Below are 70,446 nucleotides of genomic sequence, written 5' to 3'. Positions count from 1 at the left end.
AGAGTTAAGATACTGGTAATAGCGGCAGTAAAGGAAACATTTGGGCTAAGGAACAGCTCACACAAAACGTCTGCTGAGACGCACGAATATCCTAGCATGAGCTTTAGCATGTCAGCCATCGCGAGATTTCCTATTAAGGAGAGAGTGGTCTTACGCAGCGCCGGAATCTTAACGGATACCATGACAACGAAGGCATTGCCGACTGCGCTGATAGTTGCGATTGCCCCGAAGACTCCATAGATGACGTTGCCAGTAACGGCGTCGTTCGAAATTGGCTTCAGAAGAAGCATGATTGGGCTGGTTGCTATCCTGACTTACTGGTTTTTCACTGCCCCGAGACGCGTTCACAGACAGATGGCAACGATAAAAGTCGTAGTTCACTTTGTGGTAGGACGGAAATGGTCCGCTTCAAGCAAAAAAAAAAAAAAAAAAAAAAAAAAAAAAAAAAAAAAAAAAAAAAAAAAAAAAAACTAGTCATGTAACTCGTGAGTAGTTCCTACGCCGGTCTGATTTGAGATTGCCTTGTACGTCAGCCCTGAGTGCTTAACACTTGACGTAATGCCGGAATAAATTTTCTTTGTTATTTTATTTCAGGGACTACACCTCCACGGCTTTCTTTGTCTATGGCGCCATAAGCCATAATAGTTCAACATCATTTAAAGGAAAGGTATTATTATTATTTTCATGCAGCTTTTGATGCAACTTTTCGTTTAATATTCGAGACTCTAGAATTTATTCGGCAAATTACAACGGAAATCGGTTACTAAGAATAATGCATCTGCGGTGGTATTTTCTTTTTATACAACTTCATCATTAGCCTTTTTTCCGAAATACTGTAAGACTCTACCTCGCAAACATTATTTGTTCATTACCACCGTTTTGTATTCAAGTAAATTGGCACTTATCGAGGCCTATTTTCAAATACTTTCTTATAAGTATAGCCATTTTCTCGATTAAGAGAGCTCTGAACATGCAAAAATGGAAAGCTATCATTCTCGTTATTTATTTTCTCGTTGGTAAGGACTATTTCGATAAAAGATGTAACTTCGTATTTCCTTGATCTCAAGCGAAATAACTGTCATGTTTTTCCCTTTTTTTACAATTTAGCTAGTAATCCAAAGTCTTCGTTATGCATTATCAAATCCAAGGTATCCTTGTAGTAACTTTCTATTGCGTGCCTTGTACACCGTTTCGTTTGTGAAGAGTTGAACAACACTAGATACAAACGCGGATCAAGGAAAAAAGGTACAGTTAACGAAAAAAAACCCTCAATATTGTGGCCTCAACTAACAGAATGAAGACACGAAGCTCATACTTAACGTACTAACTCTTAGCATTTTTACTTGTTTACGAAAACAGGTGTCAATAGGTCTGGATCCACGCCTGAGATAATTGGGGACCTCCTACGCCGAAATCTACACCCGCTTTCTCAATCCTTTGTATACGCGAACGTATAATTTCAGTGATAGATTTTAGATATTATTTTATATCTTATGAAATGCAGACCTAAGAGAGTACAGTAAAGATCTTATGATTTCACACCATAATTGGAATGCTGGGCGGTTCATATCTACTCTCCAGCGCTCTCCGAGTTTGTGTCATTGATCAAACCAAGCGGTTGAAAAGAATAAATTAGGAAAACTTTTATTTTTTTTTCCAATAGACATTTCATGAGCACCATAGACAGCTACAAATGACAAAGTAGAGTAAAAATTCTTTTAAATCATATTATTTCGATAATGTAGGCATAAATTTGCATACGAATAATAGCCACAAGCACACCTTTTTTCATTTTTTGACGAAAAATCCCCAGTATTGCGGTCATAACTATTTTCGAGTTTTGGACCCTAAAAAATGGGTATTTTGGCTTTACGACCCTACCCCCCAAAAATAATAATAATAAAGCATCAAGTTTTCGAAGAACAAACTTTTTGGCATCTAAACATTTTGTAGTATTTGCTTATAATTATTGACTCGTCCACACCAGAAAGTCATCATTCAGTGGGCTCCCAAGTTTTTCAAGCTGTATCACGTTATCCCATAGTAAGGTGTATTGAACATCTCAAAGTTCTAGTATTTTGAAATTCAAAGTAGAGTGACATTCCAGGGTCCCCCGCCACACCCATCATGTCCCTTGTTACGGACAGTTGCCGATTAGTGCGCGAGCGCGCGAACAAATATCGATTAGATCTCGTGACCGGGAGAGCCATTGCATGTTTGTGTAAGCGAAGGCCACAACTACCTTGTAAGTTATTTGATTTCGTTTAGTTTCCCGTATTTTTACTGCTTATGTTATGTTATATTTCTGTAATTGATATGTACGTATTTGTTGATTAATAGGAAACAATTTTGGTCGAGTTATGAGTTGTCCTATGATCGAATTTGTGATTTATGTGGCAAGAAAGCGAGACGGCGGCCACATTAAGTTCAATGTAGTTGCGAATCGTGTGTGTTTCTGAAGAGTTTGTTGACTCAAGATGCTAGCATCGAGCATCAGAGAAGTTGTTCGAACGGAAACAGAGGTGATCAAAGCGGCGTCTAGAAAAGGATTTCTAGCGTCGCTGACGAAGAGAATTGGGGGAACTGAAGAAACTACTGGATGAAATTAAGGAATCAAAGAAGCGGTTCGAGGGATGTGTGTGATGTTTATTATGGATTGCTTGACAGTCATGATGAAAAGGAAGCTGTAAGGTATTATCAAAGGGCTTTCAAGAGTTACTTAGAAGTAGAGTCAAGGGATAAAGGGGTCCTGGAAGGGGGGCCATGGTGCAAAAGTGTCACGCCATCAGAATCAGCCAGTCAGGGGTCGCGCCATACCAGGAGATCTAAGGGGAGTCGTCAGTCGGGGTCAAGCCATACCAGGAGATCTAAGGGGAGTCGTCAGTCGGGGTCAAGTAGGATGTCTGCGAGTGAGACGCGTGTGAAACTCAGTGCAAAAAGGGCATCGCTAGAGGTAGAGGCAGCTTCCATATCACAGCAGATAATTGTAGCCAAAAAAAGCTTGACTTAGAGCAACAAGAACTAGCGCTAAAAATACAGACCGAGATTGCTAAAGCGCGGGCAGAAGAGAGCGTTTATGTAGTACGAGCTGCAGAAACACGGGAGGGCCGTTAATGAAGGGGGTAGTGTAGGATGTGAAGGGAAAAGGGTGGAGTCTATTCCATCCCCTATCACAGACCACAGGGATCCCAATATGGTTGAGGTTCCCGAGGCCCCTATCAGTACTTTGCCCAAGCAAAGTAACAATGATTCAGTTATCCCTTTAGCAAATGAGGGTGAGGACCCATTCCCAGTTTCTTCGCGGCAAGACCACAGGGATCCCAATATGGTTGAGGTTCCCGAGGCCCCTATCAGTACTTTGCCCAAGCAAAGTAACAATGATTCAGTTATCCCTTTAGCAAATGAAGGTGAGGACCCATTCCCAGGTCCTTCGCAACAAGACCACAGGGTACCCATTCCTGATAAGAATTCCCCAAGGCCAATACAGTCTACCCCTCTCAATTCCAATGCGCCAGCGTTTATACCACAATCCCCATCATGCAGTGCTTCACCCCTGCAATCTGGTGCGCAGATGCTTAAGTCGCTAGTGAAAGTTCATGACCAGGTAGAGAGACAGATAAGAGCGCAGAGACTGCCACGCCCTGTTTTGACCTTGTTCGATGGGAACCCATTGAATTATTTTGCGTTCATGCGGTCATTTCAAGTGAATGTGGAGAGTTGTACTAGCGATGCTTGCACCTTCTATCTCAGTCGTGTACCGGCAAAGCACGTGATGTCACCTCGTGCTGCGTCATGATGGATCCAGAAGAAGGTTATTCCAAGGCTAAGAGACTGCTAAAAGAAAGGTTTGGTGATGCCTTCGTGGTCACCAACGCATGGATAAGCAAGGTTGCTGACGGTCCACCTATCCATGCTAATGACAGAGAAGCTTTGAATGATTTAGCTGATGATTTAGAAAACTGTGAGACCAGCTTGAGGGTTGCTGGACGGTTGATGCAGATAAATACTGAGTCTAGACTACTCCAGATTCTAGGTCGCCTACCGGGGTTTGTGAAGTCGCGCTGGCAGACAAAGGTGCAAGAAATACGCGAGACGGGGCGAGATCCCAACGTTGCTGACGTGCACGCTCTGGTGCGTTGTGTCGCTAAGGGGAAGAATGACCCTGTGTATGGTAGTCTGATGGACGTGAAGAAGCCCAGCTAAGGGGAAGAATGACCCTGTGTATGGAAGTCTGATGGACGTGAAGAAGCCCAGCTAAGGGGAAGAATGACCCTGTGTATGGAAGTCTGATGGACGTGAAGAAGCCCAGCTAAGGGGAAGAATGACCCTGTGTATGGAAGTCTGATGGACGTGAAGAAGCCCAGCTAAGGGGAAGAATGACCCTGTGTATGGAAGTCTGATGGACGTGAAGAAGCCCAGCTCAGGAGAAGACATCACGAAGAAGGGAATCAAGAACCCCCCACGAAGACAGAACTTCAGTATCGGCGCAAAACCTCCGGAACTCGGTCGCTCGGAAGACAAGCCTCTGCAGCGTCCACCTGAAAGACGGTCGTCGCCTGACATTGTGTCGCCAAGGCTTAAGTGCTATCTTTGTCAGTCCAACCATAGAGTAGAAGATTGTAGAGAGTTTAAGGCGAAGACCAGCAAAGAGAAGCTAGATTTTGTACGACAGAAGAAATTTTGTGAAAACTGTTTCTCTTCTACCCATTTTGCTGGAGGCTGCCGATGGCCCAAAGGATGCAAGAAACCGGACTGTCAGCTGACACGGAAACATCTTGAGTGTCTTCATAATGCATTAGGTGAATTTGTTCTGAAAGATCAGCAAGTAAGTCATCGAACGGAGCGTCAAGGAGAGCCCCGAGCATTTTCTGATGAATTCGTCGGCCTAGGAACAGTGACTGGGGCCGGGAAAAAAGCTTTGCCAATCGTTCCGGTCAAGGTTAAAGCCGAGGAAAAGAAAGGATCGTGGAAACGTACGCGCTGTTGGACAGCGGTTCTACATCCACCTGGTGCAGCCAGAAGTTGATGAACGATCTTGGTGTAGAAGGCTCCCCAATCGAGGTTTCCCTGTCGACAATCGAGAAAGAAGACAACGTGATTGCATCATCTTGGGTAAGCTTGGAGATGATGGACTTGGACGAGGTTGTAATGATGGAGCTTCCTGAGGTGCTGAGCATGCGTTCGCTGAACATCGGGGATGATGTCATCACAAGTCAAGAAGATGTTGATAGGTGGCCACATCTGTCCGGCATCAAACTTCCAAAGCGTTTGAACGAATGCGTCGAGCTTTTAGTTGGACAGGACAATGCGGCGATGTTGCAACCAGACGAAGTGAGTCAGGGAGTTGTCGGTGGTCCTTATGCTGTCAAGACTAAGTTCGGATGGACGATAAACGGTCCTATGGGAAGGTGTGATGAGAATAGACGCACAGTGAACTTCCTCCGCACAGACAAGGTGCTGTCAGAACAGTTCAACAAGTATGTGGACATCGAATTTAGTGAGTCGATAGCGGATGACGCGACTGTTATGTCCCAAAGTGATCGGAAGGCGCTTGGTATATATGAGAGATCCGCGCAATTGAACGACGGTCACTACGAGGTTTCCATTCCATGGAAGGACGAGAGGTATGGACTACCTAACAACAGGCCAATGGCAGAGCATCGTCTCCGTCTCACAAAAAGAAAGCTTGAACGGGATCCGGAGATGAAGAAGAAGTATAGCAGCGCCACCGAGACCCTGCTCGAGAAGGGGTACGCCGAGAAGGTGGCTGATGACGGTTTGCAGCGGAACGACGGGAAGCTTTGGTTCATCCCTCACCATTTCGTAACCAGTCAACACAAGCCTGACAAACCACGCCTTGTGTTTGACTGCGCAGCCAAGTATCGAGGTACTTCACTCAATGAACAAGTGTTACGCGGTCCGGACTTTACTAACAAGCTTGTTGGTGTACTAATGAGATTCAGAGAAGAACCTGTAGCCATGATGAGCGACATAGAGGCAATGTACAACCAGGTTAGAGTCACGCCGGACGACAGAGACGCGCTGCGCTTTCTGTGGTTTCCAGATAATAACTTTGACAGACCTCCAGAAGATAACCGCATGGCTACTCATCTGTTTGGTTGGATCTGGTCTCCAAACTGTGCTAACTATGCATTACTTAAGACAGCAGACGATAACGCACGAGAATTCGACGAAGAGACGGTTAAGACTGTGCGTAATAACTTCTACGTCGATGATTGCCTAAGGTCTGTTGACAGTATTGAAAAGGCGGTGTTGCTGAGTGATGAACTGACACGTCTGTTGACAAAAGGGGGCTTCAACTTGACGAAGTGGGTTAGCAACAGACGTGAGGTCCTAGAGAAAATCCCCTCTGATGCTCGTGCAAAGAACGTGAAGAATCTTGATTTACACGCGGATGAACTTCCTTCTGAACGCGCCCTAGGTGTCCGTTGGGATGTAGAGGCAGATGAGCTTACGTTTAGTATCAGTGAGAAGAATAGACCAGCCACTCGCAGGGGCCTTTTAAGTGTAGTGTCATCGGTGTACGACCCCTTGGGCTTTGCAAGTCCGTTCATCCTACCAGCAAAGGTGCTATTGCAAGATCTATGTCGGAATGACTATGGATGGGACGACGAGATTACTGGAGACTACCTGGTGAGATGGAACAAGTGGCTAGATGAGCTCAAGACGTTGAACGGACTTAGAGTGAGCCGTTGTCATAAACCAGCGGACTTTGGGAAAGTAGTTGATGCCCAACTACACCATTTCGCAGACGTCTCGGAGCTAGGGTACGGTGCTGTGAGCTATCTAAGACAGACGAATGCTGAAGGAAAAGTTCATTGTTCAATAGTGATCGGTAAGTCCCATATGGCACCCGTCAAGAAGATGACTATTCCTCGCTTAGAATTGCCAGCAGCAACCGTTGCAGTGAGGCTAGATAAGATGTGCCGGAGGGAATTGGATGTTCGCATAAGTGGCTCGTTCTTTTGGACTGACAGCACGGCTGTTCTGAGGTATATCAATAATGATTCTAAGCGTTTCCACACATTTGTAGCGAACCTCCTCGGAGTAATCCATGATGGGTCATCCCCTGCAAACTGGCGATATGTAAGCACTTCACATAACCCAGCTGACGACGCGTCACGCGGCCTGTCTGCAGATGAGATGCTGAAGAGTGGTCGATGAATACATGGCCCGGAATTCCTGTGGAAGGAAGAGCATGAGTGGCCCAAGTTACCTGAAGCGCTAGGGGATCTAGTGAAGAGGATCTGGAAGTGAAAAGGCAGGTGCAAGTGCATGCGGTCACAACTGGCGAAGCCCCTGACGTTGTGGGAGATTTCATAAAGAGATACTCTTCGTTGTACGACCTTAAGAAAGGAGGGGCATGGCTGTTAAGGTTCAAAGCCTGGTTGATGGCAAAGGCCCGCTCCAAGAAGGAAGGAGGTAACGCGGAAGTGCCATCGACTGGCCCGATTTCCCTGACCGAGATGAGAAATGCTGAGTTCTGCGTCGTTAGATTTGTTCAGCAACGACACTTCCGCAGGGAGCTCGATGATCTCAATGCGAGCAGGTCTGATCCACCAGAAATGAAAGCAAGGAAGAAGTATGTGAAGAAGTCTAGCCTCATCAGCGATTCAGATCCTGTTGTCATCGACGGTTTGCTGAGAGTTGGTGGTCGACTAGAGCACGCTCCTTTAGGCACTTATGTCAAGTCGCCCATGATCTTACCGAGGCACCACCACATCGTGGACCTGATCGTCAGACACTATCACGAGATATCAGGTCACAGCGGAAGGGAGCACGTCCTAGGAATGATACGCCAGAGATTCTGGCCGGTAAAGGGAAGGGAGACCGTACGTCGGGTCTTGAAGTCGTGTTTCAGTTGCAGATGTAGACAGCAATCTCCGTGCGAACAAAGAATGGCGGATTTGCCATGGGACAGGGTGACACCAGACAGTCCACCGTTTTCGTATGTCGGCGTAGACTGCTTTGGTCCCTTCATGATCAAGAGGTCAAGAAGCGAAGTTAAGCGTTATGGAGTCATGTTTACGTGCCTCACCACCCGAGCCGTACATCTTGAAGTGACTCACCACATGGACACGCCGTCGTTCATAAACTCGTTGCGGCGTTTCATTGCTAGGAGAGGTGCCCCACAAGAGATGAGGTCTGACAACGGCACTAATTTTACAGGTGCTGAGAAAGAGTTGAGAGAGGCCATCGCTGATTGGAATCAGCAAGATATACAAGATTACCTGATGCAGCAAGAGGTTCGCTGGGTCTTTAACCCTCCTGCCGCGTCACACATGGGAGGTGTGTGGGAGAGACCCATCAGGACGGTGCGCAAGGTTCTGAGAGCTTTGCTCAAGCAACAACATTAAGACGAAGAGGGATTGACTACATTGTTCTGTGAAGTTGAAGCAATTGTGAATGGTTGTCTGTTGACGACGATCTCGGATGATACAAAGGATGCTGAGGCTCTCACGCCAAATCATCTTCTGTTGCTTAGAGCGGGTGCATCTTTACCCCTAGGAGTGTTCAGGAAGGAAGATGTGTATAGGCGTAGACGTTGGAGGCAAGTTCAATACTGTGCTGACCAGTTCTGGCGACGCTGGGTCCGGGAATATCTCCCTTTACTACAGACCCGGTCCAAGTGGAAGCGTGTGAGGCGTAATGTGGCAGTTGGAGATATGATCCTCGTTGTGGACGACACCAAGCCAAGAGGTTCATGGGATCTTAGTCGCGTAACAGCGGTCTACCGCGGAAGAGACGGGTGCGTACGACAGGCGAGAGTGAAGACGAAATCGTCTGTCGTACTGAGACCTGTGGACAAGCTCTGTGTCTTGGAGGGAGATGCCGATACGGACACTTAAATATACAACTGTGTTAAGATTGTTATAGGTTAGTTATGTTCAGGAACAGTCGCCCTGTTGGTCTCCTGTTGGGGCCGGGTGTTACGGACAGCTGCCGATTAGTGCGCGAGCGCGCGAACAAATATCGGTTAGATCTCGTGACCGGGAGAGCCATTGCATGTTTGTGTAAGCGAAGGCCACAACTACCTTGTAAATTATTTGATTTCGTTTAGTTTTCCGTATTTTTACTGCTTATGTTATGTTATATTTCTGTAATTGATATGTACGTATTTGTTGATTAATAGGAACCAATTTTGGTCGAGTTATGAGTTGTCCTTTGATCGAATTTGTGATTTATGTGACAAGAAAGCGAGACGGCGGCCACACCCCCCCTCTTTTTTTACTGAAAATTTAGAGGAAATGTATGAGAGCTAAAATCCCAAATTATCTCCTGCCATAATATAAGGCCTAGTACCCATTTGGAGCTGTCACACCCCATCGCACTTTCCCCTCTTTATCTTAACTAGGCAGCAGAATAAATTCTAGGGCTGCATAGATCTCTGAGTACCAGGGCCGTAGCAGGGGTTGGGGCACTGGGGGAACGTGCCCACCCCCAATATTTTAAAAAATTATAAGGAAATGACCAGGGGGTGTGTGGATGTGTCCCCAAATATTTTCTTAATGTTTCTGTGATGTCCCCCCCCCCCCCCCCAATCTTACATGTCCTGCTACGGCTCTGAGTACAAATGATATAATAAGGCTTTTTTAAGGGGGATTGTAAAAATGTTCAGGTTCAAGTCTCAACTTACCAACTGCAGCAGCTGTTAGTGATTTACTGATGCTAGCTATCCTCATCACAGATTTAGGAGAGCACTTTACATGGTTCTCTACATCAGCAAGCCCAAGCCCCTCACTCCAGACCAGTGTGCCATCAACACTGACGGCAGCTACTAGGCCAGGCGTGCCAGTCTCAACCTGAAGCTGTGATATGTACACCTGGGCTTCCTTGATAGCACATGACAATTTAGATGACTGGGAAACAGAGGCAATGTCAAGTTGCAAATAACATCAGCTTGTATATCTGGGAGCAGGGGGCGGGAGGGTTTTCCACAAAAGTAGATAGGGGTGATCAGTCTATATATTCAGCAAAAAAAATATTGAAAACTGAACATGTGTTTTCAGTGCTTGACTACACTCAATTGCTATCTTTTAAGCAGAGAATTGCTGTTGACCACACCTAAAAGGCTATCTCTTGGGGCTAAAATTGATTCAGTAGCGGATCTAGGGGGAGGCCCTTTTGGGCTGCCAGAAAGCCATACGTAACAAAAAACTACCTCCTCCCCCCTTTGTCACTGAGCCAAACCCCCCCTTTAGCGAATAGCTAGATCCGCCCCTGTGATTTTACTGATAATTTTGCTTCTGTCTTTATGGAGTCCACCCCCAAGGATTAACAGTATAATACCCAATTTTCAACCTTAGAAACAGTGAAGAGACACTATTAATATCTGAATGGAACAAATTAACACAATCAAAACTAATGAAGTTCTAACTAAAATGTTGTATGGCAGACAGTTGCACAGTGTTGCATATATCTCTTGAAGAGGTGGCAAAAATGGTCCCCAGAACATTTTGATTTTTACACAAAATTTTAAGGCATCCCAAATTCACTGATTTTATAGATTCAATTTCTCATTCTCAAATCATTCAAAAGAAATAAGCAAGATCTCAATTTCACAGATTTTAAAAACAGCCCTCTCGCCATTTCAGAATTCCTCAAAATTGACCATTTGCTATCCCTCTTGACATTTGCAGTTTTAAATAAAGTAGAGAGAAGTAAAGTGAGTGATGAAGTCAATGTCAAGTTGGTGCTGCATTTATTATCAAGGCTTTATTTCCACGTTTGTGTGAGTTTTCAAAGCTGAGCAGTTAGTTTCTTTATAAATGGATATAAACTTTGTATACTTTACACTGTGAACTTTTTAGAGTTAAAAGGATAGTGTATCCATATGCAACATCTTGGTGTTGATACAGTAAGTAGTGGACAAGAGTTGATATCACATGCACAGATAGCTAAAATGTTTGACACTGAGAGGGAGAGCCAATGTGGGCGAATACAGAGAATATATAAACTTTCTCACATAAATAAGATTCTTTGAAAATAAGGAATTTTATGCTTTCCATGACTAAAGTTATTGTCATCGATTGTAATTTGTTAGCAATTTTTGGCTAGAGAAAGGTTTTTCATTATTTGGAATGTACATCCAAGGACAATTGACTCGAACCCTCCCCTGGTGAAAAGTCGTTGAACTGTCATGAATCAAAACAAAGATGGCATATCAATGGCATTTATTGCTGTCATCAGATGTACTGGTCACCACTCTTGTTTGTCTCTTGCTAAGAGTGGACATGTTTGAGGTGAGTTCTCCTTTCTTTATATATATACGTATGAAATTAATTTCATACGATTATTTTATAGTGCCGTTCCTTTTGTTTGATATGTTTTGTAAATTACGAGGATAATATTCAATGCTAATTGTCATTTTACTCTAATATCTTTAACTTAAATGTTATTGTTGAGTAACCCGGGTGTTTGTCTTGTTTTGCCTCGCAAACAAAGCTCAACATCTATAGGTTACCGTTTAATATATGGCAACAATGGGAAAGCATAAATTAGGCTTGTGATAAAGTCCAAAATCTTGTGACACCCGCCTAACGCTAGTTAGTAACAGCTATGACTAAACATCAGTGTCCAAGGTTTGTCAAAGTCTCCCGATTTGCGAAAAGGTTTGGCACACTTAAGACAAAACGGCACGTAAACGCTTGGGTAAATCACGAACTTTGGGTGGAGTTTGGATTATTTAAAACAATATTATTTTAAAACGTGATAGTGGATACGTCATTACTAATAAAGGATACGTCATTACTGTGCTTACATTTTCGTCGTTTTTTGTCTTTAGCCTCGTTTTCTTGCTCACATTGAACATCTTCTCGAGATGGTAGGAAAAAATACGCTAAACTAGAACTAATTATACCCAAAGAGGCCAAGATCCAAATTCTCCTTGGTCGGGCCAAAGTGTTGAAATCGTTCGTAGAGTGCTTTCTTCGAGGAGAAACGCGACCAAAAGATCGAAGAAACCATCCGTAGCGAGAGTTGAAGTAATTTGGTAGAACCATCACTTGACTTATGGAAAAATCAATAATGATAGGAAGAAGAAACAAAGCAACTTAGTTACTTTCTTTTAACAAAAAAATATAACAAAAAAGATGTTTATTTTCGCTAGGCGTTCCTAGCTTCAAGACGCTAGAGACTGGGTTAGAGTCTAACAAAGGTAACCCCTTCCCGGGTTTCCGGGGTAAGTAATCAACGAATCACGGACAATTTTTTTTTAGCAATTATACGAATCACGGAGATAATTTTAACGCAGTGGCTAAATGCCGACAGTCGGGAAAGGTCCTCAATGTACTAAATGCCCGACAGTTTTCTATTTATTCAATTTATTGTCAACCCAGTGACTTCAAAGTTATCATTCGTTGAGAAAAGGCAAGCGATTCTGAATTGAATTAAGTTGGAATTGAATATTTTCTCTTGCTTGTTTAACACCGTAAAATCTTTAAGAGTGACAGAATGTGAATTATCACCGAACGTGAAATATCTGCTACAATGACAATAAAAGTAACGGAAAAATTTCCAAACCGCATAGCCGTAGCTGGCCACGTAAGATTGCGGGGAGGGGTGCACAATACAGAAACATTAAGAAAAATTTGGAGGAGGGGGAACAGCCACGCCCTTACTGGTGGAGCACATGCCCCCAGTGCCCCCAGCCCCTGCTACGGCCCCGATATCGAAAAATTCAGAATCGCTTGCCTTTTCTCAGCCATCTTCGGGAACCAGGAATTTCAATACCCCATTCACACCAGAAAGTTAAATATGATTAAAGGTTGTTTAACTAAACGTGTTTAAAATTTGGACCGTTCACACCGCACGCTCCCCCAACTAAACAGGTCTAAAACGTGTTTAAACTAAACTACCACGCGAGGTAGTTTAAACCGTGTGTAACCGAGATGGCGGCCAAAAATGAGTGCACGAAGAGGGGGCGGACGTTGGGACACGAGGAGACTCTCCTTTTATTGAGCAAGTGTGTGTGTGTGGGGGAGGGGAGGGGAGGGAGGGAGGCATTCAGCAACGGCTGAAGGAATGCACTAGGAAAAATCCTGACCATCCTCCCATTGCTCCTGACGACTGGCCCAGATTGATCGCGACCGTACCCAAACATCTCGTACGGGAAGCTGCTGTAAATAAGCGACCAAAACAACAACAACAACAAAAAAAGCAAAAGAAATTCTCCGCCGCCTCATCATATATGCATTTCTTCTCCTAATAGCCCTTTGTCTCGCGGTCGAAGCTCTTTTTTGGGCACTATTTCCCACCATTTGCAACAAAAAAGACAACATCGCCTCAGCGGAAGCCATTTTTTAAATAAGTGTTGTTGTGCGCTGTTGTGAAAGCCTTATCTCTCATTTGCTTGCTGGTTCACTAACTACAACTCTCGGCTGAGTTTTCCGTGTTTATTATGGCCGACGTTTAATAACCGTACAATCATCACTATCCGATTCCGTCTATCCGTAAATGCGTACTGAACTAAGTTACAACCACATGTATATATACTAAATAACAGAAACTTCACTCCAGATTAACAGATCATTTCTCCTACGTACAAGAAATTCCAGCCTAACCTACGCTATTCTAGAAAAGGGCTATTATTATAACCCTGGACTTATGCTATTACGTCATTTAAGGTATTCAATTGCAAGGTTTATATTCTTTTAGATTTGTGTGGGGCAGTTCGCACATTTTCCAAAAGCCAGATTTATGCAATACCCCCTTTTCTTTGCAGCCACCGTCTTGGCTGATCATTAACCCTTTGTTTCATGGTTTCTCTGTTTGTTTTATAAGAGAAATAGAACAAAAACAAATTGCCTGTAGTCTTATTTTATTAAACAAAATAAATTATTTAATTAAAGGCATTGTATGTCTAGAAAAGAAAAGGTGAAGTCTGATAACCATAACAAACAATCATGATTAGATGTGGAGGGGATGTGCAGTCACAGATATTATGGAAAGTAAGGAAAAATTTATTTATTATCCCGAGGGGGGGGGGGGGGGGCGTAGGGATACTGTGGGGAGGGGGGGGGCTTCGAGAAATTGCCAAGGTCTAAAGGGGGGTCAAAGTGTTTGAATTTTAAAAGGAGAATCACTGATTTCTTTGGGTGTTTTCTCTACTATATAATTTGACGAAGTGTTAAATCATACTTCTTAGTTTTTAAAGTTAAAACTTGTCTCGGCTTGGGGCAGTTTTTTGGCATACACACATCCAGGAGTCCAGGATACGTATTTAGCCACGTTTTATCTATACAATGCAAACCTGGATACACCCTAAATACATCTTTTTATGGTTTCCGCTATATAATATTATACTAGAAGTTTCTAATAGAAAGTGAATGCTCGGAGTACGGGACAAACATGTTTCAGTACAGGGGGTTCTCGAAAAGGACCACTGATCAGCATGAAATCAAAATACAAATCAGCCGACTGGGAAACCTGTGGCGTGGAGACGAAAAATTGCATCCACTATATGAAACTCGCGCATGCGCGAGTACACCCTAGATACATCTTTTTATGATTTCCGCTATATAATATTATACTAGAAGTTTCTATTAGAAAGTGAATGCTCGGAGTACGGGACGAACATGTTTCAGTACAGGGGGTTCTCGAAAAGGACCACTGATCAGCATGAAATAAAAATACAAATCAGCCGATTGGGAAGCCTGTGGTGTGGACACGAAAAATCAGCTTTTCGCATATGCCATACCAAGATTAGACTTGCTCTCCGGTCGCTGCGCTCCCTCCGAGCAAAAATGCTTATGTTCCATATCTAAAATATGATCAAAACGTTTTAATGCTATAAGCGCTCATTCTGCGTCATCAAAATCCTCGCTCATATCTGATTCGCTGTCTTTCTCGCTCTCTTTCTTTTCTCCTTTTTCTCATGTTGCGCTTTTCTTGCAAGAAGAAGATAGAAAAGCTTTTTCGCTTCTTTTAAGTCATCTATAGCATCAACGCCCATTATCAGGTGGAGTCAGTCGCATCTTTTTAGCTGGAGTTAGTCGCATCTTTGAGAAATTGAGTGCCTTCAGTGGTTGAGTGGGAGGGGCACAACCCGTGTACCTACCCTGAGCTGCATGCCTGTACATACGCAGTAAGCTATTTGGGTCTAAGTGGTGGCCATGAAAATAGCTACTGAAATGATTACATCTCATGTATTAACATATAGTGAACTATACAGAATTTATTATCTGCTTCTCCCTAACAATAGCTTCTGCATGTAAGTACACTGCAGTATTCACTGAAGCCCACTGATTTCTAAAGAATCTCTGTGTCTCCTACGTGGCTATGTTTGCCTTGGTTTAAAATAATGTAGCAATCAATTTTAATTCTTGGGCAATGATTTGCAATAATGGACTGGACATTGCTGTGGAAAAATAGACTCAAAATATAAAATACTGCAAACCCAGTATCAAAAAAAAAAAAAAAATAGGTCTGATATTAGACAGGCCCGTACCCAGGGGGGGGGGGGGGGTGTGCAGTTATTCCAGACGAAATTCCCAGATTTTTGATAAAATCAAATTTGAGGTACTTTTTTAATTGTCGGGGACATTTACAAGCGCCGCCCTCTGTATGTAGATAATCATAAAGTGCATTATATATCCATTTGGGATGTTTTGCATATTTCAAAGTAAAAATAAGTATAACAGTTAAGAAGGTGAGAGAAAGGGATCGATTGGGGCATGCCTTTTAATAGTCGTTTCAGAATGTTGCAAAAAGAACGCATTGCTATCATAATATCCTAGACAAGAAGGGGCTGGCAAATGAAAGAGCCTGGGTGCTTTCCCCCAGCAATGTTTGAGGGCATTTTATTTTTGTCTCATCTTGATAGGTTGTCTAGGATATTCAGGACTCCCTCTTTTAATGCGTTATATTCAACGGTATCATAGACTTGAAGAACATATCACTCTTCCCTCAGGGGAAGATAAGATCCGATAACGACCACCCCGAGGTAACTATATATGGTGTTCATTTTTGTAATTTTTTTAGGATTGTATGAGTTTAGCCCGGGGGAAATGGATAAAACTGTCAGACGAAACTCAAAGTCCTATGAAGCAGTCGTGTAGTTAACATAATGCGTATTTGTAAATCACGGTATTAAAGAGTTAGATGACAATTCCAAGAGAGTCATTGAAACGCCTTTTTAAAAACTTAAAAACACTATCATTCGACGATTTTGAGACCAAAGGAATTGCTTTTAGGGACAGACAGTTACATTACGGGAAGAAGAAAAAAAGTCAAATGGCAGTTACCATAAGACTCATCTAGCTGAAAGCAGGAAAATGTGAATAAATCATGCGATTAGTTTACTTATCATCTTTATTCTTACAAATAATTAGACCCATAAGCCAAGTGATTGGTCTTAGAAACACCATTTGCCATTCGCCATTTACACGGACGTTTTTTTTGAAACAGGCGTACACGAGTATATGTTTTTTATAAAAAGCTTGGCGACAATGGTTTTGACGTTGAGTAGAGTCTATGAAAAGTAGAGTCTATGAAAAATCTATATATCTATACCAACTAATGCAGAGCTCACTAGTAGACTCCGTAAAAAAATAATAATAAAACGAGTACAAAAGAGCACTTGAAAAGTTGGTTTAAAATCAGTTAAAACGTGGAAAAGGCGTTCTTGATTTTGATATTAGTAAATGAATTCAGAACGACATTGGTTTAAACCAACTTTTTAAGTGCTCTTTTTTACTCGTTTTATTTTTATTTTTTTACGGAGTCTTCTACTGAGCTCTGCACATGTAAATGAGTCTTATGGTAACCGCCATTTTGTCCTCAATCATTTTCATTGGCGAAAAAGGCGTTTTGGCTGGTTTCTAATGATTAAAAAAACGATTTTGACAATTAGTAAATGATTTCAGAGCGACATTGGTTTATTTTTTTAGCAATTCTTGTAGAAATTGGCTTTACGTCTCAAAATCATCGAATGATAGTGTTTTTAAGTTTTTAAAAAGGCGTTTCAATGACTCTCTACGCCCCGATATCAAAAGGACTGTATACATACACCTTGATCAAAGAAGAGATTTAGTAAAATAAACAAATAAAATGTTTCCTAGCAATGCTTATTTTCGGGTTTGGTACCTCAAGGTGCTCTCGTCAGCCATGCCATTGTTATTATTTTTACTGGTTTTTACTGGAAAACAATTGTGTTATGAAAAGTCTTTAAAATTATCATCTCAAAGCGACATTATATAAATCATTTATCAAATTCAATAAAAAATATCACAAAAGCTGTCCAATTTTAGCCAATGAAAATGATTGAGGACAAAATGGCGGGCGACAGTGGCCCTTTCATATCGAGGCGTTGAACCCAGGGTCTATTAGCGATGCTAATAGGGTTAAACACATTACACTTACGTAGAGCGCGCACGGGCGAAACTGGCGTCATCTCAGTCGTAATCAACAACTCCCGGCCTATGACTCCCCGAGGAAACGAAGGGTGTATTATATTATCTCGTAATATTATCATTACAAGGTGATTACGGATATGGAATCGCTTACGAGTTTCATTAACGAGCTTACGAAAACTCATTTCTACTTGTTTACAGTGAAGGAAATCATTCAAGATTTGCGCCGGATGATTTAGTACGCATTTGTTCGCCACAAGAAGTCGATTTTTATTCATGTGTTGAAGAGTTTCTACTTGTTTTGGCCCGTGGGAATGATCGCTTGATATCCATTTTTGGCTAAACAACAGGATATTATAAAGGAGAGTTGAATTTGCGAAAGCTACCAGCAAAGCAGGATGGCTGAACTTCTGAAAAGGAAAACGATGAAGGAGATTTTGGGAAACGTTTCTTTGCCTTTTAGATCCACGTCTGAATCACAAAGATCTATAACCATCGCAACTACAAGTGTTTTAGACAATAAAAATGCAGAAGTTGATATTTCTAAAGATGGACATGCGAAAATAACACCGAACAGGAAAATTAAACGTACGTGGGGTAAAAGAGTCGCTAAAAAGGCGCCATCGTTAAGTGAGATTGGAAAAAGCTCAACCAGTATCGACCAAAAGGACTTACAGACCGCTCACAGGAAGCACTTTCTTTCTCGTCAAAGCACGTTCACTTGGGGCCATTCAACAAAAAGCCTCGAACAATGCAAAATAAAAGAAAACTTGGACTCAGAGTCTGAGAGTTCATCGAGCGAGGAAAGTAACGAGAAACAAACTGGAAAGGAATCTCCTGAGCTCGTTCGCCGCACTGCGACATGCGAGGAACTCGAAAAAGACCACCTCGCCGCGATGGGAAAGTCACTGCACACGTTGCGTAAAGACCTTCTGACATATCATCGTTTAAAGGAGTGGTCGTTCATTTAAAAATCACAGGAAAATACGCAACTCATCAAACTAAGTATTACGTTATAACCAAAGGATGGGATTTAGTGAATGTAGGTGATGAGTGTAATTTACCAAAGTAAGATTTACGCTTTAACCAAAGGGATGTAATGGGATGAATCAAAGCACTGGGGAAAAACATAGACAGACGAACGATGTTTTAGATAATAATATATTCCAACTCGAGTTAATAACTAAGCTTAGATAATATCTAAGAGTGTGACTTGCGCAATTCAAACAAAACCCGTCGTCTTTTTATTCAATCATGACTATTAACAACTCGTTAATCACGGGATCACACATGTAATGGAGATAAAACAGAAAGCGAGATATTTTTATCATACAGAGGAGTGAAAACTGAACTCTTCTAGATAAAGGCCGAGATAAGCGAGAAAACACAATGAAAAAATGGGAAAATGTAAGATAAGCGAACAGAACCCTCAGAGAGCATAAGTTGTGATACATCAAATGAAAAAAACTATAGTAATAAAGATAAAGATTTACAAATAAAGATTTGAAACACGTTTAGCTTAGTTTTGCTTTTTAATTAACGTTTATGGGACTTTTTGGCAAGATCAAAAGATTCCGTATAAATCAAATCAAATTAAACTCATTTATTGAAGAAATCTAAGTTAAATCAACTAATTTTGATAAATACACCACGCTCTGAGTGATATTTTTTTTTTGCAGGTAGATGTTTCAGGCAAAAGCAATCAAAGTAATGTCATTTACACCGTGTGAAAACTATAGATTTTGTGGTTTACAAATGACAAAACTTGGCTTCCTTGGTAAATATTCATTAACTTTTATTCAAACACTCCATTTCCGCACTAAATGATGCGAGCAACTGAAAAGTGAAAAAGGGGTATTAACCTCTGGAGAGGAATCGCACGAGACCTATATTTTTAACATTTATTAAAATACTAATCGATAATATCATTTTTAAAATTTTTTTTTTTACAAATTTCATGATTCGAGTGCTATTTTCTTGAATCTTTTAATCCTATTAGAACTGTATCAGGCCTAGAATGATGATTGGGAAAGGGGGAGGGCGATTGAGGGCGAGCACAGCTACCATCTTACTGGTCACTTCCTTATAATCATTGACTAACAATTGGGGAGGGGGGATTTCCCTGCTAAGGCCATGATGTCTTAAAGAAAGGCAAATTTGGCTGATCCCCTTTATTCTACAAGTGGTTATCGAGTCACCCTACTTATCAGCCATCGGCTTTACCTCGCGTCTAAGGTAAGTCATGACGGAACTGATCGAAGATGTAGGTCGGGATGTGAGCCTCTACAACCTAATGAAAAGGTTGATATCATCAAAAATAGTAGCAACAGCAACGACGACGACAACAATAATAACAATAAAAAAAAACAATAATAAAAACAACAGCCAACACAAAACAGCAACAAGATGGACAACAAACCATAACTGTTATCATATCTGTGGACATCACGGTCGCTACCGCGTTCCTAGTATCGCTATACCTAAATATCATTATCGCTGCCAATGCACGCACTACATTATCAATACCAATGCCACCACCATAATCATTCCAAACAATATTAGCACGACTATCACCACTACCACCATCACCGTCATCATCATCATCATGACTCATAATCAAAAACGCATTCATCGCCGTCGTCATAATCATCATCATCGCAATCATCAGCATCATTAGCATCATTATCATCACCGCTTATCGTCGTCATTACCTTACGCGGCTGTTGGCTGTATGACAAGTAATCTTCCAGAAATATCATCAAATTGACAATTTCTTGTGGCAGCTCATTTGTGCGGATGCTGAAATAAATGCTCTCTATGAGTCGTACTTAGCTATTACGAGCCTTCACTGTAGATGTAAGAGATTGCCTGGGTAGTTTCTAAGGCTTATCTTTCGTTAGAGAAGTTTAAAAAAGCCCAATCACGCCGCCGTTCCCGAACAAGACCAAGTCACACAAAGCATTCATTTTTGTCCCTGAACTGGTACACAGGGCAATAATGATCAAGGAAATATTTTCTTAAAAAGCCAGAATCTGGTTATGTGCACTTCGGCCTCATGTTATTTGTGTTTTGATAATCAGTACGTAATACAAGGAACCTATAGCCATTGTAAGAAATTGTGTCTTCTCTCTCTATCTGGAATTGCGCGTTTTCCAGGTTTTTCCGTCATGTCGGATTGGTGTATAAAAAACTTACTTGGTTGCTGCGGCTTCGACGAGGGAGCGAACATACTGCCCACAGCAAGCAAAGAACTGTTCCGAATACTCGGAGTGAAACTGCTTCAGTACTGTGATCATGCCAACAACGAACGGCGCGCTGTCAACTTGATCTGTGGGCTTTCGGGCGACGAGGGTACCTGAAGGGAAATGCCATAAAAAAAACTCTATTAGTTTTTGTAACTTGGTCACTTGGTTTTGGTCACTTTGGGAACACAGTCTCAACACGCTAACTAACGCGAACGACACATCAACTGAGTTCTCTAATACCAAAAAGCTTATGCATGAACGAAAAAAGAAATTTTGTCAATGATTTACAAAAAAGCTATAAGCAGCTAATATATTTTTTCCGACCCAGTTAACTCGAGTCCCCGCTATCTGGATTTGATTTTTGTATCCTATCAGAGTTCGAGCTAGCGGGGCTCTAATGCACCAAAGCGGACCATATCGTCCATCTCCTCGGGGAACCAGGCTTACGCAGACCTAGACATCCTGTATTCCCGAGGATGCAGAATCCAAACGGAAAAGGCAATACGCCCGTTGCACGCTGGGTAAATGCAAGGCTCCCAGTGAATGCTGGGCACTCACCAGCACTCTTCATGTAAATGAGTTTGGGGATCTGCGATATCACGCACAGGAAGTTCAACATCGCGAAGAATGGGTACTTCTTGGTAGTGACGTAAATCTGACAGATAAGATAAGAAAGTGCATGGTTTGTTAGGCACATTCTCAACTGGTAAAAGGTGTCTGTTGGCCTTAATGTGGTTCACTTAATCCGCTGTAAAAATTGTAGAACGAACACAAATTTAAGATTATTTTTTTTTGTCAACGCTATGATGGATAGCCTATTTTGCAAAGCAAAAATACGCTCTTATTAAGAGAGCTGGGAAAGAATAATGTTTGATAAAAAGCAGTTGATAAAGTAAAAGCCATTTGCACATCCTTTTGGCCTTTTAATTAATACTGTAAGCTAAAGATGAAGCTATACTTTACGAGGATTACTTTGTCATTTTATTCGTATTTATAAAAGAGATGACCGAGTCTTTTCATACTATCTACCTTGTTGAGCGGGTTGTGGATACCAGCCCACTCAAGATATGACGTCAGCTCGAACATGAGTGGGTTGTCTTCCTTAGGATAAGGCAGCGAGGGGTCCTGGTAATGAGCCTCGATATCACGTAGCAAAGAGCTGACGAGAGAAAAAAGCAGTTACAGAACACGACATGCTGTGAACTTGGTCTTTTTTTCGGGCAAAGAGAGATTCGCTTAACGTCTTTCGTTCTCGCGGTATTTTCTTACGCACCGAAAATCTACAGCTAAAATTGCAAAAGGTAGTGCGCAAAAATTGCACAATAATAAGAAACAACATGACAAAGGTCTATCTTCAAGGAGGGGACAAAAAATAATTAATTGCTTAAAAGCCTTATTTCGGCGGGTATATTAAAAACAATTCTCTAACCTGTTGAAGGTTCGAAGAGCATTCTCGTGGATCTTAGAGTCAAATTTACAAGAGCAATTCAACTCATTGGCAATTTGACGTCTGATAAGCTGCATTTGACCAACCTGTAACAAAAGAGAATGTAAAAGTTTAAAAAACGAAATCTGAAACAAAATAATTTAAAATAAAATAAAATGAAATCTCCTTAAAGTCTGACCGGGATTACATCGAGAGTTTTCCGGTACCTTCATAATAGCCTCCGTGTACACGGTCCACAGCTTGGTCAACTTTTGAGTCGCTGCCGGGTACACTTTGTAAGGAGCAGCTGAAATGGAAATGACCTCTACTTTACCGCCACGAGTCGCGACAACAATAACCTAAAACACCTTATTGGTATTTTCTGGTAATGATAACTCTTACATTTCCCAAGTCTTAATGAAGATGACTTGAAATACGTTGACCTGGAAACTATACCATTACCAGGCTTGAGTGTAATGAGGAGGGATGTAGGACTACAAGTTGTATTTAATGGTTCTTAAGGACTGCTTTCTTACCCACAAGGCTCTTGACGGGCGTGAGTGACTTGGAGAGGTATGTGAGTGTTTCCATTACAAGCTTGTCCCGGAGTGACGACTGAATTAGCAGGACGAATTTCTATAAAAAAAATAGAGCTTTTAGTCTCCCTCACCCAACAAGCTTATTTTAAAGGGCTCTTCTGACTCTTCTATAGTGCAATGAAAATTATTTTCGAGAAGAGTACGTCTACCGTGCGTACCGAGTACGTCTACCGTGCGCTACCGTGGCCACCTTGTTCGTTTTACAGTGCGACTCGCGCTAAGGTGGCCACCTTGTTCGTTTTACAGTGCGACTCGCGCTACCGTGGCCACCTTGTTCGTTTTACAGTGCGATTCGCGCTACCGTGGCCACCTTGTTCGTTTTACAGTGCGATTCGCGCTACCGTGGCCACCTTGTTCGTTTTACAGTACGACTCGCGGTACCGTGGCCACCTTGTTCGTTTTACAGTGCGACTCGCGCTACCGTGGCCACCTTGTTCGTTTTACAGTGCGATTCGCGCTACCGTGACCACCTTGACCGGTTTGGGAGAGTCTTACTGTACCTGTAGCTCCTTGACGATCATGAAGGAGAGCAGTTTATCAAGTCCCGTCAGTCCGAACGTGCCCACGCTCTGCTGCAGCTGACGTATGATCAGCAGGTTCATCACCTCTTGTTTGGTGCGGCTGTCGTACCACGCCCCCATTTGGTCAATATAGCAGGTTACCCTACCAACGACATGAACGATACACAATCAACAGGTTGACCTTGCAATGCGGTAAAGGATACCCAATCAATTAAAACGCTAAAGGGGGTGTTGCGGGTTACCTTAGCAACGCTAAAACGGATACTCACTTAACAGAACCATCTCAAGGACGTTGAGCAGTGTCAGGGGGGGGGGGGGGGGTTATGTGTACCCTGTGTACTGAGAGAGACTGGGGGGATTGAATTGTAGTGAGTCAGCCATCTTGTCAGCACAAGTAAGCATGACGTATTTCGAGGAGACAAGACGACTTTGGAAAAGAGAAGATCTTCTCGTTGAGGATGAACCACGAGATTATACCTAGGATCTGTTATACGCAATATCTCCCGCGCTAGCCTTCCGATGAAGTTGACAGATTCGTCGACTCGAGGAAACTTTGGGATGGGAATTGCGGTGGACTGGTAGATGGATTGCCAATCATGAACCTGAAAGAGTAAACCAAGGCCAATTAATTTTAGTTAGAGTGAACGGGGTTTTCTAGTTTTTTCAAGATCTTGAAGGTTCGAGCTACTGGAGCTATGAAGACATTCCAAGAAAAATTGATTTGAGTTCGAGTGAGCAGGTTTTCGAATCAATAAGGCTTATAAAGGAAAACCAACGAATAATGATAATGGGAGCCCCCCCCACTCCCCCACGTGGCAATGTTGCTCTAAAAGGTCACCCCTTCAAGTTGCCTTATATTCTTCATTGAGCCTTGTCTTCAAAGTTAAATTGATCGTTTGGTAAGTAATAAATAGCGCAAAAAGAACATTTTTTTTAAGCGGCATTCGCACCAGTTTACTTCCGGTCAATTATGTAAAAATGTCCGTTGATTTTCAAAAGCTGTGTGTGTTCATTGGAAGTTTCATTGAGGATGAGAATAATAATTTAGAGCGGATGGCCTGTTTAAATAGCGCGGATTCTAATATATTCTTTTGTCTATTGTCGGTTGAGATTTCTTTAAAACAGGTTTCTTTAAAAAAAGGTTCTCATAAGCGGGGAATTACTTTAATTTCATCTGTACATCATTTGAGCACCTTTTCGCGAAGGAAACTGTTACACTCTTGCTCCACGTTGTAGTTGATGATGCGGGAGATCTCTTCCTGCCAAATCTTCAGCCCATAGATGTTGATGTAGTCCTGGATATACTCAAACGAGCGCTTGAATCCGTCCATCTTCTCCCCTAGCTCTCGTAAACGTGCAGATAGCTCACTTTGCTGGGGATGGAATTAATACGTTTAGTAGATGTGGAAGGTAAATTGAGTGCAATTAGTGAACGCACGGAATTCATTCATCCAATAGGTGTGGCAGTGAATAAAGTACGCAAAGTCTGTAAATGCACAGACAGTCCGCAAAAGGGCAAAAGCCGTGTATTCGGTAGGTGTGGAGGATAACTCGCTTTGCTTGAGACAAAAGCTATGTATTAAGAAGGTTTTAAAGAGGAATAAATGACCTGACTCTGGTAAACGCACATATAAACTGGTCATGCTTAGGACGGAAGTCGTGCGTTTCGTAGGTATGGCTGATGTCGATTCTAGGAAATACGCCGAGATAATCTCGCTTCGCACGGGATGGGATTGAAACATGGAATTGAAACACGGGATGAAATTGAAACATGAATTTTTCAGTAATGGCTTTGTAATAAATTGAGCTTAATCCCAGATAAACGCGCATTGTTTTTGACATATGTTAGGTGTGGCAGATGAAAAAATCGCGCTGACTCGATTAACCTCGATTATACTAAGGATAGAAAGCATGCATTTGATAGGTGTGGCTGAGAAAAGAAGAGCGATTACTAGGCTAAGTGCGTGGATAGCTCGCTTAACTGAGGATAAAATCCATGCTTTAATAAATTTTGTTCCCGGGATGCATGTATTGATGTATTGATGGCCTGGTGATTTACCTTGGCTTTTGGGTTGAAGATGAGTCCAAAGTGTAAAGCTTGGGCTACCTGTTGAACCAGCTCCTTGCGAATGCCGTCTTCCAGTAACTGCTTGGGATCCACCTGTGCGGAATATCACAGGCATCAGCATTCTCTTGCATCCTCCCTATCCACCATGCTTATATCCACCATGTTTATCCGCCATCCTTATCCATCATCTTAATAATCATCCTTATCCATCACCCTTATCTATCATCCTTATCCATCATCTTTATCCATCATCCTTACTCAACAACCTTATCCATTAACCTTATCCATCATCCTTATTTATCAACCTTATTCGTCAACCTTATCCACCATCCTTACTCATCAACCTCATCCATCAACCTTATCCACCATGCTTACTCATCAACCTTATCCATCAAACTTATCCACCATGCTTACTCATCACCCTTATCCATCAACCTGATTCATTAACCTTATTCATCATCCTTATCCATCACCCTTATCTATCATCCTTATCCATCATCTTTATCCATTATCCTTACTTAACAACCTTATCCATTAACCTTATCCATCATCCTTATTTATCAACCTTATTTATCATCCTATCCACCATCTTACTCATCGACCTCAACCATCAACCTTATCCACCATGCTTACTCATCACCCTTATCCATCAAACTTATCCACCATCCTTACTCATTAACCTTATCCATCAACCTGATTCATCAACCTTATTTATCATCCTATCCACCATCCTTACTCATCAACCTTATCCATCAATCTTATCCATCATCCTTATTCGTCATCCTTATTCATAATCCTTATTCATCATCCTTATCCATCATCCTTATTCATCAACATTATTCATAATACTTATTCGTCATCCTTATCCATCATCCTTATCCGTCATCCTTATCCATCATCCTTAGTAAACATCCTTATTCATCATCCTTATTCATTAACCTTATCAATCATCCTTATTTATCAACCTTATTCATCAACATTATCCACCATCTTTACTCATCAACCTCATCCATCAACCTTATCCACCATGCTTACTCATCACCCTTATCCATCAACCTTATCCACCATCCTTACTCATCAACCTTATCCATCAACCTTATCCACCATCCTTACTCATCAACCTTATTCATCAACCTTATCCATCAACCTTATCCAACATCCTTACTCATTAACCTTATCCATCAACCTGATTCATCAACCTTATTTATCATCCTATCCACCATCCTTACTCATCAACCTTATCCATCATCCTTATTCGTCATCCTTATTCATAATCCTTATTCATCATCCTTATCCATCATCCTTATTCATCAACATTATTCATAATACTTATTCGTCATCCTTATCCGTCATCCTTATCCATCATCCTTATCCGTCATCCTTATCCACCATCCTTAGTAATCATCCTCATTCATCATCCTTATTCATTAACATTATTAATCACCCTTATCTGTCATGCGTATCCATCATCCTTATTCATAATCCTTATCCATCATCCTAATCCGTCATCCTTATTCAACATCCTTACTCATCAACCGTATTCATCATCCACATTCATTTCGCTTATGAGGCAGTGAAAAGCTAACCTTTATTATTCCAACAAGCGTCGTCTTCATCATCAAAATTCCCTCAGTGAAGACAGAGATCGAGTGAGTCAGCCGGGCAATCTGTTAACATCACCATGGTAACATGTCAGTAGCTTATAAATACAACGTTTTCGTTCAATGGATAACTTATGCTAGCCCATAGCAAGAGAAAAAAAAACGTCCAGTTTCTTTCACACAGGGGAATATCTATATTCCATATCTGGGTGTAAAAATATACATAAAATAAATCAATCGCCTAAACAGATTCAGTTCAATGTATGAACATTGTAATGTTATATAAATTCGTGTACCCTAATTGTTTAAATAATATCTGTTTATTGGGGGGGGGGTTATACCTCGTAGCGCTCATCGAATTGTGCGTACTCGCGTAATTTATCTTTCTCTAGTCTGGTCGGCACCTGGAAAAGCAACGATGGCTCAAAAAACGTCTTCAAATATCAATGAAAATATATATGGGATATGCAGACCCAACTAGAACCACCGTCCATCAGCCCCATCCAACATGCCAATGAACCACGTGAAAGGTATCAGCTGGTATGATGTGTTCATGGGTTGATCACGTGTTAATCACGTGAAGATTTCAGCTAGGACAATGTGCGATTTGGTCATTCGCTGATCATATGCAAGCTCGCTGTGAAGTGTTCGCATGGCCTGATCACGTGCTGATCACATGCAAGGCCATGCTCACCTCCTTGATGTTGTTGGTCTGTAGTTTGATGATCTTGTCCAGCAGTCCGAACATCGTTTGGGGAATGATCTGGAGCACCTGCACCACAACCGTAGTTGATCAATAAAACGAAACATTTATACTCATACTACAACCGTACAACCGTAGACATTAATTACACATAATTACACATATACATACCCCAACATTAACACGTGTAACCCGACTCACACTTTTTTCGTAACAGATTTCGTGAAAATGCTGCCATAAAGTCGCTCATAAGCAGTGCATGTAAACTGTAGACTTGCGGTGAGACGTCGTTCCGAACGATCAATACGTTTTAATAGTTCGAGTTATGGGTCCCCCATTTGTCATTAAAAACTAAAAAAAGGTCCATTCAACAATCTGAGCCAAAAACTCAAAAAGGTCCATTCAACCATTTGAACTAAAAACTAAAAAAGGTCCATTCAAGGATCTGAGCCAAAAACAAAATAGGATCCATTCAACCATATGAAAAAAAAGCAAAAACAGATCTATTCAACCATCTGAGCTAAGACTAAAAAATATCATATCAACCATCTCAACCAAAAACTCGATATAATGGAATGACACTCCAAACTTTCTCGCTATATCTAAGGCGCCATTTGTCATTTGCGGATCTAGGTTTTTTTTTCTAATGATAGTTCCACTTATGGAAACTATACCAAAGTTGTCCAAGCCCTGCTCCTTAACATAAAATCATTTTGTTGAGTTTGGCGATTCTACGAATCCCACGTAACCATCCTTGAAGGCACCAAATCGTAGTAGCTAAAATGGTTTATATAGTGCTAGTTCTAGGCGGCTAACCTTTTGACCGTGCTAAATTGCCGTTTAACAGGGGTTTGTTGCTTAATAGAGGATCACAAGAAAAACAATAAGTTGAAAAACCTGCCTGATTAACAATAATCTGCACCCTTTTACTAAGCTTCAAATAGGAGATTTTCTGGCCATTTAAAACGTGGCCGGATACAACTGTAATTGTCGAGTTTAACATTTATCAGTCAAAAAAGTGTTGCGGCCTTTATGTATTTCGTCTTACCTTTCTGACATAAGACACGAGTTCACCGGAGTAATACTGTGAAACGCTGACCAAGTCCGGACTATTGGCCTGTCCGATACGCACGAGGGGAAGGTCCATAGCGGACGCCATCTGTAAGGGAAGATGCGATCAACAATCATAAACACAAAAAAGATTCATTCAACCATCTCAGCCAAAAACTAAAAAAGATCCATTCAACAATTTGAACAAAAACTAAAAAAGGTCCATTCAAGGATCTGAACTAAAAACTCAAAAAGGTCCATTCAAGGATCTGAACTAAAAACTCAAAAAGGTCCATTCAACAATTTGAACAAAAACTAAAAAAGGTCCATTCAACAATCTGAGCCAAAAACTCAAAAAGGTCCATTCAACAATTTGAACAAAAACTAAAAAAGGTCCATTCAACCATCTGAACTAAAAACTCAAAAAGGTCCATTCAACCATCTGAACTAAAAACTCAAAAATGTCTATTCAACCATCTGAACTAAAAACTCAAAAAGGTCCATTCAACTATCTGAACTAAAAACTCAAAATGGTCCATTCAACCATCTGAACTAAAAACTAAAAAAGGTTTATTCAACCATCTGAACTAAAAACTCAAAAAGGTTTATTCAACAATCTGAACTAAAAACTCAAAAAGGTTTATTCAACCATCTGAGCTAAGACTAAAAAATATCATTTCAGCCATCTCAAACAAAAACTCGATATAATGGAATGACACTCCACACTTTCTCGCTATATCTAAGGCGGCAGCGTTCTTAGTAAGTTACTGGTTGTCTACCTTGAGAAATGTTGCCCTCAGTTTTTGCACAAGTGAAGGATTTGATTTGATCCCCTGCTGCATGAACCCAGAATAACTGAAATACAGAACAGATTCGGTATTTTTACACAAATGTCTTAAATGTCCTGACGAATATACTCTCCAGCTGGATTTTCAATGGAAACTGACAGCTTGGGTAGTGAAGGCGCGTGTGTAATCGTGATCTCAGCTAGTCAGTGAGATCTCAACTCGCGATTTTGATCGTGATTTTTAATATTGGATATAGCTCCATGCAATGCAGGCGCATACACAGGGGGGGGGAGGGGAACGCGCACACTCCCCCCTTGGATTTGATACAGATTGAATTGGATTGGATATGATCCCCTGCTGCATGAACCCAAAGTAAGTGAAATACAGAACAGATTCGGTCTACTACCTATTTGTCTATTTTTCCTGATGAAAAATACTCTCTAGTTGGATTTTTAAAACAACAAAGTTTAACTTAATGGAAACTGGCAGCTCCAAGACACGTGTGTTATCATGACCCGAGCTAGTGAGTGAGATCTCAACTCGTGATATTGATGGGATCTTTGTTCTTGAATATGGCGCTATGCAATGTAGGTTTCGTAACTTACCTATCAATGATAATCCAGGCGTAGGACAGGTCGGCGACAAGCTGGATCGTGATCAGCACCTATGCAAAACAAGTAAGACATTTAGTGTGTGATGGCTAACAGTATAAAGTATAAAATCGAGTTTGTTTAACAGAGAAATCGAAGATTTAGCACAAATCATTCCCGCCCGCTGAAGTGACGCCCTTGATCTTATTATACAACAGGGACCACGTAATGATTTAGCCGTAAAAAAATTCCGCCAGAGCCTTTGAAGATCTATGCCATTGGAATTTCGTAGGCTACGTTTTGCTAGGCGAAATAAATAAATCTCTGTGCTGCTCTTGGTCATGCACCTGACAAGATTGTTTCGACTGTGACCCGAGGGTTATTTAGACAAAGCGCACAGTAAATAAGCAAATTATAAACCTTGAGATGGGCGTTATTTCGAAATATCCCGAATGGTCTCAAAATATATAATCTTAAAGCTCTGGGTTTCATTCAATATTTGTTTGTCCCTATGATATTTAACCCATTTAACCCATTTTTTAACTGAATTTACAAAAAAAACAAAAACAGAAATACCTCCCCTCCCCCCTATTCCAAGTTTTTTTACAGCCCGTCAAACACAAACACCGCTGCACCTAGTCAGCGGTATCCAAGCTTTCCAATAGTGCTTTGTGGTGCCATCTTCTTTAATCCCTCGTCGATGAGCTAATACGAGCACAAGTTGATGGTTGCTTATTGTTTTTTTTATATTAAAAATACAGCTATGAGCATAATGAAAGAGTGCCTTAGGACATCCTTAAGTCTATTCGGGCATGTGCGGTGCTTATGGATATTTGCAAGCAAAGGTGGATTCATAGGGATTTTTTTTGTTTGGCTTTGCATGGATGAGAAAATAATTTTATAATGACTCATTGAATTGATTGAATCTCCACAGCTCTCCTCAATGCTGTCTTTTCTGAAACCAAATTGATTCCAAAATTATTTACACTGCTATTATGGGTCTGTGTGACCTGGAATTGATTTGTTTGGCTTTGGGGTGAAAAGCCAAACAAGTGTTGACTGGCTCTCCCCTCGTGATTTTTTTTTCAGGGATCTCCCAGAATGCTTTGCAATCTGTTATGTCAACAAGTGGAATAACGAGAAAGACTACAGGCAAGCTGTAGAAAAACTAGATGGTCTGCGTAGGCGTGGTGTAGACAAGGTATAAATCAACACAAGGTTGAAAGAGTTTGTTAAACGCCTCTGTGAAACAGAGTAGTTGGGCTTACGTTTCGAGCGTTAACCCTTTGTCTAACCCTTTGGGCTAACGCTCGAAACGTCAGCGCAACTACTCTGTTTCACAGGGGCGTTCAACATACCCTTTCAACCTTGTGTACATTTATACCATGTCAACAAGTGGTTTCACAAGCCTTCAAGGAGTGGACACTGTTTTGAGGGCATGGAAATGGACCTGGAGGATCAGAATAAAGTTATCTATTTGTGTCTTGAGCTGTGTTTGCTGATCTCTTTCCCTTGTGTGGAATTTTGAGCGTTTTTAGAGGGTTGGTTTTGCTGTTTTTACTTGTTCGATTTGAAATTTGTCAAAGATTCTGAGGAATTTTTTGGCTAAAGAGTAGTTGATATCACCTTGGATGCATATCTTTAAGATCATTTATCCCTTAGACTGATGCCAGAGTATCTTTATCTTCTTGTGCTTATTTTGCATTTATGCCTTTTTTTATGTGGGTACTATTCAAAGCCGGTGGAGACCCCGTTGGGGGGTGAATGTGTTTATCTAAGATTGCTAGTAATACGAGCTAAAAAACCATAGCTAAGTAAAGGCGTAAAACAATTATCCAAACACCGTTTGCTAGAAGCTTTTAAACTGTCAAGATTAAGTTGCCGCACTGATGTGATTCTTACTTCTTCTTTGATGTTGATGGTCCGTATCATCTGGTGCAAAAAGGTACGTGTCTCCAGGAGAAACTGGCGAACTTGAAGGTTGCTATCTAGCTGGTGGAATTCCTGCACCTGGGAAAATAAATACAATTGGCTGAATGGTTATTTTTCAAAATGCCATTTTTAAACTGAATGGGCCGATTTCCAGATGGTGGAATTTGAGCGCGTCAAATGCTAGAAAGTTTTTGTTCGTTTTACAATAAAGCCTGAAGCTAAACACTTGGTTTAAAGGGCTTAAAATACGTTAGTTTGGTAAGAAATAAAAGCTTCAAATATTGAATAAAACATACCAAATCCTCGCTTCGCGCTCAATTCAATCATTTGGTCGTCATTTTGCCTAGTGGTCAATGTTTATTGCAAAGCACGGTTTCTCTGTAAAAACCCACTGTGATTACCTCTTCCAAAGCTTGTATGAGTTGCACCATCTTCCTTCCAGCTGATGTGGAGTCCTCATAGCTCAGGGAAGAAATCTGATTTGACATCTCTTTAAACCACGCCTGCAGATTTTCTGAAACACCGCATTAATTCCATTAAGTACACGGTCAATTTAATCTTTTAGGTCATTGAGGAGAGTCTTATTCATAACAATTGAATATGGATCGAATAATTTCACTGGATTCAGTCAAAGTTTTTTTCTTTTTTTCCAGTTATCTCTATAGGGAGGAAAAAGGTCTTTCTGTCACACGCCGAAATGTTATGAAATGCATATTTTTTTCTGAAATATGGTATTTATAAGCAGCACCAGAGAGAACACGATATTTTTATCTTCATTAAAACTTTATGCAAAATCAAGATATTGTTGGAATTCAAATAGTAATAGAAAGAGGGAAGAAGAAAAGAAAAAACACGAACAAAACTATATATATATTTCCCTCCCTGCCCGTTTGAGCCTTTCCTTCGTGTAAAACAGCATGCCCTCTAAGCATTGCATTTCTACCCGAAAAAAAGTATTTTAGTTTTTCTACAGCTTTTCAGTAGTCTTTCATATTCCGCTTCCCAACAGATTTTGTTTATTTATTCCATGATTCATATGAATGTCCGCTATTATCTTCAACTTGGTTGGAATCAAAGCAAGGACTTGAGCATGTTAACGGTACTAGAGATATAGAAAGCCAGATACTATATATATTAGATAAATTTTACAAAAGATAATCAAATTTGTTTGCCGGCATAATTAAGCTATGGATAGGTTTGACAAAAAAGTAAACTCAAAAACAACTTTTTAGTGCAGGTGTTTTCTCTTTGCTCTTGCAAATTTCATATCTGACTCAAATAGAACCGTTTGACGTAGCTATTTGACGATGATAAATCATGAGCAAGAAATCCTTCTATAGGTCCGTTAGCTGGAACTTTAGTCATAGCAATAATAAGTAGACATGAGCTTTTTTTGGTGTTGTTTATACGGTCGTTCTAGTTTCGCTAACGGCCTTGGGCCTTTAGCGAAACACACCAAAATATACCTCAAAAAAGAGAAATCAATATATCTCTTAAAACCTATGTACTTTTATATACTGTGATTTTATCATGCATCCTCTCTTGGAAAATTGTGGCCGGGTCGTATTAAAAGTATATAATGCACGGTTTACCGAAAAACTCTATTTTCAATATATGTTTAAAAAATCAAATCATTTGTGTTTCGCCTTAGGTGGATCCTAAATCTATATATTAACGTTGGTCTGAATCTTTCTGAATCTACAACTCTTCTGCAGATGATGGAACAAACGTAATCGATGTTCTTAAGTCATATTCTTTGAAAAAGTTTTATTGCTTGCCCATTTATACGCATATCCTTGGACATCTGTTCAGCGACACTTGAACCTAACAAACCTTGATTTAGATAAACACGTTCAATACACGAGCTTTCATCCGTTCCATTCGTCAAATTAGTTTTCGGCTTATAAGTAGATACGAAGGGTCCTATATGATGAGTATATGTTTTTGCCCTTTTATGGCGAACAAAGAGAGCTCAGAACACTAGAACTATCTACATATAATAAACAGCAGACGGACTTGGTATTAGTATAAATATTAGACATTAGATATTAGATAACTGAGAATACTTCTTATGGCGAGGGAAAACGCACAAAGAAATTGGAGACTTCAAGCAATACAGTAAATAAAGCAATGGTGACAATTGTCTTGTTTTTATTTATTTATTTTTATTGCTATTTTATTTATTTATTCTATTTTTAATACTTTTCAACTGGGAAATATGGGAACGGAATTAAGGATAAAATCGCAAATGATGGCATAATACAAAAGAATGGGTGCTGATTGAGAATAAACAACAACAATATAACAACAACAGCTTTATTTTCCGAAATGAAAGCAATACAGATGAAACATGCAAATTGACACAAGGAAAAGCAAGGTTGTTACATTCTATATAAGGTGATTGGCTTGCATCAGTTCGGCCAAAAAGATGGAAAGGACTGAGTTATATGGGTCAAATGAACATGCCGTTTACGTAGATAAGGGAACGGAAGTTAGGGTAAAAACAAGAAGGTTCTAACAATAAAAAGGGCTTGATTATTTAAGAAGAAAACATTAACACTACAAGCGATAAAAATACGTGAATTTAGCTGGTTTCAACATTTGAAAAAATACGTCGTGTTTCTAGGATTTAATTTTTTTATTATAAAATATTAAAAAATAGCTTCTCTTTTTCTCTTGTGGTGTAGGAAAATGCCACTTTTTGGGGTTTGCTGAAAATTAAACAAAAATTCAGAAATAGTAGATAAAGTTTACAAAATATAATCAAATTTGTTTGCCGGCATTATTAAGCCATGGATAGGTTTGACAAAAAAGAAGACTCAAAAATAACTTTTTAGTGCAGGTGTTTTCTCTTTGCATTTGCAAATTTCATATCAGTTAAAATATATTCGTTGTGTTTCTCGGATTTAATTTTTTTATATAAAGTGTTAAAATTAGCTTCTCTTTTTCTCTTGTGGTGTAGGAAAATGCCACTTTTTGGGGTTTGCCGAAAATTGAACAAAAATTAACTTATTTTTTCCGGGATCCAATACCCAAGAAGTCGAGAACTCGACAAATACACGTCTTTTAGTCTAACACCTGTGCTTGGTCAATCTTAAATTTGATTCAAATAAATTTCGGCCATTTTAGAGGCTTCAATGCAGGGAAGGGTATCATATAGTCCATCATCATATGACTGGCAGAAGCATAGTACATTTGGCACGTTATTAGTAATACTGAAATATGCGTAAACTCATTCAAGAAATCGAATATCGATTCTGTATCTTTCTTATGAATAGACTTAATCAAGAGACTATGATCCCAAATAATATTTTATTTTCGTAAACAGGAAAATGTATTAGCTTTTATATCCAAACTTCTGCTTAATGTCGCAATATTCGGAAAATGCCATGTGCGCTTTTACTTGTCCATCGAAAGGCTCAAATACTATTTTTATTACTACATTTTGAAATGGAGTAACATGGTATAACCTGGGTATCAGAGCCTCCAGACTTCAGACATTTTAAAATAAGTTCGAGCTTTGATTTTCTTCTTCTTCTTCTTCGTTCACCTTTCACCGATTACCGATCACCGTCAGTCCATCTCTTATATGCGAATGCTGCTATCATTCGGTCTATGTCCACCGCAGAATAGTTTTCTAACCGCCTGTCTTATTCTTTTCAGACAAAAGCCATAGACGAGTGGGTTAATCATTGATTCCGTGTTGACCAGAGCATTGGCGAGAGCTGAGGAAATCGCCTTGAACGCGGGACAGGGTGGGTCCATTTTACCAATATGTATAGAGATCAAAATTGCCGCAGAACTAAAAATCACAAAGTGAAAAAGAGTTACAAAACAGATCACTTTTCCATGTTTTGCGTTTCTTAGCCTGGCTTTGCGATCCTCGATGCCTTCCGCGTCTGCCGGGCCAGGGGCGACAGCTAAGCGTTTCTGGTGTTTTCTTGCTGTAATATACACTGCGATGGAACATCCCCACATGATAACGCGAAGACCAAAGGCTGATGCCACCGTGTAGGTAATGTGATTTGTATGGTCTAGCTGGGTTTGCATAAGTACTCCAACTGAATCAAAAGCCAACACAGCGAAACACCAGCTGACTATAAAGACTCTATTGGTTATCGATGCACCGTACCAATACGGAAACTGGATTATAAGGAATCGATCACCGTTTACGGCAAAGAGTGAAACGAGCCGCAGTCCATTAGATAGGGTGTAGATGAAATTCATGGCTTTCAACAAGCCACAGTCCAAATGGCCTCTAAGCATGTTCACAAATATCGCGATGAAAAGTGGTTGTATCAGCACGCCCACCACGAGGTCAGAAACTGCCAGACAAACCAAACCCAGCATTTGGTTGAGTTCTCGAAACTGCGGCTTTCGTAGCACAGTCACTATAATGATACTGTTGAAAAAAATGGTGAAAATGTCTACGGGAAGAGAATAAGCGACCACTGCATGGAACCCCGATTGTAAACTCTTGCTGTTTTGTATCTTCCATATTGTTTTGGCATGGCTTTTACACACGGTATCTATAAAGGAGACGTTTTTTTGGCTGGACTGGTTCATGTTTAGCTAGCAAGTGGAGGATCCTACCAGTCGACTTGGAGGAACAAGTGAAGTTGCGCGCAAAGCGGGTCTGAGTACAAAATGGGCTTAAAAGAAACACGTGAGCTTTACTGCAGGTGAAGGAACTTACACAACGAATAAAATATTCACACAGCAGGATATCACGTTACCGCAAATGCACACTTTATATTAAAACTAAAAAAAGAAAAATTCTCCACAAATATTGCTATTGAATTCTGACGAATCATTGTTCGGCTCAGTTCAGTTCAGTTTATCACATAAAAAAGGATATAGTTTTTCGTAATGCATATCCGAAAATAGCGGTGCTAATCGAGGCGGAAAGAATAGAATAAAATATAAGTACAATGGCAAAATAATGTGGAAGAAAAGAAGAAGAAGAAAAAGAAGAAGAAAAAAGATTAAGATTTCCTATAAAAAGAATTTAAAATCAAAATCAAAATGAGCAATTAATAGGGTTAGTTTTAACCCAAGTATCCTGTAACATAATATCCGAGCTTAATGGTTATGGATTGAAGGCTCGTATTAATGCATACTTCGTATCCTCTGTGCAATACTATTTCAAATGTTTGCATAATGAGTTCTTCACATAATTTGTCCTTGAAGGAAAAGTTTTGAATAAATCATTATTCCAAGATACTTTAAATATAGTCTTTCCTTTCCAGCGAAAGAAAAGGGAATTACGTCAGCGAGACTACTATGCTTCCCATACGACATACGTCATACCTTTTTATCCTAGTGTTGATTTATAGCTTAACAATATAAGTAGCCTGCGTGTGGGTTTTGTTTTTTCGCAGAAAACGGCGGTGGGTTTTTCACGGTGATCGCGCTGACAATCTACCGTGTGCATCATTCAAGTTAATGGTCGACTGAAAAATTAAAATTAGGCCTAAGAAGCGCATAGAACTGACAAGGAAATAAAGGAGGTTTGATTCAAACTCTAGCAAAAACAAATAAATAAAACAAAGTCTCTCGAGCCAGAGGGTTCAAACTCGGGTCGGTTCAACGTGGGATTTTTTCAGGTGTACTAAAATCATATTGGAGTAAATAGTATATGAATTCCTTGCTTCTTAGATGAGCACAAAGTCTAAGGTCCCGTCTCTCACCGCACTTCGTTAACCTGTATTTAGAGGTTTAAAAATTGCGCTATACAAATACTAAAGATTTGTTGAACCGTGAACCGATTCTTCCCGAGCGCCAATCTGCACTAGGTTAAGGTATGATAAGAATTTTTAAAAAAGCAAAAAAGCAAGGGAATCAGGAATACCAAAAAGACCACTAAAGTATCAAAACGAAGTGCATTTCTGCCTAGAGCAATTTCCTCTTAAAAGACAAATGCTCCGATTTGCAATTCATCTTAGTTTTACATATGACAAAGCTTTTCTGCATCTGCTTGGACCCGATACTCACTTTGTTATACCCTAGACATCGGCAGTGCATCTAACACAACTGCAGAGTTCTTTTTCTCATTGTGAAACGTTTTGTATTTCATTTTGACATGGAACACCAAAATTTGTCTTGTGTTGTTGTTTCTATAATTTGTTCGAGGTGAAAATAAATGCAGGGCGGAAAAGTCAAGCATTGCAGATGACCGGAAAATCACGGAGAGAAAATGTAAAAGAGACAGTGAAAGTCTAGCAAGTTTGGGATTTTTTTTTTTTTTACAAAAGCACATCATAAGAAAGTGAGATATATTTTCTGTGGGGAATGACAACATACACGATTTCATCATTGTTCCCCTTAGTTAACGTCTATAATGGAATGGTTCTATTTTCTTCTTGTATTCCGCTAGGGTTCTCACACTAAAAATAATTGGTTTAGAACCAGATTTTGGAGGATATTTTATGAATAAAAAAAACAACAAAAAAAACGAGTTCTATACGGCTGAATATGGACATTCTGTCCACTTTTTTTTTAAAGGGCTGCTAGCGCCAGGTTGTATGGTATTAGGAGCTTTATACGCGTTTCCAGTCACGTGCACCATATCCCGTTTGTTTACGAGTCACCGCTGTGTTTTGGTGGACGTCAATCATGAGTTTTTTTTTTAATTTTGCATCATTATTCTGAGTGAATTACCGTCCTATCTCTACCGTTACCGAGAATATACCGATAAACACAAAGCCAGCAATTGAATAAAGTTGGAATTGTTTCATAGCTTTGCGTCGTTGTTGATTTAGTGCGTATGCGTGTTAGTATCCCTTGTTTGCTTTCTTGACGCCTGGTGCTTTTCGGTGCTCTCTTATTGGTTAGCGGTCCCAAGTGCACACGCTACTGAAAACGAGTGTAAAACAGAGCTGTAAATTTCCCAGGTTTTTTTTATTACCGTTTTTCTCGATTCTTGTGAGAGGCTTGGTCCCGGAAAACACTTCGGATAGCTCCGTCATTCGGTCGATCCCTTCAGTTTTATTCTTCTCCCATGTTCCCTGCTTCTTAGCAAGCATCTGCTTGAACATCTGCAACACAATTCAACAAAGACTCGGGAGTTTCTAAAAAAAACTTTAAAAAATAACTTAAAGCTTTTACTCGTATTCAAGTAAATGTATCTGAAATAACCCACAACAAGTAACAAGATTATAAATCCATTGCTTAAAGCCTCCCAGAATTCATTTCTCGTCTGTGAAGAGAGTAGTCAAATTATATCACTGGCACCAGTGAACTTTATTGCTGTCTGCAGTCAAATAATTCATAAAGCGCATCACACTAACAAAACAATATTTTGCTGCTATATCTGAGCCCCGACATGTTCTTGGCATGTTCTTAGAATATGGTGAAATCTAAGACTGGACGTTCGTATTAAAAGAATTCTATCTTATAGGGTTCTTATAAAAAAAAAGAGCTTATTCTTCCCCCTATTTGTATTCTCTACACTATGTTATACTGTATTTTTCACCGTTAATCCCGGTCTCAATTCACGTCTGAAAGGTACAAGGTTCTTTTTAAACTACCATAAAAGCTTTAATAAGCCTAAGGGCGGCCTAAGTTTGTACTAATGTCAGAGGCGGATCTAGCTTTTCGCTAAAGGGGGGGGTGGGGGGTGGCTCAGTGACAAAGGAGGGAGGGAGTAACATTTTTTGTTACATATGGCAGCCCAAAGGGGGGGGGACCCCGTAAACCATCCCACTAAATCCGCCACTGAATGCAGTGTTTATATTTTAGTATCAAAGGCTAAAATCAGTGGTTCGACCATTGTCTATACACACAAAAAAGGTTCTTATAAAAAAATGTATACTAGGCATCCGCAAAACTGTGACGTTCCGTGCTTTTTGCTATCTCTCTCTCACCTCTTTTAAGTTTAATTCAAACTGTGCTGTGTTGAGCAGCAGCTCGAATACCGCCCTCGGGGAGTATCCTGCAGTCGTGACAAGCTCTTTGATAGCTCGACATCTCTTGAACGAGTCAAACGCTACAGAAGAAAAACAACAACTGAACTAAACACGTCTCTCTTACCGTCCTACACTCTGCAGCTGTTATCCCGTTCTTCCCTATTACGCCCTACCTCGACCATCTTCCCCCTACCCCCCTTAGGACCCCTCTCTTTTTACTTCTCCCAATCGTCCCTCCTAACCCTCACCTCTCCACCTTGCCTGGATCTTAATCAAAGAATTGCTTACTGTTGAATCCGTTGTATCGAGACCCGCGTTTTCAAAACACGATTTGTTTTGGTTTTCTGTTCCGTCTGTAAAACCATTCTGAGCAAATCAGAGTCTCACTTTGTGCACTTTCTGGCTATCCTTTGGACGAAAATCAGACAGTGTTGCGACAGAAACCAGGCAACTGCACTAGGTAAGAGATGGCAAGAATCTAATTGGCTTGGAATAATTTGACTGGCAGAACAGAAAATCCCAAAAGACAAAAACAAATCAGTGTTTTGAAAATTCGGCATCGCGATACAACGGATTGGACAGTAACTCCCTGTATTTCCAAATAGACAATTTCATAAACATAGAATCGTACCATCACAGGTGTGCAGCATAAGCCATCTAAGAGCGACGTTACAGTCTCGCATGCAGTTCATGAGTTTAGGAATGTTGTCGAGTACATACTCATCGACCAGGAAGCCTTCCTTTAGGTAATTCAACACCTATGGTCATATAATAGAACTTCAAGATTAGTATGAAATGGATAGGAGGAGAGAGATGAAAACATGAGGGGATAGTCATTAGCCATAAAGCATATTATTCTAGTGGAGAATTGCAAGTGAAAATGTATCACAATGAAGAGGGGAGGGGGATACAAAGAATGCATAGAAAATACATTCCTGCAGCCAATGATGGTAAATAAGAAACATGAGAATTTGGGAGAGGAATGCACAAGCATTTGTGTTTTCTTGCTTCTGGACCTACAAAAATACTGCCTGAAAAAAGATGCAAAGATAAGCAATGGAAAAACGTAAATGGATGGGAAAGCAAGGAGGAAAAATGAAAAAACGAAGATGGACCGGAAAGCATGGGGGAACAATTTAGAAAAAGGACATGGATGGGAAAGGGAAGGGATACCCATATAGCAAGGAATAAAGGGGACAAGATTTAACAAAATACTCAGTCTATTAGTCACTTACTTCTTTGTTTAGGTGCTGAACTTTGGCATTTGTCTTTGTTGCCTGCAAATTAAAAAAAATGTATTATTTATGGGTATTCACAAATGGTTAAGGTAAAGTAGTTTCTTTTATTTCTTGAAAATGCAAAATTCAGAAATATTGTGTGTAAAAACTTTTACAATGTAATATACTGTAACCTTTTTGTTATGAAAGAGCCCCAGAAAAATGAATCACAACTGAGAATTTAGTCATAGTTTATACATTTTGAACAAACATTCCATAAAGATTTCAGCTGTTCACAGATTTGCTGGTTGCGGGGTAAATCACTAGATTCTGACCCATGGGTTTCTATTATAAATAATATGAAGCATCACAGGGCTGCTTGTACATACCAGTGTTTTTATATTGTTACTGTCCAGAGTGTTGTTCAAGGCTGTTCTTGCTGCTTTGTAGGGCTCCCAAGCTTCAACTAAATTAACTACGATCCCCATGTAGATACTGATCACCTAGAAAGAAACAAAGGTTACAGGGGAGCTTTGAAAAAAATTGTAGGACTAAAGGGAGGAAGAAATAATTAAAAAGAAATAAAGAAAAGGGATAAAAAAGAAATGGAAAAGAAGTAAAAAAAAAAGAGGGGAGAACTGACCCAGTTATCAGGGAAATGTTTGTCCACAATTTCTCTCATCTTTGCCTGTTGGCTGTGTAGTATCTCTGGTGCAAAGTACAGTATCACAAACAGCATGGATGCCTGGGTGGCAAGTGCTGTACTCCGGTGTTCAGGAAGAGGATACCCAGAAATCTGTAGCAAAGGAAAAATTAGTATAGAATCTTTTCTAGATTACAGTATGATGGAATCATCTAAAAAAAACCATAGCTAGTACCATGCATAGCCAATTGAATTGTCATCAATTAAATTTGTATTTGTAATTAATTAGTTCTATTGATCTCACCTACTCATCCTATCTAACTAAATCAAACAAGTGGTAATCATAACTAGTTTGTGATCATTTTGAATACAGGCAGCTGTATTGTTACTTCCCTTTTAACTTTAATTATTTCAATAGTTTGATTGAATTTATGTTCCTTCCACTTTCATCTCATTGAGTTTAGCATTTTCAAAGCAATTCACAACTAATTAAACAAAGTCATTTAAGTTTAAAAAAATGTTTGGTTTGCTAGAGCGAGAGCTGCGCTAAAAGCAGCCAACACACATACCTGGTTGTAGACATCATCAGAACGTAGTCTTCCAATTAGCATGTCAACAAATGTCTTAGAAATTTCAATGCGGCTATGGAAAAAAGACAACATATATCATACAGGGCCTATGACTGGATGGGAAAAAATCTTTAATTTTGCAGAAATTATGGGTTGAAAGTTGCGGACGAAAATCGAAATTTCGCGGAATTGCAACTTTTGCATATTTCTAGGGGGGTTGGGTGGTGGTGGGTCTTTTGTTTTTGGGGGGGGGAAGATCAACCTCTTTTTTTACTCACTTTCAGGTACAGGATATGTGACATATCTAATTGCATGATAGTCGTTGATTTTTATCTATATACTGTAATACACAAATATCAAAATTACACCTCATTTGAATCAATCTATACGGTCTACAAGAAAGTCTATATTAGGATATCGTAATAAATCCTTGATATTAGTTAAACAACAACGCAAAATGGCACGGCAGGAACGCGCCGTATGGGTTGGGACTTACACTAGTATGAATTCGCACCATGGCATTTCTTTGCAAACCGCGGTTATGCTATCGTATGTGGTAACCAACAACATAATCTTTCTAATCTTTCTCTTATAAATATATATTTTTTGCTCTGTAATGTGATATCTCTTTTGTGTTAATTCCATGCTTTAGTTTACAGTGGATAATGGTGAGCAACATATGCGAGGTTTAACTTGAAAAAGAGGAATGTGAAATGGGGCTAGAACTCAGTCTACTACGTCAGCTACATACTTGTAACACCTAGACTTTATCTGATGAATTGACATTGTCGCAAAATCGTGATATAAAAAGTATAAAAACAACTGCTTCTTTCCCATTTTTTTGCGTTTTGAACTAAAAACAATTAACAATATAGTGTATTGCAAATTTTTTGTTAAATTTCTTGAAAGAACCAAAATTTTGTGGAAAAACGGCTAAAGGTGCGGAAGTTGCGGAAAATTGTCTAGGTTGCGGATCCGCATCTACGCATCATGTCAGAGGCCCTGTATAATAGTGTGAGTACAGTATTTATACTGCCTTCTAGATGATAGTCTGTCCTTTTCCAGTTAAATTGGTAATAATAAAGTAAGAGTAATCTCAATTCATGTAGAAAACTTGAGAGTCAATATTAAGACTACGTATAAAAAACACAAATAGGCCAAGGTTAGGCTAGCCAGGGTTTGTTAAAGTGGCATGCACAAGTATAGATATTGTATTATTGAGAAATGTTTAATGCCCAGCTTCCAATAAGCAACATGCTTAATAAACGCCTTCTTCATGATATAGAAAATAGAATAAGCACTAAGACTAGTATCTATTTTACTGTACATGAGAAGAGGTGTGAAATATGCAATTTTTCTTAATGATTTACCTTTTAGTGAGGCATTGCATGGCCATTGGCAGTAGGAAAGGGTGTTTTACACAGTACCTGCATCTTGCATAACCAAAGTCTTATAGACTAACGTCACCTCACCTGAAGTAGTCCTCAGGGTACTTTGCAGGTCGCTTGGCACCTGGTACGACAGAGAAGCCAGTGCTACGGAGCAGTTTACAAACATCATCCAAGTTGGAGTCAACATCAGCCCTTGCAGCACTGTGGAGACACACAGAGAGGTTTGAGTTATAGTATTAACCCAAGTGGATAGCCTTGTTTATGTATAAAAGCAACCCAAATCCTTGTAAAAGTCAGTCAGCCAGTAGACATGAAAGGATCCACGGTGTTGTAAGTATCTTCAGTAATCATTGTATTTTAGTTGTTTTTCTTAATATTTTATGTTTTTCTTTTCATTATTCATGTATTTCTATGTTTTAGTGAATGGTAAAATAAACGCATGTAAAAACACAAGTCTTGGCTGGTTCAATACCCTTGCACAGACTATGACAAAGACAATCTAGCTCTCCCCTCACTAATTGAGGGTCAGAAAAGTCAGAAATTTACATTCATCTGCAACAATTAGATGAATATAAATAAAGTCCAGGGCAGACAAGAGGAAAGGGTGAGGGGGGTTTTTGAATGCTTGCAACAAATAAGCCATTGCCCCCTGTTTTACTGTGTGATGATATTTTTCCCTAGCTCTCAGATACCCAAAAAATTTTTTTAAACAGAGCAGACACTCCCATCTGAACAACATGCTCCTCCCATCCCTGGTTGGTAACTGCTCACATACTCACCAATATCTGTGGTAGGAGACTAGCATACGTTCTCGAACATCACTTTCAAACTTCATGTCAATCACCAAAAGCATCACCCCATAAAGATAAAGACTTTCACACTGAAAATCCACAAAAATAAGTGAGATGTTTTCTTGACATCCAGAAGGGCTAGGGAAAAATCTAGCCTTACTATAGAAAATCAATGCCACACTTAAATTAGCATGATAAAATGTTGCAAATTAGTGTGTTATAAAACAGTAAAATCAATGTAAAATCTTCCTGATTCTTCCCCCAAGCATGATAAATAGAAGTAAACCAATCCATTAAAGGGATTTGATGCAAAGGATCTAGTTGATTGATTTAAGCAATTTGAGTAAAAGGTTCTGTATAGCCTGTTCTGAAACCTAAAAGTATCCATCTGCTCACTAGGAGGCACTCAAACCACAATAATTTCATATTTTTTTCTGTAAGATATAATTACTTGAACTATTCCACATGATTTAGATTGTTTTTGAGATTGCCAAAATTACACTAAAATCACTCTTCAACGTGCAAATACCACTTTAGGGATATGAAAAAAAAATAGGTTTATTACCATCAACTGTTTCCCATCTCCATTTAGAAGGACACTATCGAGTGTTTGCTGGATAAACACTCCTTCGTCCAAGTCTTCAAGGAATCTAGAGGTAAACAATGAATGTACCAGAAACAAGAGGAAAGTAAAACAAAAATTTGATTTAACAGTAAAAAGAAACCATTTACAAATAAGATCTAAAGAAAACGTTACTGCAAACTGTGTTTCAACTCAATTCTGTGGGGGTTAACTTAAAATTGAAATGGGCATGCTAATATTACGGATTTTTATTTAATGTGAGTGCATACCTGTTTAGATCCACAACATATTTGTGGACACTCTCAAATGCTTTGTAAAACCTGGTGAGAATTTCAAGGTGGTTTTCACGAAATTCCTCATCAAGATCCTGCAGCTCCTACAATAATAAACAACAATAAAAACAATAATAATATCAGTAGGAGATTCCACTAGGTGAGACATTGTTTACTCAGGATATCAAAAAATTCAATTGTTTCATTATACATTGATTCACTAAAACATACTTTCTTCCCCATTTGAAAAAGCAAAGAGAAGCTGCCTCTTAAATTGCAAAATCACAAAAAATGTTAGGAATGCTCATTTCGCAGTTACAGTGGCACCAAGCACCAGGTGTCAGGAAAAAGACAAAAGATACATATGCACATACGCACTAAATCAACAATGCAAAGCTAAAAAACAATTCGAACTTTATTTAATTGCTGGCTTTGTGTTCATCTGTATTTTCTCAGGGACTGTTGCTAAGAAGGCGATCCCCTTTGATGTAGTTTGGTTGTGATCGTCTAAAGCTGTGTAAGATGCAGAATTCTGAAGTTATGATTGACGTCCACCAAAACACAGTTGCATACCTGTCAACCTCTGAAAATCTCAAGGCTTGAGAATATTTGGGGGGGTGGGTTATATTCATTTTTAGGGGGAGGGGTGGGTTTAGCCTTGCTGGCGTTTGCAGTATAGAAAGCTCTCACGAACAAATCCACTTATTGATCTCACAAGGGTGTTAGATTAATATTGCTACGCAAAGGAATTATTGTTTCAAATATTTTCAATAATTGAAAATAGGCAAAATGACAATTTTCTATAGAATAATTTTTTGGAAGCGATAAAAATTGCTAAAAAGCAGGAGATTTGGTGCTCAACGCGGGAGAGCGGCAGAAGGGGCCCCAAATCTTGAGACTCCCGCCTAATGCGGGAGAGTTGACAGGTATGCAGTTGTGACTCAAAAACGAAAGGCACATGGTGCATGTGTAACTGAATACGAGAATAATTATTCCATCATATAACAAAGACTCGAATGACAAATTGTCAAAGTGTTTTGTTTAGCAGTCCGAAGTATAAGATAGTCTAGAAAATGTTAGCTCACAGAAACCTTTTTGAAACCCATTTAAAGTACTATCTTATAGAAAAACAACTTTTTCTTTCTCAGATACCCCCAAAAATATAACTAAGGCCCGACTTTGACCCCGAAAAAGACAGGCTTCCCCCCTCCAACCTCCCCCCCCCCCCCCCCCTCGCGGTTCCCCGTTGCACTTCATTACGATAGGTACAAAACAACACCAATAATCATAAAGTTCTTCTTATCTAAGTTAAAATGGTTGGAAAAAACGACAGAAATAAACAGCAGATGAAGTAAATCAACTTTCTATTTCTTTATTGGATGTTTACCTACCGGTCTAGAATCGATCTTGTGCTCGTAGTAATCTGGGCCCTTGAAGTACGAAAAATCAGCCAAGATTTCTGCATATTTCTCTCGCTCTTCTCTGCTTTCTAGCTTAAACACGGGAGGCACAAACTCTGAAAGCCGGAGGAGCTCAGCGACGATTGCATTTCCTCTGCTTACGAGCTTTAAAATGGTTTGTCCGCAAGCGTTGTTTTCCGCAAGGAAATCCACCATTTTGGAAATGCTACTCCAACTCACGTGACACAAAAGATCTCAGAGGTAATAACATCAAGTATATTATTGACTACTTGCGGGTATCCTGTGCTGCTCCCAGTATCGCTTGCAAGCCTCGAGTTTAAAAAAATGGCGGCAGGAAAACATCGAATCTCTATCTCTCTCTTTCGAAGAAAACTTGAGGTAAGATAATAATTTATGCAACTGAAAATGTATTTTTTTCTGTTAGAAACTATTACTCTGACTTGAATCGAACATTTTTAGCATGTTCTCGTTTTTATTCGCTTCCAGAAGCCTGAGTTAAATTTCAAGGATTCACCTATAAGCTTACTTAGATACAAAAACACGGGCATTTTAATCTTATCTACAAAATCTATAAATCAGGATTTATTCGATCGAAATCGAACTTGGCAAGCAAAAGTTACTTAAACTTTTTAGCACTTGGCTCCATCTTTCGAATTTTTAACGCGGAATGTTTTGCTACTAACTTAATTTTTTTTTTGCTTACGTTATGGTCTAGGAACTTGACTGCCCTTATATCGAGGGGGTCGATGATTCGTGGATGGAGGAACTATTGTACAAACCTGGTGAACCCAGGATGAGGCTAATGCAATGGCTCCTGGGCAAGTAAGTGGTCTATGGTTGAAAAGCAAAACAACTTTATCCCCTTTGAGTGACATCAAATGTAGTTAGTAAGTGAAGGGGAATTCTGCTGCTTTAGGTTGCTTTACAGAGTATATCTGTAACTTATTTTTACATTTCAGATTTGACCCAACCATCAATGAAATGCTTGAGGGGCAGCATAAAATGAGAAGTAGAAACGACTCCAGATTACAGCGTAAGAATATCGTCACACAGTAGCACAGGTTTTGTTCTGAAAGAAAAGCTCAGCTCGTGAGCCATTTGTGAAAATGCAAAATTGTAAACTATTAACCATAGTGCCTTGTCTTGATAGCTTTTCGTTTCTGTTATAAGTTTTGTTTTATTGGAGTTGGTTATCGCCCCCCTGGAGGACCTGGGGATCACTCTTATTCTGGTCTCTTCCTGCAACCTGTTTGGCATGTGTGCCCCTACCAGGAGCATAAGCTCCAGCCGACATAGTTCTAAGAATCATTGAAACACACAGATCACACCACCACAATATGGTGATGATCCCTTTGGTTCAGGCCTTATGTGCCTTATAGGCGTGAAGAGGACAGGTAACTTGTCTCCATAGACTTACACCAGTTTACATGACAGCTGGGCTATTCAAGACAACTAACATACAGTACATAAAATTCCATGAACTTTTGATGTTTATTAATGTTTTAAAGACTTCCTATCTCTTTTCTTACCACAGGATTACTTTTTGCAGCTCACTTGATTGGACTGTGTCATTGTGATGATATCGCCCTTATCAAGGTACTCTTCTAGTACTGTATGTGTGTATGTAGATTCTTGCTGTCTGTCTGGAAAATTGCCAAGATAATAAATTTTACCAGTCCACTGTTTGTAAATAAGAATGTCTTCGTGCATTGGCGACACTTCAGATTGGTGGTATCCAAATAGGTAATATTGTAGAAATCCTAGACTCTTTGATTTCCATTGAGTCACATGACCTTAAAGCACCCCATAGCCTTAAGAGTTTCTTAAATAAGTTGACATGTTCATTTATTTTATAGGGTGAGACTTCACATAGCAAGCAAGCTGTGTTCTTTGAGAACCTGATTGATATGGTTAGTCATGTTGATGCTGTGGAATCTAAAGCCAGACAACGACGGATTCCTCCTGCTATAAGGTGAAACACAGTTTTCTACAGTTTGCCACCTGACAGGTGGAATACTAAGTACCCCAAAATGCATTGCAATGCAAACACTTGTGAATTCTACTGATCTTGCAGGTGTTTGCAAACTGTTCACCTGGAACCGAGACTCAAACTGTATTTATGCATCTTTAGTGCCAGCAGGCACACTGGAATGCAAAACCAGACAATTATTTGAAAGTTTTCCAAAGATGGTGATGATGATCATGATGATTACATGCAGTATAGAAGCCAGGGAGCAGCCCTCTTCTCTTTTCCTCTGGATTAAATATTTTTTAAAAAAATCTCTTTTTGCTCTGAATGGCTAACACTTGAAATGTTATTTTACTTTGGTTTTACAGGTGCATACACATACCATTTCAACCTTGTATTGATTTAGTAAACTGTGTGAAGTGACATTTCACTATTAACCCGCCGTTGTATGTGTGTTATATTACCGATTTACAGTTTAGTTAGTCTGCTAAAATTTGTTTTAATTTATAAATTTTTATGTGCTATTTAATGTGTTCATTTGCAGCCTTGCGGAACAATTTGAGAGTGACTGCAGACTACTGGACACACTCTGTCGACAAGAAGATCTTAGTGAAGTATTCAAGATGAGAATCCAGCTATCTCCACCAGACCTTGTGAAGGCAAATAAAATAAATGACAACAAGTAAGGCTAAAGCTGAAAATGCTTGTAGAAAAAAAGGCTTATTTATTGCTTCCAAAGCATTTGCTCCTTTTATAATTTGTCCTTCTTCCCTTACCCCAAAGTATCCACAACACTTCAACACATAAGTCCACCCTTTTCTCAAGTTTCCTTAAAATTATGCCTTTGAATTGTCAGAGTTCCTGACAGTAAACACCTTCTACATGTCCACCCTTCCTACAAACTCCTATATATTATGCTTTAAAATTTCCAGAGTTCCAGACAGTAAACACCTTGCAGGTGTAGCAAACAATTTATCCGAAGAGCTTCAGACACAGACTCAACACCTTGAAGAACTTCAACAGAAGTGGCCTTTTAGACAGTCTGACCACCAAGAGGTAGATAAAGTCAGCAAAACGCTAGAGCTGACGCTGAGCACACTCTCACAACAAGTGGCTGGATTTGTGCACTGCTACGAGTCTGAAATGCGTCCATGGTGTAGCCGCAGCCAGCCTGTGCTGTCAGGTATAGTATGATTATAGTAGGAGTATGGCTACTTGAGAAATGCAATAAGCAGGATGTCATCAGCACCTCCTTGGGGGAAGAGGTGCATGCTGTACCACTCACTATTATTCGTGTTGTTTTTTAGCTTGTTCTGGCATTTACATTGTTGTCATGAACTTAGATACATTTTAGGTGCAGAAAAAAATTAAAAATATGTTATTATTTATATTTGCTAATTGACTTTGCCAAATATGGGATAATCCAAAATAGACCAGAAACTGTATTATTGTTCACATTCCCTTTACAAACTCAAACTCAGAGCATGTAGCTTACAGGAAAGCAACTCTTGAATTTTGGCAAAAATTCTGGCATTTTTACTTGCAAATAGAATAAATGTTGGAGCACCTGCCCACCCCCCCTAATGAAATATGATGATGATTTCTAGCTATAGGAGATGACATTGATGTACACCCCTCTCCCAAGCCTACTTGTGCTGTGTTCTGATCATATTGGATTTCATTTTAATCCATAGAACTTGGCCCTGCCTTCAAGAGAGTTTACACACTGCTGCAGAAGTTAGTCCATGTAGGTGACAGTTCATATGCATCATCATATAAACTGTCTTTTGTTAACCCTGCCTCTTTTTCAACCTCCTCACATGTACATTGATTCCCAGTGGAACATAAGCTCATAGTCAGAGTTACTTTGCCTAACTATAGGGTAGATGCACTGGGTGCATTCACATCCCCCCCCCCCCTCCCAAAAAAAATAATGCAATAAAACGGGAAAATGGACTAGCCAAAAAAGGAATGGATTGTCCTCCACTTTTTCTTTCATTCTTTGAAGTGGCCAAGTTTATTAATCATGTCCCTCCCCCTGATGATAATAAGTGATGTAGTCTCGAGTAATGGGTCAGAACTGATTATTGTTCGTGTTTATTTTGCCGCCAGCTCCTTGGATCTCTGGAATTGGTCAAAAAGTCCCATGAGTCCATATGTGGCGAAACAAAGTCACGACTAGAGGAAGTCAAGGCTTCTGGTCTATGTAAGTCCATCTTCCCTTCCTCATTGGACCCAGTAAAAAGCTACACTGGTATGCACTCTATTTATATAAGATGTCTAAAGTTTAGGCTGAGCTGTTATTATTTTTGAAGCATGTTTTTTTTAGCATTAGTGCATATTGTACATATACATTAAATATGGCTAATGGGTAATACAACGTTTGAACTTAGCCTAAGATGCACATGTTCATTACCAGAAGAATGAATACAATACACCAAAAACTGGAATTTGACTGCCAAATGTTCGTCTTTAATAAGACTTCTTCAGGGCAGACAAAGTCTGCCCTGAAGAAGTCTTATTAAAGACAAATTCCAGTTTTTGGTGTATTGGTATATAGATGGGTATCTTTTAGTCACTCACATGTTGCATTCTATTACTCACAACAACAAATACTAGTAACATATAAATACATATTAAATAGGTGAGTACTTTGATTAGTGAGCTCGGGGGCTAAGTCAACCGAAGTGGTTTTGAGTTAGCCGTGCATGTGCAGTATATGTGCATCGATATATAAGCAGGAGAAGTTTATGTTATTTTAACCCATCTAAAATGGATCTATCTATTTTAAATCAGCGTCCAGTACCAAAGATTACCTGGAAAACCTCCCTGATTGTGTTGCCATTTTAGAAGGAGCCTTAGAGCGCTACCAGCAAACTTGGCACAAAGGCTAGGATGTGTAGGCAAGTACATAAAGAGTTGAGTTGGCTATTATCCTCTGAGACCCCAGACCATGTCACGGCCATGTTTCTTACATAATAACACAAGGTCTACCAGTTTGTCATGCAAGCTCTGTGGCGTTTGTGTCATTTTGTTCAACTGCAACGCTGCCACTCACGAAAACCCGGCCATAAAAGAGACTTGCCAAGATAGAACCTGCAAAGGGGCCAACCCAGTACACCTGGAAACAAATCAATGCAGACATCAGTCACCAGTTACTGATAAAGCAATCAAGATTCACAAAAAAATTGTTGCCAAACAAGGCAAGGGCGCTAGGATAGTTAAACCCAAGGACCCCTCACTCATTATATATGTCACACTAAAATGCAGGAGATATATTTGAAAATATTTTGTTTGTTGATGTCCAGTGATGTCCTTACCCAGTGATGCCCTTACCCAGTGATGTCCTTACCCAGTGATGCCCTTACCCAGTGATGCCCTTACCCAGTGATGCCCTTACCCAGTGATGCCCTTACCCAGTGATGCCCTTACCCAGTGATGCCCTTACCCAGTGATGCCCTTACCCAGTGATTTCCTTACCCAGTGATGCCCTTACCTAGTGATGCCCTTACCCAGTGATGTCCTTACCCAGTGATGCCCTTACCCAGTGATGCCCTTACCCAGTGATTTCCTTACCCAGTGATGCCCTTACCCAGTGATGCCCCCCTTACCCAGTGATGCCCCCCTTACCCAGTGATGCCCCCCTTACCCAGTGATGCCCTTACCCAGTGATGCCCTTACCCAGTGATGCCCCCCTTACCCAGTGATGCCCTTACCCAGTGATGCCCTTACCCAGTGATGCCCTTACCCAGTGATGTCCTTACCCAGTGATGCCCTTACCCAGTGATGTCCTTACCCAGTGATGTCCTTACCCAGTGATGTCCTTACCCAGTGATGTCCTTACCTAGTGATGCCCTTACCCAGGATGCCCCCCTTACCCAGTGATGCCCTTACCCAGTGATGCCCTTAACTAGTGATGCCCTTACCCAGTGATGCCCTTACCCAGTGATGCCCTTACCCAGTGATGCCCCCCTTACCCAGTGATGCCCCCCTTACCCAGTGATGCCCCCCTTACCCAGTGATGCCCTTACCCAGTGATGCCCTTACCCAGTGATGCCCTTACCCAGTGATGCCCTTACCCAGTGATGCCCCCCTTACCCAGTGATGCCCTTACCCAGTGATGCCCCCCTTACCCAGTGATGCCCCCCTTACCCAGTGATGCCCCCCTTACCCAGTGATGCCCTTACCCAGTGATGCCCCCCTTACCCAGGATGCCCTTATCCAGTGATGCCCTTACCCAGTGATGCCCCCCTTACCCAGTAATGCCCTTACCTAGTGATGCCCCCCTTACCCAGGATGCCCCCCTTACCCAGTGATGCCCTTACCCAGTGATGCCCTTACCCAGTGATGCCCTTACCCAGTGATGCCCCCCTTACCCAGTGATGCCCTTACCCAGTGATGCCCCCCTTACCCAGTGATGCCCTTACCCAGTGATGCCCCCCTTACCCAGTGATGCCCCCCTTACCCAGTGATGTCTCCAGTGATCCATGACGACCGCTGGCCCAAGTGACCGTGCAGGGTTCATACTGCATCCTGTAAAGGGAATCTAGAGACCAAAAGAGGCCGCTCGCTCAATATTTTCACATAGATATCAAATTTTTTACGCATTTTTTCTTAAGAAAAAAAAATTAAAACAATGTAACTGACGAACTGTGTGATTAAATGAAATTAGCAAACCATTTTGCGGAAAGTTAAAAGAAGCAATATGTTATACTATAACAGTCGTTTAGCTTGTATTTTTTTACATGGAGAGGTATTTTTCCTGCCAAAAATACGAAATTGCCCGCGTTAGCTCATCTTTTCCCTACTCTTTTGTAACGAAGGAGTAAAATTTGACAACGCTTCGTGCTATTTGGCGAATATAAATGCCTACTGACTGTATCTCACCCCCGCCATGTGACAGATAAAAACACAAAAGCCCACTGCCGCCGCCTTCTCGTAACCTTTGAGCGCCTTCCGTTCATCTGTCGCCGCCAAAATACCAAACACCAATAGGAATGTCAGAATGGTTTCCATAGCGACAGCCTGGCCGACCTGTATGGTAGGCGCGGGAACCGTCATGCCTAGCGAGCCACGTATAGATGACGGTGTCAGTCCGAATAGGAGCGCCGCGCCGAGGAGACCTGGAAACGAGACAGCATTTGATAGATGTTCTGCGATATCTCGCCAACAACCTGTTTAAATTGCTTGTCCCCTGAATTTTAGTCATTCAAACTTTCCACTGAAATCCTAAGATTGAGTAAAGCTTGAGTTCGCAGAATAAGTGAGCACAAATTGATACTCTAACATACAAGGGGGAGTTTACGCCATATGATTCGTCTTTACACGGGGCTAAAGGAGTCACGCAACTTGGAATCTTGTATCGGACCTGGATTTTACGATAACCTCAATTTTACGATGGCGTTCCTCTTTTCCGGCGCAAAAACAGTGAAATGTATAAGAAATTACCTCGATCTAACGATATTTGATACAACGATATTCTCGATTTTACGATACAAATCTGTTCTCCCAAGCGTAATTTTGACCTCTATACAACGATATTACTAATTCTCTTTATCAACAAAGAGAGAAAAGCTCAAGACACCTTACACGTACATTCAGACCCGTACCCAGCATTTTTCTTGGGGGGGGTGCGAACCCCCTTAAACCCCCCCCCCTCCCCCGCTGGTTACGGGCCAGACAGTACAGTTAATCGATTTTCTTGACTTGACAGATCTGTTAAATACAGATTACAGTTTACAGAGTCTTTTACAGAGTACAGTTACACTATTGTTATTTTGTAAAAGTCGATAATTAACCCGACCTCCCTGCAACGATATTTACAATGGATTTTCCTTTATATCGTGAAATCGAGGAACACTTAGTAACGATACCTGTATTTTACGATACCTTTTCTTTCTCCCGTGGCATATCGTAAAATCCAGGTTCCACTGTTGAAAGGTTAAAAAAATCCAAAAATCCGAGAAAAACTTTTTTTGAATGACCATTATCCATATATAGATAAAAGTTTGAAAAAGTGTCCTCAAGAGAAATTCAGAAAATTCTGAAACCCGCACTGTTTTTCAAACCTGCTACTTGAAACTCGCGACATTAGTCCAACTCGGGTTACTGACGTTCCGAGACCTAATTTTGCAACCTCAACACATCAACATCTCAAAGGTAGATCCGCTTGATGAAAATATATCTACCATGAAATTTGGTATTTATCTTACAAAAAAGAGCCATTTCTTAATGTAAATTAACATGAATATTTATTTATTTGATATCCCACGCTTTTGAATGCTTTTGAGCTTTTCGCAACACGTTCTCTCACCTCCTAAAACCTGACTGAACACAAACACCAAACCATGCACTGGCTTCACTCTTCTTGTAACCACCATGGCTACGGCGACCGCCGGGTTGATCTGCCCTCCCGTCACATGACTCATGACCATCACTAGCGTGCTCGTGGTCAGGCCTGCAGTGAGAGCGATGTGCTGTACGCTTGGAGCCTGGAAATGCGGCCACGACAGACAGCTTGCACAGACAAGGAACACAAATACATGGCTTGCGAGCAGCTCCGCTAGAGCGCCGATGAAGAGTTGCTTATGCTGAAAGCAGGGCATCGCAAAAATATCTTTACCTTCTTCAAGAAGTCGTATCAATACAGTGAAATACACTAAATATATAGTGTATATAAAAGCACGTTACAATGTCACAAATAACATGTCAGTTCTTTCACTTCAAGGACATCTTCAAGTTCTATAGGAGATGATTCTTGTTGTTGTTGGTAGCTGAAGGTGTTCTTTTCACTATTTCCGTAGTTTTCGAAGAGTTTCCCCTTTAAGCTTTTTCTCTTGCCTGTTTTTTTTTTTGCGTTGTTTCTCCGGGAGAACAGTTTAATGATTTTTCAGCTCGCCTGTGACTTGTGCAAGATACCATGCTCTTTTTCGTTTACTTTGCTTTTAATGTTGGTTCTCTAAAGATAATAATCGTAATTGAAGTCCTAATAACACTCGTTAAGGGTTCATTAGTATTTTAATAGAAGCTTCTTTCCCATCTTCCGCGAATAACAATTTAATCCCCGGAGGAATCTATTAGGAAACATTTGTGCAGCTGTGGCTAAAGGAAATTGATCCAAAAAAGGACATCAAACGTGATCACGTGTCGCGTGGCACCGACAAAAGGAAAAAAAACATAGCGAGGTAGCATAGTTTTGTTAGTTCTCATAATCAAACGGATAAACATTTGCTAGATTTTTCATTGTAATCCAATGTTTTTTTATTTTTCTCTCGCAAATTTAGAGAAGGCCCTCTTGAAGTCTTCGATTCGCTGTTGTTTCGCAGGTTTTAAAAGTAGAAAATAAATAAATAAATAAAAAAAACACTCATTTTTAGTAATATGTTGAAATTATTGAATGCACAAAACAGAAGTAATCAGCTTTTCGGATTCGTGAACTACTGTAAAGGTGGCCTAATATTTCCTAAATGAACTCCAAGCCATTAAGGGTGATTAGAACTAATACGTGATTCTACGCGGCTCCAATCAGCGACACTTAAGGGAGACCATATCGCACATTTATATTTATTCGTATTTACTAGGGTGATAACTAGTCGAAATCTTCCGTGGTCGATTAGGAAGTGATTGATTAGTATAACCTAGTGTTGATTGTGTGTGATAAAACAGGAGAACATGCCTCATATTAATTCCGCTTATGCCTGCCTCGCAGCGTAGGTTTAAGCGCTTTGTATCCACAGGAAATCCATTGAATTCCAATTTACGTATCGTATTAGTGTAAACGTGATCAGCAATAAACATTGCAGCCTCACTAACGCGGTTTTTGCGTATGATATTGATTCAAGCATAGAGAATAGGGAATTTTATGGACCGCCTGTGTCACCATAGTAACGGAATATGGCCCTTCATCACAGATGTTTAAAAGCTGCCATGAAAGAGAATTTTGATACAAATGTCTTCTCTAGCAATAATTTTTTCACTGTCCTCTCTTTAAATCTTGGATTTGTAGCTAAGTTCTCTATGGCCGTTGGGCAAATAACATTATGGTGGCGAGAGCGCAGACGAATGCATCCGCTTATACGTGTCTAAACAAGACTAAGCAAAGTTTTGGATCGAGATTGTTGTTTTTATTAGGAGGGGGAAACTGGGAATCGAACCCGGGTCCAAGTAGTGGAAACAGAACACTACAGAGCGAGGCTCTGCCAATTGGCGCCAATAGACGTGGTACAAACCAAGGGCTTTGTTAGGGATAAGGGTAAGGCAGTGATAAAGAATATTCCGTGCGCGCCCGTGGCTAGGGACAATGGAAAGCGCTTCTACCTTTTAACATTTGGCGTCTCTTCTCATCCCTTTTTCCCTTCGCTCTTTCATTAGGCATATAGGCATTATAGTCGCTCAACCTACAACAACTCATCAACCAAGACAACAATGCTAAGTGACTTAGATGTATTTATTAGCGTTTAAAGAGCGCCCTTTTTTCCATCCCCACAACACATCAACCAGGACAACACTGCAAGGTGACATGGTTATATTTGTTAGCGTTTAAAGAGCGCCTCCTCCTGAGCCAGGCTCCGGCATGCACTTGTAGAGGGTGATGAGGCTCCCGTACGGCTGACAAGTCAGGCCATCTTTGCAGTCACAGCCATGAAGGTGCTGAAACGAGAGAGTCATGCGATACGGCGTGATTCGCCATTCTTTCGTATCGCGGGGAATTGGATTGAGTTGATAAGCAAACAGCATTCTTGGAACATTCTAGGCATGGCTGTCCGCTTATCAATTCGACCCAGTCCCCCCGCGCAATGTAAGAATGGCGAATACGGCGTCGAGATTGATGAAGATGATGATATAGATGTAGTTTTTTTTCGGAGTGGCTTATCACTTACCGAGAAATTGCAGGATTCCCCCTCTTCTCTCTTGGGAGCGCAGATTTTCAGTACAGAAATGCAGCAGCGGTCCACACCACAGTCAACGTCCGTACTGCATGTCTAAAAAAGAGACAAGTTTGGGACACGCACGCTGTGATTTTAGCTCTTAAATTGTTGGAATTATAACCGAAGTAATCATGAACTATCAGTAGTGAACCGTCTTTACCCGTGGTATGCCTATAAAATATTTGTATTTTCATTGAAACTAGTTTGGAATTTAATAGATTGGATTAGATAGATTGGTACGAGATCACGACAGTTTGGGCTTTTTGATTCTACACATTTTTTTGCCCAAACACAAGCATTTAACCGTCTCAAATGCCTGGAAAAGAAATAAAAAAAAAACTTTCTCGCAAGAAGCAAAATCTAGATTTTCTAAAACCTCCATGACAAACCCTGAAATCTTCTCCGATTCAATATCTCTTTATATCAATAGAAGTGCTTTTAAAGTTCAACATACTCATCAGTGTTGTGGGACTTTCTTACCTTCCAAAGCCATCTCTTGTGCCTTTCCGCCTCGGCAGCGAATACAAGCGTTAACATGAGAAACAAGATGGCGGACTTCATGGTGACGGAGCGAACAAAGTCTTCAGTGGAGTGGTCTCTTAAAACGCGCCAGTTATATACGAAGCACTGTGTTTACTTTGCTACTCACAGGGTGACGCGGTTGTTTGCTTAACAAGAAGGAGGGGTTCCCTGGTCTTTATCTACTCCCTAACGATGAATAGAATCAATGCAAAACATAACTAGTATTGCAAGCAGAAACTCCCTAATTCCCCTGCCTGTATTACTATAATTACGGGGATACTATATATATATATATGTATATGTGTGTGTGTGTGTGTAACGGCGGTTTATTTAATTTTTTCTGTTTTTCTTTTTCTTTTATCTTTGCCTTTGATTTTTTAAAGTAAAAATGACATGGCTATAATTCATTTATCGTTATCAGCTGGAATCTCTCTCGCTCTCTTTGCTCAGCTAGCAAACTACGATTTTCTATTGGTGCTATTGTTTAGAGCCCCATGTCTTTTGTCTACCCCTTGAGTCAGCTTGGCAAACTAAGAGGATTGAACTATTGAATGACTGTGTTAGGTGTTTGTGTAATCTGTCTGCTTGTGGTGCTAAATTGAATGCGTTTCGTCAATAGGTGCATAGCCTCTATTGGTTTTTTTGGGATTCGGTGTTTATTCAGACCTTGCAAACAGACCTTGGCTAAGGATGAGTCTCAGTAATAATCACGAAAAGATAAATTAGTAGTCTGGTGTCCTTGCCCATTTTCGAGCATGAAGATTTTGAAAATATATGAAAATTTATCATCACGACAACACAGCAACTGAGATAAGGGAAGGGTCATTATTTAACGGGGGAGAAGGCTGCAATTTTTTGAGAGCCGATTCGGGGGAGGGCCTCAATTTTTAAACAGGGTTTAGGGAGGGCATTATTTTAGAAAGGTGTTCTGATCAATTTCCGAGCCTCCTAATAGTCGGGAATTTCAAAATTTTCTGGGGACCCCCTAAAAATTAAATAAATAAATATGATGGGCCTCTGACTTTACTCTCATGACTCCGTTTGACTGGCGCTTCTATTTTTTTTATCTTTTGAAGTTTCGGTTTTCGAATTTCCATTAATGTCACTTCCCCACTAACTTTTCAACCATTGCATGGGCCTACCCCCCCCCCCCCCCCCCCCTCACACACATAACGATTCGGCGCGCGGGGGTCTCCTTTCAGCATGTCCCTCAATATTCTCCCTCGGAGGTAATATACTAAACCTGAATAGCTTTTTCACTTCCTTTCCGTGAAATAGTGTTCCGAACCCCGAAATAGTGCTCAGCGCAATAAGGACAAATGCTGAAAACAGCAACATTCAGGCCATCTCCCGGTTAACATAAACGAAAGCATTTTTTTTCTTGACAAAGTGCCCAGTTTTTAGTACATCACGGCACCGTAGCAAAAGTGCTTATACAATCATAAATCTTTTGGTTCTCCTGGTAGAAACTGTCGTACGTAAAGAGAATCCCACGGCTAGACTATAATTTTAATAAAATAAACCCGATATTTTAGGGGGTCTCTTCTAAGCATGTCCTGTTTTCTCAATATTCTGTACCTGAATTAAAAAAATTCCATGGATGAAGTTAATGAATTTACATTGTTTTTGTACTGGGGGAGGGCCTTAAATTTTGGTCGCCTTTTTGGGGGAGGGTCGGAATTTTTGACCTGAAAAAAATTAAACTTTGCAGACTTCCCCCCCCCCTCCCCGCCCACGATAAATAATGACCCTTCCCTAACTATCACATTTAAATCATACACGTGACTTTCGTGTGCAGTTTTAAGAGCCCTTACCACAACCTTTTTATTGCTTCATTCAACTGATTCGATACTTAAATAAAAAAAACTATGTGAAAAGGTCTCGAAATAATCACCTAAAAAAATTTGTATAGTTCGTTTACCAAATCCGACCGAAGAATCACTGGTGGAAGAAGGAATGGGCGTTCTGTGGGGAAAAGGTTTTGCTGTTGTTGCGTGTGGAAATGGGAAGCAGATATGTCAAGGGAAAGAGTTTTTATTACCTCTTTACTCTAAACCTTTCGGATGTACCTGTTGATGGCAATTCAAGAGCCCAAGTAACTTTGTAGCAGCGGTAAAAGACTCTGGGAAGGAGAATGAGTGAATTATGCAATGCCAGCATGGCCAAATATGCTGTTCAAGCATAATAGCGCTGACCATATAGCGCGGGCAACTCGGGAGGAACCGTTCGTAACCTTTCTCCCAAACCCCCACGGGAGACCTCTAACACTAGATACTGGCGTGGATTATGCACGATAATTTTATTACACGGTAATTTTATTTCTTCTTTTTTGGTATTACAGTGTCTTTGGTTTCAACAGTTCTCATTGTTGTTGTTATGGTTGTTCTCGCTCATTCCACGCCTTGCAGCTTAGGCAACAGCAGGTAGGCAGCGGTAGTACTTGTAGGTGCCGAAACACTTGGCCACCTGACAGAACAGGCCGTCTTGGCATCCACAGCCGTGGTAATTCTAAAAGAATGAAGCAAAAAGATCGAACAACAGAAGCGTAGCAGGATGGGGAACAAAAAAGGCCAGTCATGCACATTCGAAATCGCGTTCTAAAAATGTGCTGCTTTTTTTATCTGCTTAGAGGGGAGGGGCCCTATTTTGAAGGCTCTGGAAGGGGTCTACGCCCGTTACTGTGCTATAACTGCGCTATTTTGTGTGTGTTCATAAGACATTACAGGCTGGCCCGTTACTGTACTATAACTGCGCTATTTTGTGTGTGTTCATAAGACATTACAGGCTGGCCCGTTACTGTGCTATAACTGCGCTATTTTGTGTGTGTTCATAAGACCATCCCCTCTCATACCGAGAAGTTACAGGATTGGTCAATGCCTCGCTTTGGTGCACAAAGGTGGAGGTATTTGATGCAGCATCTGTTTTTACCGCAGTCGGCATCCGTACTACACGTCTGTAAAACAAGATAAACATAGTAAATCCCGGTAGGATCTCAAGATGGGGTCCATTGCTTGTGGTATAGGTTCAACTGGATTTCTGTCCCAATTAAATTCCTACGTTTTTCCACCCTCCATAGCTCGAAAAACTCCTGGTAACTCGAAATAAGTTTTGTTCCTATTTTTTTTTGTTCCAATAAAATGTTTAACTTATATATTTTCACTAGCAAAGAATGCGGTGTCGTTAGACGAGCGAAGAAGGGAGGATCGGAACTTTCCTTATCTTTGCGTGATTTGCCTTCGATACTGGAATGCCGGCTTAAGTTATCGGTTCTTAAACACGTGACTTACATCCACAAGGAAGCGTCTCTCCCTGTCGTGCTTCTTCGCGCATGCGCCAAGTACCACTAACGCGATAAGTAGAAGAACCTTCATAGTAGTGAGGAATCTGAGACAAGCTGATAACACTAGCTTGCGGGAAGAGCAGTTAGTTACGCGACGCACGAGTCAAGATGAAGGCGTGCTAGTTTGGCAGCGATGTCTTATACGAAAGGTGACGTTTACAAACAGGGAGTGGCTTGTGTTAAAGGGTACGGCAAGTGTTCAGGGGAGGGGGGGGCTATGTGGCTTTATCGGGGGGTAACCTCGAGTATTTTGTAGTGCCTGTATGTGATCAATAGATATTGTGTGTCTTTATTATGTGTCTTATTTATGTTTAACAAATAAAACATGTATTTATTGTATGAATTACAAAGGGTATTTTATTATCATTGTGAGTTTTTGATTTTTTAACAATACATATTTACCCAGCAGGGCACACGAAACGGTGCAAACGGGAAAGCAATAGTCCTTGGCACTGGCCTTTTTTGAGCAAGTGAGCATCATTTTTAGACGCGCTAATACAGCCTGCAGGTGTTTACCCGGTGTTTTTATACCGAAATACCAGCCTCCAGCGATTCGTGGCCGCCATCATTTCTGCTCGAAATCCAAGATGGCGGCAACGAATCGCTGGAGGCTGGTTTGTCGCTATAGAAACAGCGGGTAAACGCCTACATGGCAGGCTTGCTCTAACATTGTAGTAACATCTACGAAAATAAAGTCAAGAAATAATGCTTAAAGAGCAAACTTATTTTAGTTTTAAGGAGTTCGTCGAAATATCATTAGACTACGAAAACACGAAACCTCACGTTAACATGAGACATAGATGATACAGGGGAATGCTTACAAAACCAGGCAAACTTTAAAGGCCCTGTCACGTGGTTGTGTAGGTACACAAGTCGAGCGTGTAGAACAATAGAATGTATTGAGTAAACGAAGAATCGTTGCTCTCCCCATTACCGTTTTTTAATCTTTTTTCCACAGTATCAATGTAGATTCGAACCAGTGCTATCATATGCTTGCTTGTTGTGTAAGCTCACTGATTGTTCAATAGAGGTCTACTCGCTATTGAATTGTAAGCCCCGTTCGGTACTTATACAAAATATTTATGGCTTTTTCAAACGAATTTTCTAGGGCTGTAGAGCACAGGATATAATGGCGAGAAAACATGCAAAGTGATAAAAACAAAAAGATTAAAAGAAAGTGAATAAAAATATTAAAATTTCAAAGAAATCTGTAAACGACTTGTGCCAGAGTAAGCGTATTCATCAATCCCGTCCATGTATAGCGATTTTCGCACGCTTTTCGGCAATATTAACAATAATTTCTGGTTTTATCCAACTGGACTTCAGGGTCGATGAACAGCGGCATGATATATTGACCTGAAAACACAACAGAACTAAAGTGGACATGTAGTGGGCCACCCCTGAAATCTTCGCTAGCCAAGCCAAAAGAATACCTTAGTCTTCCTCAGCAAAGTATCGCTGGACCGAACGCCACCTAACATGGTGCTAAACGGCACCGGCTTTACTTGGTCACCGTCTCGCCAGTGATGCTGGGTCACCGTCTCGCCAGTTATGCTGGCGCTATCCACACGGGTAATTTGCTATGTATTTTTGCCCGGGCATAACTTGAACCTTTTTATAAAAACGAATATATTGTTACTTGTTTTACAATATTGTACAATTATAACTTTATGCGAAAACAAATAGTCCACGGGCCATAGGATAATTTTACCCCAAAACGATGTATCTAAATGTCTTTCCAGTGTTGAATAAAAAAAAAAGCACGTATTTCTACCTAAACTCCTACTCCCCCGACAAGCTCTTCTTCTCAAACGACGCGCTTTGTAACCGCGCTTCTAGCACAGGGAAATGGTGCAGAATTGTTCATTTTTTAGTACAAGCATGAAATTTGGCAAGGTGATAGATATTGGCATCACAAGTAATTTGTGATAGGACTCCACGCCCAGTTTAATATCCTTACAGTTTTATAGAGGTATAATTTATTATTGCTTAAACAATAGAAATGTACATTTAATAAATGATACTGGTATAATTACCTCGCAGCCTGATTAAGAGATACGTGTATTCCATTATCCATACATTGGATACGCCCTTTCCTGGTACTTACAGAGCGCACAGATATAGTGCGTTATAATGATAATCACCAAAAGATACACTAAATACATAAATATATATCTGAAACTATGCAAAACGTTCGACTGGCAGACACTTGGCAGCTTTTACTAGAACGCCACTTCCAGTTTTTTTTTGGCATGTCAAGTATTTAAGCGGATATCCATAAAGTAAGCTAAGAATTAGTTTTTTTTATCTAATTTTCTTCTCAGTTATACTTTCTAGATTGACTATGAAGTATTTGTATAGTTTCATGTAAATCCGTACAAAGAATCCTTTGATCAGTCATGGAAATTATAAAATCAAAGATGGCCGCCAATCCAAGATGGCAGCCATTCAAGATAAATTATATTGAACAATTTACATTGAAAATCGTAATAAACGGCAAAGTAGCTTTATTTTTCTGTTAAACCAAAATTTAAGCCTTATTGCGGGAAAATTTTAGCTTCTCGAGGTGCACAATTTGGCTAATATGTGTATACAGGAAACGGCTGGATTGCCATCAGGCTCATAGACAACAGTGGCGACCGGGTGCCATCCCGACTTGCAGTATGAGGTGACGGAATGCCATCGTACTCGCACGAGACAAGGGATGACGGGATGCCATCAGACTTGCACGCGACAAGGGATGACGGGATTCCATCAGACTCCACGTGACAAGGGATGACGGGATGCCATCGTACTCGCACGAGACAAGGGATGACGGGATGCCATCGAACTCGCACGCGACAAGGGATGACGGGATGCCATCAGACTCGCACGCGACAAGGGATGACGGGATGCCATCGAACTCGCACGCGACAAGGGATGACGGGATGTCATCGAACTCGCACGCGACAAGGGGTGACGGGAGGCCATCGAACTCGCACGCGACAAGGGATGACGGGATGCCATAAGACTCGCACGCGACAAGGGATGACGGGATTCCATCAGACTCCACGTGACAAGGGATGACGGGATGCCATCGAACTCGCACGAGACAAGAGATGACGAGATGCCATCGAACTCGCACGCGACAAAGGATGACGGGATTCCATCGAACTCGCGCGTGACAAGAGATGACGGGATGCCATCAGAGTCGCACGCGACAAGGGATGACGGGATTCCATCAGACTCGCACGCGACAAGGGATGACGGGATTCCATCAGACTCGCACGTGACAAGGGATGACGGGATGCGATTGAACTCGCACGCGACAAGAGATGACAGAATGTCATCGGACTCGCACGTGACAAGGGATGACGAGATTTCATCAGACTCGCACGTGACAAGGGATGACGGGATTCGTCAGACTCGCACGCGACAAGAGATGACGGGATGCCATCGGACTCGCGCTTGACAAGGGATGACGGGATTCGTCAGACTCGCACGCGACAAGAGATGACCGGATGCCATCGAACTCGCACGCGACAAGGGATGACGGGATGCCATCGAACTCGCAGGCGACAAGGGATGACGGGATGCCATTGAACTCGCAGGCGACAAGGGATGACCGAATGCCATCAAACTCGCGCTTGACAAGGATGACGGGATTCCATCAGACTCGCACGCGACAAGAGATGATGGGATGCAATCGGACTCGCTCGTGACAAGGGATGACGGGATTCCATCAGGCTCGCACGCAACAAGGGATGACGGGATTCCATCAGACTCGCACGTGACAAAGGATGACGGAATGCCGTCAGGCTTGCGCTTGAAAAGGGATGACGGGATCCCATCAGACTCGCACGCGACAAGGGATGACGGGATGCCATAGAACTCGCACGCGACAAGGGATGACGGGATGCCATCGAACTCACACGCGAGAAGGGATGACGGGATGCGATTGAACTCGCGCGTGACAGGGGATGACGGGATTCCATCGGACTCGCGCGTGACAAGGGATGACGGGGTGCCATCGGATTCGCGCGTGACAAGGGATAACGTAATGCCATCGGAATCGCGTGTGACAAGGGATGACGGGATTCCATCAGACTCGCACGTGACAAGGGATGACGGGATTCCATCAGACTCGCACGCGACAAGAGATGACGGGATGTCATCGGACCCGCACGCGACAAGGGATGACGGGATGCCATCGAACTCGCACGCGACAAGGGATGACGGGATGCCATCGAACTCGCACGCGACAAGGGATGACGGGATTCCATCAGACTCGCACGCGACAAGGGATGACAGGATTCCATCAGACTCGCACGTGACAAAGGATGACGGGATTCCATCAGACTCGCACGCGACAAGAGATGACGGGATTCCATCAGACTCGCACGTGACAAGGGATGACGGGATTCCATCAGACTCGCACGCGACAAGGGATGACGGGATTCCATCAGACTCGCACGTGACAAGGGATGACGGGATGCCATCGGACTCGCGTTTGACAAGGGATGACGGGATTCGTCAGACCCGCACGTGACAAGGGATGACGGGATTCCATCAGACTCGCACGCGACAAGGGATGACGGGATTCCATCAGACTCGAACGCGACAAAGGATGACGGGATTCTATCAGACTCGCACGTGACAAAGGATGACGGAATGCCATCGGACTCGCACGCGAAAAGGGATGACGAGAGGCCATCGAACTCGCGCGTGACAAGGGATGACGGGATTCCATCAGACTCGCACGCGACAAGGGATGACGGGATGCCATCAGACTCGCGCGTGACAAGGGATGACGGGATTCCATCAGACTCGCACGCGACAAGGGATGACGGGATGCCATCAGACTCGCGCGTGACAAAGGATGACGGGATTCCATCGGACTCGAACGCGACAAGAGATGACGGGATTCCATCAGACTCGCACGCGACAAGGGATTGCGGGATTTCATCAGACTCGCTTTGAGGCACTAGGAACGAGGCACTGCTTGGAAATTCAAACTTCGAGGAGTCTTTCGTCGCGCCTAGTCGGGCTGTTTTCCCTGCAACGCTGGTGGCGCGACAGTAGACACTCACTCGGCGCGGCCGTTGTCGTGCCGACGACTGCTCGAAGTTTGAATTTCCGAGCAGCGCCTCGTTCCTAGAGCCCTCGGTTAGAAAGTGCACACGCTCTGTTTGCACAGATGGTGAATTCGACAGTCAGCGGGAAAAAGTGGAAAAAATATAAGTGAAATTCGCAAATAGGTGACATGTGACTCGGTTCTATTGAAAACTAAAGTATGTTTTCAAAGTGTTTTGACGCTGGATTGGTGTCTCGTCTATTTTTGCGAGTTTTATCGGGCCTCGAAGTAGTTGTGTGGTGGCCGTTAGCCGATGGAGTCCCCAGCCTTTCCTATTTTCATACAGAGTAAGAAACACAATTCGTGCCGGGTTTCAATCTCGCTCTACTGAAATTCTATCGGCAAAATTGAAATATAGAAGACTCAAACAAAATATTACATGGTCTAAAGTTTCATTTTTCACGATAAAGTATTTTTTTCGCTAACATATGAATTCCCCCATACATTCCTTTAAAACCACTAACAGTAGCCTTGGGCTGCCTGTGATTTTACTTGAGAAAATATGGCGCTCAGGTTGATTAAATCCTGGACGTAATCGCAACATATTCAGACATATTCAGAGCTTCAAAGGTAGGATTCGGTTAACAAGATAGCGTAGGATAAGTGGGGTGGAGGGGTGTTCCTTTCCCCACGAAAAAGTGTTTCCTTTTTTCTGCACTGAATTTCCTATTTTTTGCACTGTATTTCCTATTTTTTTGCACTGTATTTCCTATAAATTGCACTGCTCTTAGCCAATCAGAATTGATAATTTTTTTTCATGTATATTATCAGTTAAGAAAGTATCGTTATTCCGAAGCCATTTTCATAATTGTTGTGCGTTTACGGCACAAAAGTCACGAAAGTCAGACAGATGAAATGTCCTAATTTTTATACGATACTTAGAAGACTGACTCGTCCCCAGTCGTCTCACATGGTTTTCGGAGACGTCGCAAAGCCTCAAGGGAAGAGGAAAGAGAAAGGAAAGACGTTACTTGCTCCCTTCCCTTTAGCCTTTACGCGCCTTCGAAATCTTCCTTCCAAAAAACTTGCGTTACGACTGGGAACGAGTCAGCTTAGAAGAAAGAATGTCTTGGGTTTTTTTCCTGGCTTGATCCGATTTTTTTGATTGCTTTTAGTTTTTCGTGCTTCCCGGAGGTCGTGGGCATACTTCCGTATCGCTACTTCCGGTGGCCAGCTTCCGGTTAAAAGCTTAGTACTATGAAGAACCTTGTCATCGACTTGTGACCGCTACGGTCATCACATGTTATAGCCGTAAAGTATATATAAGCTAGTTTTTTCAGAAAAGTCTTCGATGTGGGTTGAGCGTGCTCTTGCGCCTCCGTCACTGACGTCAATCGATCTTCTTCTTGTTAGTTTGCAAACAAAACAAGTAAAATGCTAGCAAAGCTTTTAATTCTCCTCGTTTTAGTACTTGAAGATTCGCGTCTCTGGGTTTTCGCGTTATTTGTTTGAATTGGTGCTGAAAGAGCGATTTCGTGCTAAAAGAGTTAAGTACTAAGTTAAGTACTAAATATCAAACAAAACTCGTTCAAACACGCTTATTCATCGACTAACGATTTTGCGCCTTTCCAGAATGTTGACATGCTTAAAATACATTAAAATATTAAAATACATTAAAATATTAAAATACATTAAAATATTAAAATACATTAAAATATTAAAATACATTAAAATATTAAAATACATTAAAATATTAAAATACATTAAAATATTAAAATACATTGTATGACTGTAGCTGTAGCTTCCGGAAAAAATAGGGCGAAATTTGAGATGCTAGCAAAAGCAGTTCGAACGGTGAGATACCAATTTGGATAAAACCTAATTTTACTCAGGGGCTACTTCGGCAATGCCTCGGTGGTATAGTACCCTCGTGCGCAGAGCTTTCTGTGTCGCTTTACTTTGCTCTCAGCATCTTGGATGTGTTCATCTTTGTTCAAAATTCACCCTGTATATCTTTTATGCATACAAGAAAATAACTGGAAAAACAAATTTGCATTCACGAGTTGGCTCACAGAGCCCTTTGATTTTTTTTTTATGTGGGCCTTTTATTTATGTCATTCGGGTGAATAAAGAACTTCATCCTCCTTGATATTAGTTAGCGCTCGATAAAATACTATACTATATTAAAATAATTACTGAAACTGTGATTGATGTATCAATATGCTAGGATGATTAACTAATAAAACGGCCGGAATTAACCATAGTTAAATCATTAGCTGGCTAACTTACAAGGGGATATGGGATTGTTATTGCAGAACTCTTTTAAGAATTGTTTAAAAAGAACAACCACAACAAGGCGTAGCATTTACATTTTTGTTCATGTAAATAAAAACGGTGTTGAGCTCTCGTGCACGAATATTATCAAAATAAATCACCCAATTCTAAGCTCACCTTATAATCTACATTTTTGTGTTTTGCCGTTTCATTATTTGTGTTGGTTGTGGCATTTATTTTGAAGAATTCTATCAGACCGTTTTGTTTCTTGCAATATGGATTTGTTAGCGACACGCGAGCGAAAGCCCATTGACGATTGTTGGTTTGAATCATTTTTATACATTAATTAAGAGCAAAAAGGAAGGGATGTGATATGTTATTCAGTAAATATGTTTTTATTGATTCTCAAATAGGAAAAAAACTCGTACCAGACGACATAGAATTTTTTAGTGCTACGGAACTACTCCCGCTATTTGCAAACAGAAATACCATATAAATCAATAAAATTTGAAAATGTGTAGTCTTTTCTGTGCATATTATATGCATAAGTAAATTTGTAGTCGTCTTAGAAAAAATCATGAGCATTGGGCCCTCCGCAAAAAAGATAGAGCAATTTTAATATGAAGTGATACGGAACTGGTCATCGTACTGTAGCCAGGATTTTGAGTGTATGGTAGGGGGGGAGGGATGTTTACCGTAGCTCGTCCTAGCTCGCAATGGTAACAATTTTCTTATTCCTTTGAATATTCTAAACGATATTGTTTCGCATGTTGTATATAAATAAACAAATACCGCGATCTATTTGCAATAGAGCTTTCAAGTAGCGAGCCATGATTGAAATATGATATTTGAATAACAATATAGTTTATTCAAAGTGTCTCAGTTAATACTCCCTTTAATGAACTGATGTAAATGCATGCTTTACGTGATCTTATTCTTGACTTCTTTATTAGACAAGCAGATACATATTGTGGTTTTTTAGCCACACATGGCGTTTCACACGCTCAACCTGTACTGCAATCTAGGCCGACCTCAACAAATTACACCTTTTGCTGTTCATTGCGAGAAAATACGCCTTCATGTGCGCCAATAGTCAATCAATAAAGCGAAAATATATCCATTTAAACGAAGCGGCATTCATTTCCGCAAAATGCATATTCAATTTGGAATTTTGCATATTTTTCGGATTCCGTGTCTTACAGGATCCTAAGCAACTTAGTGCACCGCGCGCCTCGAGCTTCGTTTACATACGGGGGGAATCAACATAGGCTAGTACTGAATGTAATCAAAATATTATGTGTTCTAATATTAGATCGTTATCTTCGGGCTAGTACTATGCCGTTCTTGTAGCATTCAAGCGATGGAGTTCGCATCGCGATACTCATCGACTCAAGCAGGTGGACAGTGGCACATGGACAGTATTGCCCATACATAGACATCTATTTTCTTCAAACAAAGTGACTTTTCATCGGATACCCACCCCTGTGTAGTACTCTAATGACTATAAATATAGTGAATAAGTGTATCTTTTTTATTATCCAAGTTTACAAACTTCATTATTACATGGACTGTTTGCTTGTTTGTAATACATCAAACAAAATTATTTTCTTTTAGATTGTCAATCATAAAAAAACTTAATATTGGGTTGTCCAATATCCATAGGTTCACTCGG

General features: G+C 40.8%; 6 protein-coding genes and 1 pseudogene across 13 annotated transcripts in view; 3 read left to right on the top strand and 4 right to left on the bottom strand.

Moving 5' to 3' along the window:
* The window catches only part of LOC5502490 (serine beta-lactamase-like protein LACTB, mitochondrial), a 19,725-nt gene extending 7,598 nt beyond the window's left edge, over window positions 1–12,127 (bottom strand). For 2 of the 6 annotated variants that reach the window (XM_048726256.1, XM_048726255.1), the window contains exons 1-2: window positions 11,766–12,127; window positions 9,659–9,881 (exon numbers count right to left, since the gene is read on the bottom strand). In XM_048726256.1, the coding sequence (XP_048582213.1) occupies window positions 9,659–9,881; window positions 11,766–12,023 (481 nt within the window). In that variant the 5' untranslated portion in view covers window positions 12,024–12,127. The remainder of the gene's footprint in view (window positions 1–9,658; window positions 9,882–11,765) is intronic. The other 4 variants (XM_048726254.1, XM_048726252.1, XM_048726251.1 and 1 more) reach the window with 4 other exon arrangements.
* On the top strand, window positions 2,218–9,173 carry LOC116607513 (annotated as a pseudogene).
* Window positions 12,128–18,519: 6,392 nt separating the features above from the next.
* On the bottom strand, window positions 18,520–46,919 carry LOC5500800 (WASH complex subunit 5). Its single transcript, XM_048726307.1, has 32 exons — window positions 46,660–46,919; window positions 45,266–45,372; window positions 44,979–45,063; window positions 44,402–44,502; window positions 43,704–43,823; window positions 42,232–42,304; window positions 41,663–41,815; window positions 41,409–41,522; window positions 41,038–41,079; window positions 40,434–40,560; window positions 39,761–39,882; window positions 38,803–38,932; window positions 32,297–32,409; window positions 31,866–31,973; window positions 29,979–30,037; window positions 29,365–29,440; window positions 28,584–28,694; window positions 27,527–27,604; window positions 27,174–27,236; window positions 26,818–26,898; window positions 25,223–25,324; window positions 24,357–24,536; window positions 23,641–23,765; window positions 23,143–23,305; window positions 22,580–22,679; window positions 22,271–22,350; window positions 22,047–22,150; window positions 21,647–21,776; window positions 21,176–21,272; window positions 20,568–20,727; window positions 20,084–20,171; window positions 18,520–19,662 (listed from the first exon to the last, which is right to left on the bottom strand). The coding sequence occupies exons 1-32, from the start codon at window positions 46,882–46,884 to the stop codon at window positions 19,603–19,605; spliced, it is 3,477 nt and encodes a 1,158-aa protein (XP_048582264.1). The 5' UTR covers window positions 46,885–46,919; the 3' UTR covers window positions 18,520–19,602.
* A 41-nt stretch (window positions 46,920–46,960) lies between these two features.
* Window positions 46,961–51,946, top strand: LOC5512944 (HAUS augmin-like complex subunit 7). 3 transcript variants are annotated; one of them, XM_001633203.3, is made up of 10 exons: window positions 46,961–47,067; window positions 47,405–47,511; window positions 47,649–47,722; window positions 48,224–48,285; window positions 48,546–48,661; window positions 49,203–49,340; window positions 49,591–49,841; window positions 50,353–50,405; window positions 50,771–50,864; window positions 51,455–51,946. In XM_001633203.3, the coding sequence occupies exons 1-10, from the start codon at window positions 47,014–47,016 to the stop codon at window positions 51,550–51,552; spliced, it is 1,047 nt and encodes a 348-aa protein (XP_001633253.2). In that variant the 5' UTR covers window positions 46,961–47,013; the 3' UTR covers window positions 51,553–51,946. The 3 variants fall into 3 exon arrangements, with proteins under 3 accessions (XP_001633253.2, XP_048582265.1, XP_032238305.2); XM_048726308.1 differs by having other exon boundaries at window positions 50,771–50,910; window positions 51,454–51,946; XM_032382414.2 differs by lacking the exon at window positions 51,455–51,946 and having other exon boundaries at window positions 50,771–50,971.
* On the bottom strand, window positions 50,652–56,294 carry LOC5512943 (aquaporin-2). Its single transcript, XM_001633162.3, has 4 exons — window positions 54,972–56,294; window positions 53,546–53,781; window positions 53,124–53,204; window positions 50,652–51,779 (listed from the first exon to the last, which is right to left on the bottom strand). The coding sequence occupies exons 1-4, from the start codon at window positions 55,261–55,263 to the stop codon at window positions 51,660–51,662; spliced, it is 729 nt and encodes a 242-aa protein (XP_001633212.3). The 5' UTR covers window positions 55,264–56,294; the 3' UTR covers window positions 50,652–51,659.
* A 792-nt stretch (window positions 56,295–57,086) lies between these two features.
* On the bottom strand, window positions 57,087–58,223 carry LOC116618556 (prokineticin Bv8-like peptide 2). Its single transcript, XM_048726309.1, has 3 exons — window positions 58,066–58,223; window positions 57,538–57,639; window positions 57,087–57,307 (listed from the first exon to the last, which is right to left on the bottom strand). Exons 1-3 carry the CDS (start codon window positions 58,144–58,146, stop codon window positions 57,197–57,199), a joined length of 294 nt encoding a protein of 97 aa, XP_048582266.1. The 5' UTR covers window positions 58,147–58,223; the 3' UTR covers window positions 57,087–57,196.
* Window positions 58,224–64,517: 6,294 nt separating this feature from the next.
* On the top strand, window positions 64,518–64,898 carry LOC125561774. Its single transcript, XM_048726134.1, has one exon. It carries the CDS (start codon window positions 64,518–64,520, stop codon window positions 64,896–64,898), a length of 381 nt encoding a protein of 126 aa, XP_048582091.1.
* The last annotated feature ends 5,548 nt before the right edge of the window (window positions 64,899–70,446 follow it).

The sequence above is a fragment of the Nematostella vectensis genome, chromosome 4 (genome assembly GCF_932526225.1).
Source record: "Nematostella vectensis chromosome 4, jaNemVect1.1, whole genome shotgun sequence".
NCBI classification, from domain to species: Eukaryota; Metazoa; Cnidaria; class Anthozoa; order Actiniaria; family Edwardsiidae; genus Nematostella; species Nematostella vectensis.
Note: the sequence above shows the minus strand (reverse complement) of the source record. Positions and strands in the feature narration are given on the sequence as shown.

Bases quoted from the DNA above. Each gene is read 5' to 3' on its own strand.
- LOC5500800 (XM_048726307.1), bottom strand. From the start codon at position 46,884: ATGGTGGATTTCCTTGCGGAAAACAACGCTTGCGGACAAACCATTTTA. The intron at 27,605-28,583 runs GTAAGACGAAAT...GTTGTGGTGCAG, and splicing joins TCGTGTCTTATGTCAGAAAG to GTGCTCCAGATCATTCCCCA. The intron at 26,899-27,173 runs GTATAACCCCCC...TGATGTTAACAG, and splicing joins AATTCGATGAGCGCTACGAG to ATTGCCCGGCTGACTCACTC.
- LOC5512944 (XM_032382414.2), top strand. From the start codon at position 47,014: ATGGCGGCAGGAAAACATCGAATCTCTATCTCTCTCTTTCGAAGAAAA. The intron at 47,723-48,223 runs GTAAGAATATCG...TTCTTACCACAG, and splicing joins AAACGACTCCAGATTACAGC to GATTACTTTTTGCAGCTCAC. The intron at 49,341-49,590 runs GTAAGGCTAAAG...TAAAATTTCCAG, and splicing joins AATAAAATAAATGACAACAA to AGTTCCAGACAGTAAACACC.
- LOC5512943 (XM_001633162.3), bottom strand. From the start codon at position 55,263: ATGCCCTGCTTTCAGCATAAGCAACTCTTCATCGGCGCTCTAGCGGAG. The intron at 53,205-53,545 runs GTGAGATACAGT...TTTGGTCTCTAG, and splicing joins TTATCTGTCACATGGCGGGG to ATTCCCTTTACAGGATGCAG. The intron at 51,780-53,123 runs GTAAGGGGGGCA...ATTTGTTTCCAG, and splicing joins ATCACTGGAGACATCACTGG to GTGTACTGGGTTGGCCCCTT.
- LOC116618556 (XM_048726309.1), bottom strand. From the start codon at position 58,146: ATGAAGTCCGCCATCTTGTTTCTCATGTTAACGCTTGTATTCGCTGCC. The intron at 57,640-58,065 runs GTAAGAAAGTCC...TCTCTTTTTTAG, and splicing joins ACAAGAGATGGCTTTGGAAG to ACATGCAGTACGGACGTTGA. The intron at 57,308-57,537 runs GTAAGTGATAAG...CTCTCGTTTCAG, and splicing joins GGGAATCCTGCAATTTCTCG to CACCTTCATGGCTGTGACTG.
- LOC125561774 (XM_048726134.1), top strand. From the start codon at position 64,518: ATGCCATCGAACTCGCACGAGACAAGAGATGACGAGATGCCATCGAAC.